Genomic DNA, 63,137 nt, shown 5'->3' on the forward strand with positions numbered 1-63,137 from the left:
AGAAAGAAGCTTCAGACTTCCAATCGTTCATACCTAATCAAAACTCTATTGACCCTTCTTCTATTTCACTACTGGAAAGCCATTGCCTTGTCATTGCTAATTCCCTGTAGGGGGATTCAACCAGCAAATTAAACTAAACTTTTTTAGTTTAATTTTCAGCAATAGAATTCTCGAGAGACTTGAAATAGAAACATCATCCAACCTTTTTATGCCCCTTGATGGTTTAATCATCAGACTTAATTCATGCAACCATTTCACAATTTTCCAAATAATGCAAGAAGTATGCTTGATTATACCTTCATATTCGACTGAGTTTCTTGCCAGCCACAATTCCCAAAATATTAAACATGGAACTAATTGAGCAATTATATGAATCTTATTTGTCCCATGGAAAACTGACCACCAAGTTAGCAATTTATCTCTCCGCCCCAAAGCTGAAAGATCTAAGGCGCCAAAAATCTGTAAGAAGTGATGCCATATAGATATGGCAAGATCACAATCATTAAAAATATGTAAATCAGAATCTACAACCTTACAACAACAGCTACACTTAGAGGCCAAGTTTATGCTACATTTTTTAACATTTATGTCCAAAGCTACCCCATTATTCCACAATTTCCATACAAAAACATAAATTTTAAATGGAAGACTCTTACTCCAAATATATTTGGCAGTAGAAAATTGAGAATGTTGGATTATATGAATGCTCCATGCTGACTAAGTAGTGAATTTATCATCATTTGTATGCTTCCAATATCTATCATCATCACCAATTTTTAGCTTTATTCGAAAACTAAAAACATGATGCCTCAATATAGGATTTTGAAGAAGTTCAAGCTTATCTCTCTACCAACCAGTTGTAGAACATAAATGATTTAATCTCAGATTTGGTAAAGTGACAGAAAAACCCAAGGATGCAATGGACCCATTACCCATCTAGTTATCATGCCAAAACTGATATTGCCACTTCTAATATTCCACTGACTTTTAGATTGTATGAATGTCAGATATACACATATAGATCTCCGAATATGAAAATGTCATGGTTTTGCTGAAATTGATTCTAACAGTACAACATTAGGAAAATAATTTTGCCTTATATAAACTGCCCAAAGAGAGGTTGAACTTACCAAATTTCAAGCAAGTTTTTATTGTAACCTCTTCAGCATGTCTACATATCTTTTTCCAATAAATTCATTTTTTTAATATCTTTCACTTTCCCCAAAAGAATGACGCAAAAGCTTGTTGAATTAAATCCAGTACATTTTTAGGATGCCAAATTACATAAATAATATGAACTAGAACGGAAGGCAACACTTTCTTAATCATGGTTAATTTCCCTCTAGTAGACAACAATTTACTTTTCCAACCAACCGTTTTTTTCTAATTTTAGCAAGAATATGATCAAATAAGTCAATAGTCAATCTTCCATATTAATGAGGTGCTCCCAAATAGGTGATAAGAAAATTACCTTTCTTGAAACCAGTGGCTCTAGCCACAATCTGCCTTTTGGCCCGAGATGTATAGTTGTGCATAAGAAATACATTTTTGTGTATTAATTCTCTGCCCAGATATTTGCTCATATTTAGAGATAAACTCCATTAATGAATCTAAACTCATTTTGGATCCATTAGAAAAAATCAACAAATCATCAGAAAATAAAATATGAGATATGGCAAAGCAACCTCTTGGCACCTTGTAAGGAATGAAAGAAGATTTCTGAAGCAACTGTGACAGCCCCCTACTTAAGACTTCTTCACTTAAGATCAAGAGTAAAGGCGGGAGTACATCCCCTCTGCTGGAATGGAAGAAACCTACATTAAGAACAACATATTCACATTATCCTCATCTTTAACCAAGTGTGGAATGATTTGTATACTATAGTGCAACATAAAACATTCTTTGAAGTTAAATGGGCTTGAAAAAAATTCAACACTAGCAGATATTATATTATCATGATTGCAAGAAACAATACCATTAGGAAGAGTTAAAGAAACAACTCTTGATTTTCTCCTTTTATGCATAAGCACTTGATGAAACAATTTAGAGTTTCTATCCCCTTCTTTGAGCTAGCTTATTCTAGACTTTTGCTTATAAAAAATTTCTTCTTGAAGCAAAATTTGATCATACTCAGATTCTAACTTATGCAAAAGACTAAGGAGTTGTTTGGATACAAGAAGACTCTCAACTCATCTCATCTAATCATTACGACTTTCTTAAATTCCCACAAAAAATATAATAAGCAATTCAACATTTTTTAAAGTTCAAAACAAAAATAATATTTCAGTAATATTTTATTCAATTTTCAACTTTTATCGCATATCATATCATCTCAACTCACTACCCAAACCTCCCCTAAAATTATCTTTTGAGTTTAACATTTGTAGTGCCAACTCTGTCACTTGAATATTATCTATTATTTCAGCTAGCTTCTTACAAATGTCACCAAAAGTTGAGGCATTCCAAACCTTTAGAGTAGTTTTCAGTCTTTTCAGTTTTAAAACCATCCTTTTTAAATCAATCTTATTACAAGTCTGGTTCCAATTATGAGCAACAAATTCCAAAACATTTAGATGAGTAATACACATCTTTTGGAATTTAAGAGAAGGACCTAACTCTTCAGCCCCTTATTTTCAAATAGCAAAGGGCAATGATCTGAATGTATTATTTCCAAGTGTATTAAAACAACATGTGGAAAAGAAACCAACTAAAAGCTCTATCCAATTTTTCCCTAAAAAATTGACCATCCATTCTACAATGCCACGTGAATTTTGATCTAGAGAAAGGAAGATCATACATTGAATTAGTTGTAGTCAACATAGGAACACCCCCAATCTTCTCTAAATCATTTTTAATAATATTAAAATCCTTTATAATCATAAAAGGTTTTTCAACAGTTTCCACCTTTAACAAGGATTCCCACAACTCCCTTTTAAGAGTAGAACTACATTTAGCATATACTGCTAAAAACAAAGCTTCTGAACCCACAAAATCGGCAATAAAAGAAATATATTGTGATAAAGATGACAGAATAGAAATCGCAATACCCTCTTTAGCAACCAGCCAGACTTTTCCCCCTTCTACCACATTCGAAAAAGATTGAGATAAACCCAACCTTCTTGCAATTTCCAAAGATTTATTAAAGGTCACCAACGGTTTCAACACAATCACTATACCTAGATTCTCTAATTATCCTTTTGCCTTTCTTTTTTCGCTAAATGTAAAATTAAAGCTTATTCATGAATTCCCTGTCCGGATTGTAGGCAATTCGGGTAGGGGTGGAGGAGAGGGGGGTTTTGGGCTCGACATCCCTACTTGAGTCATCAATCCAAAGTTGTAGGTCCACAACTCCCTCTCCAAATTGTCTGCTGGATAGAAGATTGCAGGTTTACCTTGATTTCTACATTTAGAAGTGAACGTTTTTGCTTGAGAATTTGTTCAAAAATAGTACTGAACCTTTCTAACGCCATCAGGCATCCCTCCCATCCGACTATGGTAAATGATCTATTTTTCATTTTTCATAAGAATCCACATTAATGGAATTATTTGTGTTATTTTATTTTTGGCCTTTAGGTTATTGATTATTTTAATATGATTATGTTATATATTCCATCACCACCCTACAAAAATACTGAAATGGCTGCCAAAATTCACTATTCATGATAAAATAAAGCAAGAACAAGAGCTCTATATGGTAGTTGCAGTTCAATGATCATGCATTTTCACATTTGTTTCTTAAATATAAGAAATATGTTATCCTTCATCTTAAATTCATTTGCGTTTCAATCGAATGTTGATGTAACGCACTTTAAGTAGTGATTCATTTAAGTATTAAACATGTTGATGCAGTAAAAATCGCTAAATAGGCTGGAAGGGGAGAAAGAGTCATTTCTGGCCCACTAGGTATTAAACATGTTGATGCGGTAAAAATCGCTAAATAGGCCGAAAGGGGAGAAAGACTCATTTATGGCCAACTGGGCGACTTGGGCCTCGTTCGGTGTTGTTTAGAGCCCTCAGCAATGTTCCGGTGCGACGGTGCGTACATCAATGGCAATGAATGGAAAACATAAATGCAAAGAAATAAAAGAGATGAACACATAGATTTACGTGATTCGGCATAATGCCTATGTCCACGGGCGTTTGGGGAGGAGAAATCCACTATAATATTCTTGTTTATAATCTCTCTCATATCTCACTGTACAATAGTGATGTCGTATATAAACTTACTGAAGGAGATACATTCACTGGAGCTCTATGTTCTCTAGTTAGAGGAGAGGTCGAAGAGGAAGAAGAACTGAAGACGAAGAAGAAGCCCCCGCGAAAGAAGTCCCTCCTCCTCTATTTATATGAATCCCTTTTCCCGCATGTGTCTGCCAAGCCCGTTTTGTATGTCTGACTGCGCCCCCTCTACCAGGCTTTGTAGGTAAGGCCAAACCTTCTAACCATGTGCCCCTTGACATGCCCCTGTTGTCCCCTACTGTCACCTAGCCCTTGCTTTTTACTCACAGTACCCCACGATTCTTAAGGGCAGGTAAGGATCTTCAGAATCTTTAGAGGTAAAAATGTTGTCGACTTGATCGGCATGGATATGTAGGGAAATAAATTCCGGAGGCTGGTTCCTGTTCACTTGTTCCTCTGGCACAAACAACAAATATTTTTGAACTCAGTGTTTGACTGTGTAGAGTACGAGCGCGTGGATCGTCTAAGGCGAGAGATGGACTCAACCGTGTAGAGTGCGAGCACGAAGCTCGGCTAAGGCGGGAGATGGAATCGATCGCGTATGGTTCGAGTGAGAAGCTCGGATGAGATGGGAGCTCGACCGCATATGGCTCGAGCCCGGAGCTTAGATGTGGTGGGACATGAACTCGATTGCATATGGCGTAAGTGCGGAGCTCGAATGTGGCGAGAGATGAACTCGACCACGTATAGCGCAAGCACGGAGCTCGAATGTGGCAGGAGGCCGGCTCGACCACATATGGCGTGAGCGCAGAGCTCGAATGTGGCGGGAGATGAACTCGACCGTGTATGGTGCGAGCACGAAGCTCGGATGTTCATTTGTAAAGTGTATGTTCGTTTGATGCCTCCATTTTAGTGTTAGTGTTGGAGTTTGTGCGAAGTAACCCATGCAAACTGGTAAGAGGGCCCGTCAACCTCCTCGATCCACTTTAGGCAGTTACTGAGCCCGTCGGCTCATTCCTGAAGGCAACCTGCAAATGGCAGTTGTGGAGCTAGGAGGCCCGTTAACTCCATAGGCTAGTTCCCAAAGGTAACCCACTGGCAGTGGTTATAGCTAGAGCGTGGCACTCGGTGCAAGTCAAGGGACCTGTCTTCTTGCGAGTGTAAGGGCTCGACTTTATTGAGGGGTCAGTACCCAGTTCGGAGACTTGGGAACTTACCCTACAGCGGGTCAAGGGGCCCATCTTCTTACTAGTGTAAGGACTCGTCTTATCGAGTCAAGTGACCCATATTCTTGCGAGTGTAAGGACTCGGCTTTTATCGAGTTTAAGGACCGGTCTTCTTGCAAGTGTAAGGACTCGGCTATCGAGTCAAGGGACCTATATTTTTGTGAGTGTACTCGACTTTTATCAAGTCAAGGGACCCGTCTTCTTGCGAGTGTAAGGACTAGGCTCTTATCAAGTTAAGGGACTCATCTTCTTGCGAGTGTAAGTACTCGGCTTTTATTGAACAGCGGCGCTAGTCCGAGTCAAATTGCTTTGCTGGAGCGCGAGGCCACATGGCCGATGTTTTCGCACTATAAGAAGTAATTTCGTTAGTAGAAATAAATTTACACGAATTTTGTGAGATAATACCGGGAAGTTTCTAGTTGTTGTAGTCAGTTCTTGCTTGGCCAAAAATTGTACGCAGCTCTCTGTCGCTTTGCCCCTCTCTTTCTTTCTCTCTCTTTTTTTATTTTATTTTGAAGCATGCCTAGTCTTCTCATTGGTCTGAACTGAATTGTGCCAAGCCCTGTGTAAGCAAGGCATTGTCCAAGCCGTGCAAATGACAAATTGCCAAGTCCCACATAACTGAGTAGTGAATGGCACCTGGAGGAGGTGCACGGTTTCAGTCTTCCTGAGCTGTGGGGAGTCCATGCATGTTGGTTTCCCAAGTAGTGTATTCCAAGCCTTGTCTTCTGAGCCGGGCATACTGCAGACAATTTCGAGTTGTGCATGCCAAGTCTTCCCGAGCCGTGCATGTGAGGAGTCCATGCATGTTGGTTTCCCGAGCTATGTCTTCCGAGTTGGTGGTCTCCGAGCCGGGCATGCTGCGGACAATTCCGAGCCGTGCATGCCAAGTCTTCCCGAGCCGTGCATGTGAGGAGTCCATGCATGTTGGTTTCCCGAGCATTGTTTTTCCATGCTCACCTTGTCCTCCGAGCTGGTGACTTTCGGACCTGCGCAGGTGAGCTGTCGAGCTGAGGAGCTCCGATGGTGGACCGTCGAGGAGGGCTCAGTGGCTAAGTTCCTGAGCTATGCATGGTGTTTGAGTCCCATGTAGTGATGTTTACTTCTCATGTAATGGGGGACTACCCGAGCCGAGGAGAGCTTCGCGGTGGCAAGCTGTCGGGTCCCTTGTCGTTGGTGAGCTGTCCAGTGGCCCCAAGTTAGGTGTTCGAGCCGTAGTGTCCGAGTCGTGATGGTGTCCGAGCTGGGTGTCCGTGTTGTGGCCAAGCAGTAGTGCGAGTTGAGTGGCTTTTGAGTTGAGGAGATGTCACGTGATGCTACCGAGCACCGAGTTATGTTCCTGAGCCGATGACCTTAATGTGGGCACAGTGCCTCCGCAGCATTCCCGTGTACCCGGCGAGGTAAACACAGAGTGGGCAGCAAAACGCCCCCATGGACGGGGGCCATAATGGATGGGTAGAGAGAGCCGGCAGTTCACTTAATGACCATCTGGTGGGCAGCCTTGTTCGCAGTTGGAGGCCATGAGCTCTCCGTGGTGTGCATGGCGATATGTGCCTGGTTGCACGGCCGTTGGTCACCCCATGCCAGCAGCGGGTGTTAGGGACACCACCGGTTTGGCGGGAGGACACTGGTAGACCACGGGGCTCTTTGTTGGCATCCTTCAGCCCATGACACAGCTGGGCCGTGCCCTGGCCCAATGCACTAGGGGATACGGCCCGTGCAGGACCATGCTGTGGGGGAGCGGGCGGTCAGAGACTGGCCCAGAAGAATCAGACAGCACCGGCGGTCATCATGGTTGCCGCCGACACTACATCCGGGTTTTGCCACACTTGGGCCATGGCACCATTAGGGGCGCTACGGGCAGCTCAGACGATGCTGACAGTCTGTTTCGTGGCAGTTGGTGCCACCTCCCGCTGTGCCACCACGGGTTGCAGTGCCACTGGGTCCACATCGTTCACCCAATCGGTACGTACTCCGTGTATGGCACTATTTGTGCCATGCATGGGACGTGCCGGTCTATTGTGCATGAGTGCATAGTAGACGTGCTTGGCACTGTGCACTTAAGTGCACAGTGCCACCGTGCACTGTTCCCGTCTCTAGGTGTCCCCACATTGTGTCCAGTGTCTCGGGTGCTGTGCATAAATCAAACTCCCAAAGTTGGAAGATGGGCGACCTGGCCGGTGTGCTATTCATTGTCTGCCCATTTTTCATAAATGTAAACGTTAAAAGAAATTGTGAATACTCATATGGTAGGGTCTCATATGTTCGTTCGGTGATTTATTCAGTGTGCCAAAAAATCATCCTTCTCCCACCTCCGACGAAGAAAGGAAATCCAATCTGACATACGACACCACTGTTGATGAGGTAAAAATTGCTCAACAAGCCGGAATGGGAGAAAGAGTCATTTCCAGCCCATTGGATGACTTGTGCCTCGTTTGGTGTTGTTTGGAGTCCCCGGCTTTGTTCTGGTGCGACGGTGCATATGTCAATTGGGGGTGAATGGAAAACATAAATGTAGAAAAATAAAAGAGATGAACAAATGGATTTACGTGGTTTAGCATAATGCCTACGTCCACGGGTGTTTGCGGAGGAGAAATCTACTATAATATTCTTGTTTATGGTCTCTCATAGTCTCTCATATTTCACTGTACAATAGTGATGCCGTATATAAATTTACTGAAGGAGATACATTCGCTGGAGCTCTATGTTCCTGGTTAGAATAGAGGTTGAAAAGGAAGAAGAACTGAAGACAAAGAAGCCCACGTAGAAGAAGACCCTCCTCCTCTATTTGTATGAATCATTTTTCTCGTGTGTGCCTGCCAAGCCTGTTTTGCATGTCTGACTGCGCCCCCTCTGCCAGCCCCTGCAGGTAAGGCCAAACCTTCTGACTACGTGCCCCTTGACATGCCCCTATTGTCCCCTACTGTCACCTAGCCCTTACTTTTAGCACTCTCCGCGTGCCCCTTGACCTGACCCCTGTCCCCTATTGGGCCCAAGGCAAATATCTTTATTTTTACTCCCTCACAAAACATATCATTCAAAATGTGTCATATCAACCAATGTAAATGGAGAGCAAATAGTAACATTGCTTGGAAAACAAACAAAACAAGGTGAGTTGAGGGGGGGGGAGTTGTACTAGGGCTCCACCAACAGAACGTAGTTCAAAGTGTCCAGCACATGCAAGCAGTGGAAACCATGACCCCATTTAGAGTCCATAACCGCCAGAAATGTTTAATCATAGCAACCAAAACATTTTTGTACAATTAAAGCTAGATTTCAATAAATCTTCCCCACTGGAGGGGGTTCAGCTTTAAGGACTGTGGACTGGAGACTGGCCCCAAAAGAGTGTACCCCCTTCTGCTCCTAATGAACATTTATAGACAGCGACTCCAGAGCTAACACAATTATAGAGTTCCATTTGATGGAGAGGCCTCCTCATGGGTCTATCTAGTACTTATATTATATGTATATTTATCCTCCTTTGAGGTTGAGATCGATGCACTTTCACGGTAGCTTCTGTTCTTTGATCGATATTTTAATTATAATCTTCATTAATCTTGTGGCGATCAATAGCTGTAACTAAATAGGTACTATAGTTAGTTGACCGTTGGAAAGTAGACAATTTCATCTTGTTGTGCTACCCATTTGCACAGTTAAAAGAAAAAGGAAAACGTAAAGCACAATCGATTATTGACTGCTTTTCATAAATAGAAGTTTTAGATCTGCACAGAGATCTTACAAAAACAAACTTAGACAATGCTCAATGCATTAGATTTATTTTACAATAATAAAATACTTTACAATTTGACGTACGATATCAAAACATATTAGTTTGTGAGTTTACTTTTATAAAATTCTGTGTAGGTCTAAGTATTTCTCATCACAAAAATGTAACCCTATGGAGTTTTATTATAAAAGATATAATATTGTGTGTCTTTAAACAATGACATCTAAAAATAGTGTGCATGCAATTATATGTATATTGTGACAAGATGGTGAAGAAATATTGAGAGCTCAAGCCTGGAAAGTTCTAATCCAGGGCATAGCCTCTGTCCACCCCCGAATGGTGTAAAGAAATTGTTATTAATAGCAACTCCCATTTTCTGTAGACAAAGTGTAACACACAAACCCAATCAAGCTCAATTTTATTTATTTATTTATTTATTTTGTTTTAGTTAATTCTAATTTTTTTTTCTTCACACGTTTATTTTTCCCTCATGTTTTATTTTGTTTTCTTCTCTTTCCGTCTTTATTTCTTAATTCCCGTAAGTTTCCTCTCATCCACTCCATGCACACACACGACACATCCATGCACACGTCTCTCTCTCAGCTCTCTAGGGTTTCACCTCTCATATATTTATAGACACATATGTTATTTCATGCTATTAAAACTACTACCCAAACAGCCACCGCACCACCTTAGAACCGCCCAGCCTGGTCCTTCATCCCCTCGGTTTCATGCACTCCCATACTGGGAGTCACTCCACGTAAGCCAGCCCTCTTCAACCACCACTCCACTGCCTCAAACGAGACTGTCGAGACGAAACTTGGCGTCATTTTCCGAGTGTTGCTGTATAAGAAAAACCAGCGCCCATGTGCACGCAGCCGAACGGAAACCACCCCATGTAAGCTTCCTCCTGTACGATGAAAGCCTCTGGCCTTTGCCCAGCCCCTTGTGGAACCATAAGCCACTGTGCCCAGCCACACGAAGCCTCCGCCCAACACCTCTCGCAGCCTCCGTTGCAAACCATGAAATTCCTCTGTTTTTCCTCCCCGAAACAAAGTAGTTGCATGTAACAGCCCGTTAGAAATCCATTGCTGGAATTTCTATTGACTTTAGGAATCTCGTGAGAAACCCATAAGTTTTTATGAATCGACCAATCGCACAGGTTTTAGTCTGTCAACATAGTCAGTATTATCACTCACTATGGTGCTAGAAATATGAGTTTAATTATTTGAGGTAATTAGAAGTATCAAAATGTGTTATAGTCTACGCCATTAGACTCAATGAATTATTTAGAATTTTATGGCGCAATAGCCTATTTTCATAATTCTGGACGAAACGTCTGTTGAAAATTGTGAAATTATTTTTAGGGGCACTTCGGGGCTGAATTTCGTTAAATGATTTTCACTATAGGTTAATATGAATATTTAGAATTTTTCAGTACTAAGTTTATTATGAATTTGTTTGAGTGAATAGTAACCTCGATAAGCATACCCAGTGCAGTATTTTCAAAATCACAGTGTGAAATATCCAAAATAGGTTGGAGGAGTTTTATTTGGACCCTTGGCAAGATCTTAGCCACACATAGTGAATAATATTAGAGACTTGGTACAAAGAGGAACCGTTAGATGGATTTGTGAAGGAAGTCAAGGTGTGAGATCATGTCACCTAAGTAAAACTTTGTTTATTCTGATCAACCAAATTGTGCCAAACCAAAGAGGGTTTCAACCCTAGCAAAACCCTAAATGGTTGGAATCCAATTGTAACCCCCAAAAGCTTGGTTGAAACCGAAATCCTAAATGGTTTCCCCAAACCCTAAAGTTGGCCTCCAAACCCTTTTTAATCCGATTTCTAGCATTGTGTTTAATCACTTCCACATGCTATTAATTAATCAAATCCTTGTTATGAAATTATTATTCAACTTTTTAAACCTTGGAAATTTGATTGGGCCAAGAAAAATTGGTTTTGGGCTTGATAGCATCTCAAACCCTAACCAAACCCCCTTTAAACCCCAAATTGAAGCTCATTTCGTTGGGGCCCACGAACTTGGCCACCTTGGCAAAACTTCTTGAAGAAGTTTCCTCCCCCACATGGCAGACCATCCACTGCCATTGGCTGCAACCCATTAGTGCCTTGATCTGAAGAGAAGTCCACTCCATCAACCTCCATCTCTCACAGCTACTGCAGGCAGTCCATTCCTCTCACCATTCTCCACTTTATGTCACATAGCCACCTCCAATCAAGGGTCATTCAAGCCCATAAATTCCCCCTCCAGAAGGCTAAAGTAGTGCAAGACACACTTCTCTCCATTTTATCACTTATTTGCCCCGTTCTTAGAGAGAAACCCAAAAGAGCTCTCTCGGGCAGATTTCTGGGTCTTCTTGCCTGGCCATTTTTTATCCTTTTTAATTATTATCTCACGATGACTCCTTCATAAAATTTATCCGTATTTGAGTCTAGTTTCCGTGTATATCTTATTAGTCTCATTCCATGCTCATTTGATTGGTCAAAAGTATTTTTAACCATGGAAAGGTCATTCTGGGCGTGAAACTGGAGAGTATGATATGTTTTAGAATTTTTGACCAAGCTAATGGACATATCTTCGTCCAAAAATTTTATGGAGTGTTGTTAGCGTGTGTTTATGAATTTTCATTAAGGTTTTGTGGCATGGATAAAGCTTTTGATGATAGATTTCCTTAGATTTAGAAACTTGAAAACTGGAAGTTGAAAAACAGTTTTTGTTTTGTGAAAGTTGGAATATTTCGTGGTTTGATCTTATTCGAAAGGCTTTGATATTTTTATATGATGATCCTAAGCCTCTTATATACATTTTAGGATGTTATTTTGAAGATATTTAGTATTAGTTTTAAAGGTATGATTTTTCTATGCAAAACGATTTCGGTTAGGCATAAGATTTGATGCTTTCGGGTTAGATCCGTGTTTTATTGAGTTTTAGCCATATGATTTTAAGTTTGATGGTTGGATCTTCTTTAGGACACATTTGTAAACCATGAGATGTTTTAGTTTGAAGATCACATGTGTTTAAGCCATGGCTCAAGAGATTGATCATAGTTAGTGGAGAGAAAAATATCTGTTTTGGACTAAGTTTAAGACCAAAAACTCCAAGTGTTGTTTTGTGACTTTTTGGTGGCTTTTGTTTGATGATTTAAAGCATGGTTGATCTTAGGATGATGTTATGAATATGTTATAAGTAACATTTGATTTTTTTTTGAATTCATGGATATGCTTTTATTAAGGTCAAAACTTGTGATTTAAGGGTTTACTTTTTGTTAAAAAGTTTGGGTCTTTTTACAAAAAGTTTGGTGTTGATGATTAGCTTTTCTTAATGGATATTTTAAGTGTATTTTTAAACTTAGGATAGGAAGATCCTTGTTACAAAATTTTGGTTTAATCATGGGTTTTGAAGGTGGAAGAAATTGCAACCGAAATCAAGAGAAATGGTCTATAAATGTTTCGGCCATTGTTTGTTTTCCATAATTGTGATTGGTTTTAAATTGCTCTAAGTTGTTATGTGAGTCTAGGACAAAAATTTACATGAGGAATGTAAATTTTGGTAATTTTTGGAGTTAGGATGTGAAATCCTTAAGTTAGGGGTAAAATAGTATTTTCCCACACATAAAGGGTAAAATGATAATTTTACTCTAAGTTGTCTCTTTTCACATTTCTAATTGTTAGTAATCAATGTTCTAATTTTTAGAATATCCTCTTACAGTTCCTCGTGTTTCACCCTTATTCTCATAGAACGCGACGATCGAGATAAGTTAGCTCTTAACTTACTATCAGTTTACTGTGTATGTGTGTTGGGTAAGGGAACTACAATTTATGTTCGTATGTTGTTATAGATGTCATGCCATGCCATCACATGTTTATCTATTACACGAATTATTCTATCACAAAAATTTTATCTGTTACATAATATATTCTATCACATGTTACTATCTGTTACAAGTATGTCACATTATGTATGCCATCTGTTACATGTATATCATGTCACATAATATTCACTGTCACATGTTATGCCATGTCACGGAATATTATCTGTTACATATTATGCCATGTCATAAAATATTATCTGTTACATGTACACCATGTTATGAAATATTTTCTATTACATTTATGTCTCAAAGTATGTCATGCTTGTCATCTTACGTTCATGTCACGTTACGCTACGTCAAGACTTCTGTTTTTATGTCACGTTCATGTCACGCCACGTTACGAAATGTCATGTATGCCAGTTAAGTTATTCATGTCAATCACGACCCTAACCGCTAGGATGGGGTAATATCCTAGTGGAACTCCTTTGTTCACGCTGGAGTGTCTAAATTGGTATGAAATTCCCTGAGTTGACGAAGTACAATCAACAGGTTGCGAATGGGGCCTAATTAGCTGGTCACCGGAGTGCACCAGGCACTAATGCCGATGGTGCCAAACATTATATTACGTGTGTCCACAGCAAGTGTGGCACAAACAAATAAGTCATGGGGCCACAACAACTGTGAAGCATACACTACGTGAGACACAGCAATTGTGACAAGTAGAATATGTGGGGCCACAACAACTGTGGAGTACGTATTAACGTACTCACAGCTGGTATAGAAACCTGTGATGTGATGAGGTAATTGGTAGAGACACACGGCTCAAGGGGACCTATGTAGCACCCGTATGGTCACTTTATGATTAAGTCTATTGAAAAAGATTTTAAGTTCATGTATTTCATGTTCAAGTCATGTTTCACGTTATGTTATGTTCAAGTTTACGTTCATGTTAAGTTTCAAGTTCATGTCAATCATGGTAATCCCATGAGACAATAATATGTTTCAAGTTCATGTCTATATCATGTTATGTTCATGTTCATGTTCATGTTATGTCATGTTCACGTTCAAGTTATGTTTCAAGTTCACATTTATATTATGTCATGCTCAGGTTCATGTTATGTTCAAGTTCATGTTCAAATTATGTATGTTCACGTTCATGCTATGTTTCAAGTCCATGTTATGTTTCAAGTTCACGTTCATGCTATGTTGCTTGTCCATATTATGTTTTAAGTTCACATACACACCATGTCACGTCAAGCTAAGTTTCAGTTTCAGTTCAAGTTATGTCATTTATGCTATGCTATAAGTCAAGTTATGTTATGCTTATATATGACTTTGATTATGCATTCATGCTTTTACTGCCATGCATGCATCATTAACCTGTGTGGAAGTTTCCTGTTAACTTGCTGAAATTTGTAATCAAATCTCACTGTGGTAGTCCCAACTACCATTCCCCACGAATGGTAGATCTTGTTACAGGATCTGAAGGAGAACTGGAAATCGGCCAACTGGAAACGGTCGACTAAGCGACGGTGCGACTTAGATGTAGTTGCCTTAGGTTACTACTTGTATTTTGTAGAGTTCAATCTACAGCACCCTTTTGTTCACAAAATTTTGGACTAGTGTTGTGATCTCAGTTGTTTAGTATGTCCTTATGTATGAAGTATGTTGTAAGTATTTGGGATATTATAAGTTTGGTGCATAGATGCATGTTAGGAACATTGCATCTTATATGTCATGAACGGGGGCAGGTAACCTTGTGTTGCATGTCCCGACGCTTCGGATGTCAGTCCGATCCCAAGCGGAATCTGGGGGCGTCACATTGCACCACGAACAACCCCCTATCCTCCACGCCATCACCTCCCTAGAAGCCTAGCCTCCACGTTCTCAACCCCCTAATCAACCCCTGCATGACCTTCACCACCACAATCCCCCACCGGAAACAGCTTGGCCTAGCAATCGCAAGCACGTTCGCGCTACCCTCACTCTCTCTCACTGTGTTGTTCTCTCTCTCCCTCTGTGTGCTCTGCTGAGTTCACCACCTTCCACCGCACCCACCACTGCCATCCTCAGCCAGCACCATACGTTGTCGCACATTCCCTTCCCTCACGGTGTGCCTCTGCCGCGTAAACTACCTCACGTAGTATGAGCATGTTTTCAAATAACAAAGCTTACCGTATAGTTGGTCAAGCATATATTATTTGGGGTAAGTTACATCTTTACCCTTTGAGTACAAGTTGTATTGGCTTGCTTTAAACTTTTAAATATGTATTAGTGTACTCTATTTTATTTTTACTTACAGAAAATCACTTATGTATTTTATCATGTTATTAAGTAAAGTTTTATTTTAAGAGTAAACAATATTGGTGTAATGTTATTTTTTTTTCACATTTGAGATATAACTTAGTCTATTTAAAAATAGTTATGGTTTATTTTAAAATATTTTGGGATAATTATATTATCTAGTATTAAACTTTATAGTTGGTTTTCAATAGTAAATAGATTTGACTTTTAAATATTTTTGTCATAGTTATTAAATCAACAAAGATGATTTTAGAAAGTGATGATTTGAAATTTTAGGTGTTGAGGAATTTAATAGATTATTTTAGAAGCGTAGGATTGAATATCGAAATATGAGATTAATTGGAAATTTACGAGAATTATGTGATTATTTATAGGTGACGATTAATTATTGTTCGACATTTTAAAGAAAATTCTGAAAAAGCTAAGAAGTCTAGGTAAGCGGGATTCTTATGTTAGACTTTGCATTAAAATAAAATGAGCTGAGGTTATTTTTGGAAAATATTCATATTTGATGTTGAAAAGAAATTTGAACTGCCTCAGTTATTTGTTCTGCATTACTCTTGAGATTCTGTTTAAGAAGAAATTATTTTCTGTCATGACTGGTGTAGACATGAGCTAATTTTTGACATTCTATTTCTGAACTTTGAAAAGAGAGTGAATATGAAATTTTGTGCATAAATTATGTTGTGATATGATTTTGTTCTGTTCTAAAGATTTTCTGTACTCTGATATGATCTGATGTGATTTCTGAAAACCACTGGCATAACGTTCTATTTATGTTTTTGTTCCATTCTAACCTTACCACGGGTGTAAAACTGTGGCCTCTGTTTGGGTTGGTACTAACTTTTCTATTTCTGGTGCTCCCATTTGGGAAACAAAGTGGTTTTCTGCGTGGTCTTTCCTATGTGCACACTTGGGGCTCAGAGAATGAATAAAAGGAAGATTCACATTCTGTTTCTGCTCGGTTAGCTACCGGGATTTGCACAACCCTACCATGGGGGTTAAACATGGTATTTGGTCTGATATGATAAGATAAGATGTGATGATTCAGTTTATGCTATGCCAAAGAGATTTTGATTATGAATATTTTCGAACTTTCGCTCTAATATTTTTGATAACATGTTCTGACACTGCATTTTGAAAACACTATACTGATTCTGCATTCTGAAAGAAAATATTATTTTTCTGCATTCCGAACTCTGTAAATGCTCATGTTTACATGCTAGTATATGTTTTCTGCTTACTGCGTTGTTGATAACTCCCCCCTTATCTCCAATTATTTTTTAGATAATTTTGATGGTTCAACCAGAGAACAAGAGTAGAAAATTTAGCAAGATGTGATGATCGTAGTGGAATAAATGTCTGAGGGTATAAATGCTTATTTGAGAGTCGTAGTTAGTAAACTGATATATTTTTTGGGTATTTGATTTGATGAGTTGGTGATGTTTTCGAGTTTTTGGAGAATTTCTAATTTATGTTATTGGGAATTTCTTTATTGTCGCCATGGAGGAATTTAGATTTTTTGATTGATTAAATGAATTAATATTTTATGGGATTTTCTGGATTTTATTGTTGTGTTATTTAAGTTAATTTTAAGTATTAAGAGTTAACTCTCTGGACCTTTGGGATCGGGTCGTTACAGTTAGTATCAGAGCCAGGTTAGAGATTCTGCATACTATAATAAGGAGTTGGTTGGAATTTGTGGTTTTAGACGTCTGTGGGTTTAGGAAGTAATTTCATACTCAAGGTATAGAAATTTGAGGACTACGAGATGATCTTGGGAATATTCCAGGTTAGAGATTCTGCATACTATAAACTTGGAGGTTTAGATATTTGTGGGTTTAGGAAGAAATTTCAGATTTGAGGTGTAGAATTTTAATGAATAAGAGATGATTATGTTGATATTTAAGTTTTAGATTTTGTAAGACTTTATGATTGAGTTTTAAGATTTTGATGTTTTGAGATTTTAGATCCGACAAGCTTAATTTGTGGAATATAGGAGATAATATTTATAAAGATTAATTTAAGGTTTACATTTTTTAGGTTTAGATTCTAAGACGTAAGACAGTTTAGAGCGATGTCGGGTTTACAATTATAGATGGTAGGATGAAGTATATGGGTTGGTTAAAGAAATGGCTAAGAATGGTTAAAACAAGTTCAAGATTTTATTGATTCATTTATTTATTTTTAACTTGTTTTTTTTTTAAATATTTTAGTTGGTATTTATATTTTTGTCTATACATATTTTGTTTTCTTTACCTAAAATGTTTAACTGAGTTTAAGATCTCAGAATGGCTGCTCATCGTCGAGTTCGAAACTTTGGAGATTTGAGGTTTAGAGATTGTACATACTTTAAAAATGATTTTGAGGAGATTTAAGGTCGTAGAATCCTGCAGGTTTCAAGATATGAGTTTTGATGATATGTAAGGTTTTAACACTTGCGGACCTATGGAATAAGTTCCGCGAAATCTGAGGTTTTAGATTTTGTATATTTTAAGGAAACAAATTTTTATGGCATTTGAGATTTTAGTAGGCGTATTTTGTGGATTGTAAGAAATAATTCTGACAGAGTTTAAGGTTTAGATTTTATGTTGACTTCGTGGAATGAATTTTGATTAGGAACTGGAGGTTTAGACTTGTGATATTGATGTATTAGAGGCTACATACATGTTGGGAGATTTTGCGAAATTAAATTTGGTGACTTAAAAAAAAAATGAATGGACTAGTAAAATGTGAAAGTTAGTTCTTTTTAGATGTACTTAATTGAGATACAATGTATTTAGGACTACAAGTTGTTAGAGTGCACAGCGGAAGCGTGGTGTTGGTGATATTATAGCTTGAGAGTTTATTTCATTATTTGTATGAGGTTCATGGATTTATGTGGAGAGTTAAAAATTATTTTAGGTTTTTAATTATATAATTGAGGTTTTTATATTAGGTGGAGAATTTGAAATTTATTAATTGGTCGTTAATTGCATTATTGAGGTTTATATTTTAGACTTGAAATGGTAGTGTGCGAGATTCTGAATGGCTAGAAAAAAAAAATATGGGAGAATATGATCGACAATATTGGAGGGCTAGAAGTTGGAATATTGGATTCAACAATTTTGGAATATTAATTAGGTTCGACATTATGATTAATGAATGGGGTAGGCATGCAATCGTTGTAGCGGATAAATATTTAGGCCTTGCTTGTGGTACTAGCAAATTTTGAGGACGAAATTTTCCTTAAGGGGGGGGGGGGAATGTAACACCCGGACCCAATCAAACTCAATTTTTATTTATTTATTTTGTTTTAGTTTATTCTATTTTATTTTTTTTTCTTCACACGTTTATTTTTCCCACATGTTTTATTTTGTTTTCTTCTCTTTTCGTCTTTATTTCTTAATTCCCGTAAGTTTCCTCTCGTCCACTCCATGCACACACACGACACATCCGCACATACGTCTCTCTCTTGGCTCTCTAGGGTTTCACCTCTCATATATTTATAGACACATATGTTATTTCATGCTATTAAAACAACTACCCAAACACAAGCCGCCGCACCCCCTTAGAACTGCCCAGCCTAGTCCTTCATCCCCTCGGTTTCATTCACTCCCATACCGGGAGTCACCCCACGTAAGCCAGCCCTCTTCAACCACCATTCCACTGTAGCAAACTAGACTGCCGAGACGCAACTTGGTGTCATTTTCCAAGTGTTGCTGCATCAGAAAAACCAACGCCCATGCGCACGCAGCCGAACGGAAACCACCCCATGCAAGCTTCCCCCTGCATGATGGAAGCCTCTGGCCTTTGCCGAGCCCCTTGTGGAACCATAAGCCATCGTGCCCAGCCACACGAAGCCTCCACCCAACACCTCTCGCAGCCTCCGTTGAAAACCACAGAATTCCCCTGTTTTTCCTCCCCGAAACAGAGTAGTTGCACCACGGACAACCCCCTATCCTCCACGCCATAACCTCCCTAGAACCCTAGCCTCCACATTCTCAACCCCTTAATCAACCCCTGCATGACCTTCACCACCGCAAGCCTCCACCGGAAATAGCTTGGCCCAGCTATCGCAAGGATGTTTGCACTGCCCTCTCTCTCTCTCACTGTGTTGTTCTCTCTCTCTCTCTCTCTCTCTCTCTATTTCTCTCTGTGCTCCATCGAGTTCACTACCTTCCACCGCACCGAGCACCGCACCCGCCACCACCAACCTCAGCGAGCTCCATACGTTGTCGCACGTTCCCTTCCCTCACGGTGTGCCTCTACCACGTAAACTACCTCACGTAGTATGAGCATGTTTTCAAATAACAAAGCTTACCGTATAGTTGGTCAAGCAAAAATTATTTGAGGTAAGTTACATCTTTACCCTTTGAGTACAAGATGTATTGGCTTGCTTTAAACTTTTAAATATGTATTATTGTACTCTATTTTATTTTTGCTTACATAAAATCACTTATGTATTTTATCATGTTATTAAGTAAAGTTTTATGTTAAGAGTAAACAATATTGGTGTAATGTTATTTTCTTTTTCACATTTGAGATATGATTTAGTCTATTTAAAAATAGTTATGGTTTATTTTAAAATATTTTGGGATAATTATATTATCCAGTATTAAACTTTATAGTTAGTTTTCAATAATAAATAGATCTGACTTTTAAACATTTTTGTCATAGTTATTAATCAACAGAGATGATTTTAGAAAGTGATGATTTGAAATTTTAGGTTTTGTGGAATTTAATAGGTTATTTTAGAGCGTATGATTGAATATCGAAATATGAGATTAATTGGAGATTTACGGGAATTATGTGATTATTTATAGGTGACGATTAATTATTGTTCGACATTTTGAGGAAAATTCCAAAAAAGCTTAGAAGCCCAAGTAAGCGGGATTCCTATGCTAGACTTTGCATTAAAATAAAATGAGTTGAGGTTATTTTTGGAAAATATACATATTTGATGTTGAAAAGAAATTTGAACTGCCTTAGTTATTTGTTCTACATTACTCATGAGATTCTGTTTAAGAAGAAATTATTTTCTGTCATGACTGGTGTAGACATGAGCTTATTTTTGACATTTTATTTCTGAACTTTAAAAAGAGATCGAATATGAAATTTTGTGCATAAATTATGTTGTGATATGATTTTGTTCTGTTCTGAAGATTTTCTGTACTTTGATATGATCTAATGTGATTTCTAAAAACCACTGGCATAACATTCTGTTTATGTTTTTCTTCCATTCTAACCTTACCACGGGTTTAAAACTGTGGCCTCTGTTCGGGTTGGTACCAACTTTTCTATTTCTAGTGCACCCACTTTGGAAACAAAATGGTTTTCTGCGTAGTCTTTCCTATGTGCATACTCAGGGCTTCTAGAATGAATAAAGGGAAGATTCACATTCTATTTCTGCTGAGTTAGCTACTAGGGTTTGCATAACCCTACCACGGGGGTTAAACATAGTATTTGTTCTGATATGATAAGATAAGATGTGATGATTCAGTTTATGTTGTGCCAAAGAGATTTTGATTATGAATATTGTCGAACTTTCGCTCTGATATTTTTGATAACTTGTTCTAACATTGCATTTTGAAAACATTATACTGATTCTACATTCTGAAAGAAAATATTTTTGTTCTGCATTCCGAACTCAATAAATGCTCATGTTTACACACTAGTATATGTCTTCTGCTTACTGAGTTGTTGATAACTCATCTTTTATCTCCAATTATTTTTCAGATAATTTTGATGGTTCAGCTGGAGAACAAGAGTAGAAAGCTTAGCAAAGTGTGATGATCATAGTGGAATAAGTGCCTTAGGGTACAAATGCTTATTTGAGAGTCGTAGTTAGTAAACTGATTTATTTTTCGAGTTTTTGATTTGATGAGTTGAGGATGTTTTCGAGTTTTTGGAGAATTTCTAATTGATGTTATTGGGAATTTCTTTATTGTCGCCATAGAGGAGCTTAGATTTTTGGATTGATTAAATGAATTAATATTTTATGGGATTTTCTAGATTTTATAGTTGTGTTATTTAAGTTAATTTTAAGTATTAAGAGTTAACTCTCTGGACCTTCGGGATCGGGGCATTATACAAAGAATCTCTATATTGTTTAGGATCTCTCTGCAGAGATGACTTATATATGCTGATTACACTGATAAACATGATTTCTGTTGTTCAAGTGAAAGTACCAAATTAAATAATGCATACCTCCCATCTCCATGGATCGAATCGATGTGGGTTTTCGTAGTTATTTTTATCCATGTGAACAGAGAGGCCAAGACGCACCATTCCTGTGGCCTGTATAGAATAACCTTTGATTTCTACATCCTTGAAGTGCTTTTCTCCAGACCCCATTGATGATATTTGCCAGTCTGAGAGTTTCACTGATGACCTTGTGAAGAATAAGAATAGCAGGTTCTGATATATTAGTATATAGTTTTTTTTTTTAAAGAGTTAAGGCCACATGTTCAAGAGTGACCCCTTCCCAAATTTATTAATAATAAAAAACCCTCACTTGTGGCGGAGGAATACCATGATAACAAAACAAGCATATCGGAAAAAAATACATAACAAGCAATATGCCACAAAAACACCCAAAACTCCCCAAAATAAAACTAAAAATCAACAATGATATAAAAGCCCAACGACTCAAAGACCTCTCAGATAAGGTAATGACAATTTATCCTTGCAAAGCAATCCTTTCAAATACTTTGGACCTCTCAACAAAGAATGCCAAACATAAGTCAAACCTTGAGCTCCCATTTTTGCTAAATAATCCGCCGGTGCATTTCCTTCTCGATAAATATGAGTTATGCCATAATCTCCACCTTCAAACAAACCCATAACCTCCTCTCAAAAATCTTCTAAATACCACACACCACATATAGTTTTGGTTTCTATAAGTAGCAAAAGTCCCATAAAACATCTGAGACTCACATTTTGAGTAAATTGCATGGACATGTAGTCAGTCCAAGCATAACCTTCAAAGGAATCCGTCTTCTATTTCTTCAGTTCCATGTTTTCCTCCTGCATATATACCTACAACGTTAATTAAAGCAGTGAAGCCAAATATATGTAGTACCTACTTTTTGATAAATGCAGTAAGGTGTATTTCAGTACTATGTGGAAATAGGCAATCTAATGCACATGATCAGTTTCATCCAAATAAAAAGAGACAGGTTTGGTACTCCAAATTTCCCTGAAGATCTTGGACATGATGTCCTTAATTTCCAAGTCTTCCAAGAAATGAACACTATCAAGATCTTTGAGAGATGAAAATAGCTTTGCACCCATCTTTTACATTTTTCATCCAATGTTACTAAAATCGATACAACAAATTAATGAACTACAAAATATATAGCTGTAATGTTCACAACGTCTCGTTAAGATCGGCGGTCAAAGTTGTGACACGTTACCTACTTTTCATCCATATTAACTGTCAAAATCAGAAAGGGTGCTATTTCTTCTTCTTCTTCTTTTAAGCGGGTAATTTTGAATGTGAAGTGGAGAATTCTTAGGTTTGAGATTGCAAAGTGTATTTTTTATTACTTACCAGGAGTACCAAATGCATGGCAATCTAACTAGCAAGATTTACTTGTTAGCGTAAACTTGGACAACAATTAAAGCTAAATGGGAAAAGCTTCTTTGCTAGCTAGTTTGACAGCTAGTTGACCGCTAGTCAAAATTTATTTATTTATTTATTTATTTATTTAGTGATTAAGAAAGTGATTTTAAATATATTGGTGTATTTTTTTATTTTTTAAAAATATTTAAATATATTAAAAAATTGTAAAAAAGAAAAATGAGAAAAAAATTAAAAATACTCATTTTGCCACTCAAGCTAAATTGTTTTGAAAAACATATTTGCAAGTATCCGTCTATTATGATTTGATATAATAAGATGAAAAATGATATTTGTAATTATAGAATATATAAGTGCTATATATTATTTTAAAAAATAATAATAAATATATAATTTATATAAAAAATTAATTTTTTAATAAGAAATTAAATTCTTTTTAACAATTAATAAAAAAAATGGAAAAGAAAGAAAATAACACTGGCAAATTGACAGCTAGTGTTCGCAACTAGCACAGACACGAAGTTAATAGGTGGTCCTAATCCGGCAACCGTTCAATCCAAATCATACGGCTGCTAAACGTCCACTCCATTCTTTTCAGCCCATGTGGACACGTACTCTTTCGGTCTAAGTTGTGTGTTTTATGTTCCTGCTTAGCACTCTTATTGGATTAGTCAAAATTAAAAAATAATTTTGATGAATATAAGAAAATTTTAATTTTTAACTATTTCATTCACATAAATCTCTATATTAGAATAGCTATTTGTTTATTATATAATAATAAAATAATATATATAAGATAAATTTAGTTTTGATTATTCACATTAAATTTCTACATTAAATTATATATTTATTTATTATATGGTAATGAGTAACTATTAATTTTAAAAATTATTTAATTTTTTTAATTATTAATTTTTTTAATTTTATCATATTTTAGTATTCTACTTATTATATGTTAATTAATAATCATGTTCTTATTAAATTAATATATCACTAAGTATATTAATTGTGATAAAAATATGTGATAGAAAGAAATGGAAAGAGAAATAATTAATAAAATATGTATTTGATGTATGTATAGTAACCTTCAAATTTGAAAAAACTTTTGAAAGTCACTGTAACTAAATTTCATTTAAAATTTGACTAATCTAATGTGAGCATATTTTACTCTTTAATAGCAAAATATTCATTAAATTTAACTTTTAACTAATTCAATGAGAGTGCTCTTAATGAAAACCATTTCTTTAGCAAAAGGCCAAACACTTTATACACTTTATATGCTATGACGTGCACATCTTGGGACCCATACATGTACGAAATCAGAGATAATCCCCATCGTTTATTTAAAACCCAAGTCAAAAGAAAACAATCAAGTATTTTTGTACTTACCATTAATTTTTCTAGTGCGACGGGGCTAGGGGTGAGCAGAGGGACCCCGCCCCGGCCATCCCGCCCCGCTTTCGCTCGGCCCCAGCATGTAGGGCTCTTTGCGGGGGTGGGTGACGGGGAGGGTCTAACCCCGCCCCCATTTATATATATATATATATATATATTATATACATATATATAAACATAAATATATATTTATATTTATATTTTACAAATTATGTATATATAAATATATATTACAAATTGTTAGAATTGTTTACAAAATATACATTGACAAATTTAAAAACTACATAGTTTAAAAACTAATACACTACAATTTATACAAAATATGTACTAACAAATTTAAAAATTACATAGTTTTTAAATTATAGTCATATTTACAAAATTTAAATTTATAATTTGGATTTAAAAATATATTTTTAATTACTTTTGCACTTATAAATAATTTTTAAATAAAATAAATATAGTATTTTTTTTAAGTAAAAAAAAAGGGGACGGATTGGTAATCCGCCCCATACCCCGCCCCCGCATCCCGGGAGCGGGGGAGTGGGGTGAAAACCCCACCCCCTGCCCTAGACGGGGCAATCACTGATAAATTTGACAACTAGTGTCATAGCCGTCCACATAGTTTCCTCTCCTGGGACCATCAATTCTAGGATATTCCCAGTGACGAAATCGGACGGTAGGCGTTGCATCTCGCTTGATTCTTCGATATCCTACAGTAACACATCCACATAATCAACTATTGGAGGCAGTGGCGGAACTAGAAACTTGTTATAGGGGGGCTGAGCAAAGCTAAAATTATAATAAAATATTTTTTATTTTATTTTTGAGTCAAAATAATTTATAAGATCAAAATAATTTTGTAGAGGAGGTTAAGATAACGTTTTAGAGAGAAAACCAACACAATATGAGATAATATAATCCTATTAAATCATAAAAAGACTAATACAATTCTTTTTTTTTTCAAACTTTGGGGGGGCCATGGCCCCCTGCCCCTGTGTAGGTCCGCCACTGATTGGAGGCTTCTCGTTTGGATTTCTCAGAACTATTTTTCTTTCTCCCACGATCCTCCTCGCCACCTTCAACATCCTCTCCTTAGCCTACACGCACAAGGCCACCACCATTTTTTATCAGGAACCCCCACTACTGAGCCCTGAAACCTGAAAATTAATGCGTAAAAGAAGACAGAGCTTTGGCCGTACGTGTGTCATGTATTTGTGTGTGTACTTGAATTACCTTTAGAAATTTGTACAGTCTGGTTCCAAGAAACTTAATAGGTATACAAATCAACCCTTTGACGAATTCTTCAAATTCTCTTTTCAGAAAGTTCATATCCTCACCTGGACCAATGCTCATCAATGCTTCAACCAGTACTTCAAACGTAATCTGAAACATTCCGAAGCCAAAAACTTCATTAGAGAGAGAGAGATCTCACAGAGAGGACAGACTAATGGAAACTCCAAGGGGTTGGACTGGAGGAAACCTTTTTGGTTTCATCTTGGACGTATATTTCGTGCATGTCCTTCCAAGTAGACAAGGTGTAACACCCCAAATCCATGTCCTCAAACCCGGGTGGCTTGGAGAATTACAACCTGTCACTTAAAACATGTTCCCCAACACAACTAAAATAAATCTCCAAAAACTTTATTAACAAAACTCAATCTCGTATTCTAAATAACCACCTTGAAAACTCCACAAAGTCATTATCGCAGCAAAAATAAACTAAGGAGTCCACAATCTCCCTGTAGTCATAACACACCAAACTAACAATTTCATAAGTCTTACTAAATCCAAGATATAATTAAATCTAAGAGACATTAAAACTAGAGGACATCAGAATTCCTTCTTCTAACATCCTCTCCTCAGCTTAATCATGCTCACCAATCTAATCCAGGTCCTCAGTTGGACTCTCCACATCATTTGAAAAATATTAAGAAGATAGGGAGTGAGTTATCAACAACTCAATAAGCAGAGAATATATGCTAGCGTGCAAACATAAGCATTTACAAAGCATAGCATGCAGAACAAAATATTTTTTAGAATTATCATTCAGAACAGAACATGTTTTCAAAAGTAACAGAGCGATAGTTTGAAGACAAGTAAAAGCCCATTGTACTTTGGCATAACATAAATTGAGCATCATCATCACATCAAAACAGAGCATCTTACAGAGTAGAGACCATGTTTCACTCCCGTGGTAGGGTTGTGTTAACCCCGGTGGCCAAATTGGGTAGAGACAGAGGTGAAATCTTTCCCTTATTCTTTTCGGAGCCTCGAGTGTGCACACAGGAAAGACCACAACAAGACCACTTTGTTTCCAAAGTGGGTTCACTCAGAGTCAGAGAAGTTGGTACCAACCGAAACAGAGCAGAGCATAACAGAGCAGAGCAGAGACAGAGTCAGATACAAAATCAGTACACCATGCCAAAGGTTTTCAGTTGCCATATCAAAAAAAACCAGAGTACCAAAACATAATCAAATCATTCTCACATACTGAACAAAAGTCGGAGTATCTTTCTAAATCAATGCACAAATTTTCGGATTCTCAATATCGCTCTTTTTCAGATTTCAGAGACAACATGACAAAATTTAGCTCATGTCTAAACAATGCATGTCAGAAAATATGTTTCATTTTTCATACAGATTTCATGAGTAGTGCAAATAAGCGACCGAGGTTGGTTTTGTTTTCCCAAGTTCTCATTTCATTACAAAATATGCAAAGTTTTCAGAAAGTCAACATCAGTTTTAATAACTCGTATAAAGCCTAGCATAGGAACCCGCTTACCTGACTCCTGCAGCGCAATAACTATGTCTTGAATTCGACCTCTAAAAATCTTGTCACCTATTCATAGAAACAAAATATATACACCAAGTATTAAACCACAATTGGCATAACTTCCATCTAATAATTAAAACCCATAATCCCAAACCGTATTATAGCAAAAACAACTCACCAAGACAACCATATAGAAATCTAGATAGCCTGCATTTCAACCGAAAATACCATATACTAATCTTAAAATTGACCTATACCCCCACCAAAGTCAACGTCAAACACAAACAATCAAAATATCAACCCCACTTCAGTGGCCCCTAACCCCAAGCAATCATCACATCTCAACCAAAACAACAAAAATATTACTCCAAATAATTTAACCTCCACTCCAACGGTCGTATAAAAACCTGAAAAGTACAAAAGCAACACCTACTCAACTCTGAGTATCCATTTGGTTTACTGCACATCCAAACCAAATAATTCAAAACTCCAAGACCATTCCAACACAAGGTTTTTGCTTGCACACCAACAAAGCCCGAGAACTCACGAACTACGCATTAAAACAGAAATTTCATCGAAGTGACTTGAAGTGAAAGTGTGTGTGCGTGCGTAAGAGACCGAGAACGAGAATGGCTTACCAGCGAAAGTTAAATTCTCCTGTGATTGCTTCATTGGTTACACAAAAAAAAAAAAAACCAAATCCAAAGACCCTCGAAAACGCAATACCCAAGAACCATAAGGCAACAACCAAAACTGCAAGTGATGAGAAAGAAGGTCGGCGGAGAGAGTTGTAGTTCAGGGTCTTAATTGCAGAATAGAAGAGAGGGAGAAGGAGATACTTGTAGGTAGAAAACAAAAATCACCAAGTGGAAGAGGAAGAGCCGCATCTGCAGAGAGAAAATCCAACTGTAGAAAACAGAGGTACATGAGAGGGAGAGAGACGCACAAACTCTACAAAACATGGAGGGACACGTGAGAGAGGCGTCGACTTTGAGAGAAAACCAAATGTGAGGGAAAAGAAAATGGAGAAAAATGCTAGGCATCACCTTAGGACTCAAGCACTGACCCAATGAAAAATAAGAGATGGAAATGGGAAGGGAAGTGGGTTACGGGAGAGAGAGGGACCCGGGGGAAAACCAGAAAAGAGAAACCGAAAAAGAGAAAAGAGGGAGAAAGAATCCCCGAGGTTGGGGGAAAGGTTGAGGAAGAAGAGAAGCTTACCCCCAAAACGGCGTCATTCGCACACCTCCAAGGAAAAGGGGTTGGGCTCTCGTGCACGATCCAGGCCTCACAAAAGAAAAACTGGGCCTTACATCCTCCCCTTTACAAAAATTCCGTCCTCGGAATTTGCTACAAGCTATAAAAAAATTCTCTTCAAACAGGTGAAGATACTTAACTCGCATCGCTTCCTCGAATTCCCAAGATGCTTCACTGATAGCATGATTATTCCACAATACTTTAACCAAAGGGATAGTTCGAGTTCGTAACACTTGCTCTTACCTGTCCAAAATCCGCACTGGTTCCTCGGTGTAAATCATATCCTCTTGAATCTGAAGGGGTTAATGGTATATAATGTGGGTGGGGTCATAGATGTACTTCCTCAACATAGACACATGAAACACGTTATGCACTCCCGAGAGTGCCGGTGGTAGAGCCACCCTGTACGCCACTAGTCCAATCTGATCAAGAATCTCAAACGGTCCAATATATCTTGGGCTCAACTTACCCTTCTTTCCGAATCTCATAACTCCTTTCATCGGTGCAATCCTAAAAAATACCTTACTCCCACCTCAAACTCTAACTGGCGATGACGTTTATTTGCATAACTCTTTTGTTGGCTTTGAGCTGCTTTCATTCTAGCCCGAATGGTATCAATCTTCTCAGTGGTCTGCTGAATAATCTCTGGCCCTATAAGTTTCCTTTCACCTACTTCATCCCAATACAATGCCATACAAAACCTCATAGAGTGCCATCCCAATGCTAGCCTGGAAACTATTATTATAAGCAAACTCAACCAATGGTAAATGTCGCATCCAAGTTCCCTTAAAATCCATCACACACACCCTCAACATGTTTTCTAAAATCTAAATAGTCTTTTCTGACTGTCCATTTGTCTTAGGGTGAAAAGCAGTATTGAAACTTAACTTAGTACCCATTGCCTCTTGTATGCTTCGCTAGAACTTAGAAGTAAAACGGGGATCTCTATCTGATACAATGGATACCAATACTCCATCCAACCTTACTATCTCCCGCACATACAACTCAGCTAGTTTCTCCAGTTTATAAGAAACTTTAATGGGCACAAAACGGGCGGTCTTTGTTAAGCGATCCACGATCACCCATATAGCATCTTGTCTGCTTAAAGTCCTTGGTAGACCTGTCACGAAGTCCAAGGAGATATGCTCCCACTTCCACTCTGGAGTGGCTGTAATAACCCTGTAGGTCTCTGATGCTCCGCCTTCACTTGTTGGCAAATTAGGCATTGTTCCACAAATTTAGCAATTTCTCTTTTCATACCATTCCACCAAAAATACTCTCTCAAGTCCCGATACATCTTGGTACTCCCTGGGTGAATAGTGTATAAAGAACGGTGTGCCTCTTCAAGAATTACCCTTTTTAGTTCATCATCAGCAGGTATGCATACTCTACCTCTAAACCTCAAAACTCCATCCTTGGAAACGCTAAAATCAATTTTGTCCCTATTCCCGACTTCTTCCACTAGCTCACCAACCCTGAGTCCACTTTCTAAGCAGCTTTGATTCTATCTATCAAGGTAGGTTGAACTACTAAACTGGCCATGAAAGCATTTGTATCACTAGCAATGACTTCAATACTGGCTCTTTCTAAGTCCATTAACAACCTATGCTGAGTGGTAATGGCTGCAACTGTCGGTCCCATTGACTTCCTACTTAGGGCGTCGGCTACAACATTAGCTTTGCCTGGGTGATAATTAATGGTGCAATCATAATCCTTGATCAACTCAAGCGATCTCCTTTGCCTCATATTTAATTCTTTTTGAGTAAAGAAATATTTCAAACTCTTGTGATCCGTATAAATTTCACACTTTTCCCCATACAAATAGTCTCTCTAGAGCTTGAGTGCAAAAATGACTATCGTGAGTTCCAGATCATGTGTGGGATAATTCTGCTCATACCCTTTCCGTTGGCGTGAGGCATAAGCTATAATCTTCCCATTTTGCATCAGTACACACCCCAATCCAAGCCTTGATGCATCGCTATAGACAACAAATCCACCTCTAGCCGTGGGCACTATTAACACCGGAGCTGTCACTAATCTTTGTTTCAACTCCTGGAAGCTTTCTTCACACTTTGTTGTCCATTCAAACTTATTATTTTTCCTGGTGAGTGCAATGAGAGGAATTGCTATCCTAGAAAACCCATCAATGAATCAACGGTAATAACCCGCCAATCCCAAAAAGCTTCTAACCTCATGAACATTTTTTGGCGCCAACCAATTAACCATTGCTTCCACTTTTCCAGGGTCCACTGAAATGCCGTCTTTCGAAACTACATGCCCTAGAAACGTGATTCAATCAAGCCAAAATTCACACTTCTTCAACTTAGCAAACAACTGTTTATCTCTGAGTGTCCCAAGTGCCAACTTCAAATGTTCTTCATGCTCGGTCTTGCTTTTGGAGTATATCAGTATGTCATCAATAAAGACAACCACAAACTTATCCAAAAACTCATGGAATACCCTGTTCATCAAATCCATGAATACTGCTGGGGCGTTAGTCAGGCCAAAAGGCATGACCAAAAACTCATAATGGCCATAGAGTCCTGAACGCCGTCTTAGCCACGTTTTCTACCCTAATATTCAATTGATGGTAACCCGATCAAAGATCAATCTTTGAAAATACTTGAGCACCCGGAAGCTGATCAAACAAATCTTCTATTCGGAGTAGCGGGGACTTATTCTTTATGGTTACCCAATTAAGTTCCCTGTAATCGATACACATTCTCATCGATCCATCATTCTTCTTCACAAAGAGAATTGGAGCTCCCCAAGGTGATACACTGGGCCTGATGAAACCCTTATCCAACAAATCTTGCAACTGTTTCTTGAGTTCCACTAATTCAGGCGGCGCCATTCGATAAGGTGCTTTCGAAAGGGGTGTCGTGTTTGGGACTAGTTCAAAAGCAAATTCTACCTCTCGCTTGGGTGGAAGTCCAGATAAATCTTCTGGGAAAACATCTGGATATTCACTCACAACAGGTATCTATTCCAACTTCAACTTTTCCTTTGGTGCTTCTACCACACAGGCTAAGAATCCCTGACAACCATCGCGCAACAATTTTCCAACCTGAATGGCATAAATGATGGGTGGAACCAACCTCACTTTCGACCCTGTGAGCTGAAATTCACTTTCTTTTGGGGGTCTGAAAGCCACTTCTTTTTTAAAACAATCAATACTAGCATGATAAGAAGCCAGCCAATCCATACCCAAAATCACATCAAACCCAACCATGTGGAACACTATTAAATCTGCTGGCATCAGTCTTCCCTCTATAGATAGAAGGCATCCCGGTAGAATCTCACTACAGACTACCGAATTTCCTATTGGGGTCGCAACCACTAACTTGTGCTTCAACCTTTCAGTTTCTAAAGTGCAAAATTTAGAGTAAGCCGTGGAAACAAAAGAATGTGTCGCTCCCTAGTCAAATAACACAATAGCATTATTAGAAAACAAAGAAAGAGTACCTGTGACCACACACACCCGTAATGGAACTTCATTTCTCTGAGGTGGCGGTATGGTCACCTTGTTGCTACCCAATTGCATTGGGCAGTCCCTGATGTAGTGTCCCGATTTGCAGCAACGGAAACACAATCTTGCACCTTTTATGCACTCTCCGGAGTGCACTTGATTGCAAGTCCTACACTGATAGGGCTGTTGGTCACCTTGAACCGGCATTTTTCCTGAGCTACTACCTTCATTCCTCTTTTTCCACCGTCCCTGGTCCATGTTGGATTGGTACCCAGTAGGAGTAGTCATTTTCCTTTATTCATGCAATGCAGCGCTCCTTTGGAGGGTTCTTTCAAAAACTGTGGCCTTATTCACCATTTCTGATAAGTTCCGAATTTGAAAACCCACCACACGCTCATAAAGTTTCTCATTCAGTCATTGCTCAAATTTGCACGCCTTCTTTTCCTCATTGGGAATCAAATAAGTAGCAAAATGGGATAACTTAGTAAACCTAGTTGCATACTTATGTATCGTCATTGTTCCCTGCACCAAGGGGGCAAATCCCATAGCCTTGTCCTCACGGAACGAGCTAGGAAAGAAGCGCTCAAGAAAGATCTGTTTGAAATGCAACCAATTTATTATCTCTGTCCCCTCTACTTCTCTGATAGTTCTTTCAGAGATCCACCACCTATTCGCTTCCCCGGTAAGGTTGAATGTGGTGTACGCCACCTTTTGCTCATCTGTACGGGTTAGGACCCGTAAAATCAACTCAATGTCCTGAATCCAATCCTCCGCCAAAGTTGGATCGCCTCTCCCATCAAATAAAGGAGGTGCATTTGATTGAATTGTTCTACGGTATAGCCCCTTTCATTATAGTTATGCTAGTGACCTGAGGGATTCTGCATGAGGTCATCAATTAATTGATGAGCCGCTGCTCGTAGTACATCAGAAGCACTCGGGTTTGCTTCCCTTTCTTTCTAGTTTGCATTCAGATCTGACATGCTGAAACAACGAGGTGGCATCTTGACAAAAATAACTAGAATCTTTACTAATCGTTTCAAAAATAGAGTTTATATGAACATAAATAATTAGTGGCATTCGTAAAAACAAAATATATATATTATATTTCAAAATTATAAGAATACCCATAAAAGAGAGGAAAGAAGTACACACAACTGTAGTTATAATCAAATTCCCAAAATCTAATACTTTACCCCATCTAACAATTTAAGAAGACTCCGTAATTAAACTAAACCTTAATCAACATGAACATAGTTCATAGACCTGTGAAATACCACACCTCAAAACCATTCCCAAAGCTTGCGAATTCTAAGACTTCCCACATCTACAATATTCAACCCTATAGTGCGCTTCACTATCATAGAAAATCTAAAAATGATTTCTTAAACACTATCTATACTCTGAAATCTTACATACTATAGTCTGCAAAACCTCAAACCTGGCTCTGATACCAAATGTAACACCCCAAACCCAGGTGGATTGGTGAATTACTACTTGTCACTTAAAACATGTTTCCCAACACAACTAAAATAAATCTCCAAAAACTTTATTACCAAAACTAAACCTCATGTGTTCTAAATAACCACCATGAAAACTCCACAAAGTCGTTACAGCAGCAAAAATAAACTAAGGAGTCCACAATCTCCCGGTAGTCATGACAAACCAAACTAATAATTTCATAAGTCTTACTAAACCCAAGATATAATTAAATCTAAGAGACATTAAAACTAAAGGATATCAGAATTCCTTCTTCTAACATCCTCTCCTTAGCTTAATCATGCTCACCAATCTAATCCAGGTCCTCAGTTGGACCCTCCACATCATCTGAAAAATATTATGAAGATAGGGGGTGAGTTATCAACAACTCAGTAAGTAGAGGACATATGCTAGTGTGCAAACATGAGCATTTACAAAATATAGCATGCAGAACAAAATATTTTCCAGAGTTATCATGCAGAACAGAACATGTTTTCAAAAGTAATAAAGCGATGGTTTTAAGACAAGTAAAAACCCATAGTATTTTGGCATAACATAAACTGAGTATCATCATCACATCAAAACAGAGCATCTTATAGAGCAGAGACCATGTTTCACCCCCGTGGTAGGGTTGTGCCAACCCCGGTGGCCAAACCGGGCAGAGACAGTGGTGTTTCCCTTATTCTTCTCGGAGCCTCAAGTGTGCACACAGTAAAGGCCACAACAAGACCACTTTGTTTCCAAAGTAGGTTCACTCAGAGACAGAGAAGTTGGTACTAACCCAAACAGAGGAGAGCATAATAGAGCAGAGCAGAGACAAAGTCAGATACAAAATCAATACACCATGCCAAAGGTTTTCAGATGCCATATCAAAATAAACCAGAGTACCAAAACATAATCAGATCATTCTCACATACTGAACAAAAGTCGGAGCATCTTTCTAAATCAATGCACAATTTTTCAGATTCTCAATATTGCTCTTTTTCAGATTTCAGAAACAACATGACAAAATTTAGCTCATGTTTACACAATGCATGTCAGAAAATATTTTCCTTTTTTCATATAGATTTCATGAGTAGTGCAAATAAGCGATCGATGTTGGTTTTGTTTTCCCAAGTTCTCATTTCATCACAAAATATGCAAAATTTTCAGAAAGTCAACCTCAGTCTTAATAACTCGTATAAAGCCTAGTATAGAAACCCCACTTACCTGACTCCTGCAGCGCAATAACTATGTCTTGAATTCGACCTCTAAAAATCTTGTCACCTATTCATAGAAACAAAATATATATACTAAGTATTAAATGACAATTGGCATAACTTCCATCTAATAATTAAAACCCACAATCCCAAACCATATTATAGCAAAAACAACTCACTAAGACAACCATATAGAAATCTGGACAGCCCGCATTTTAATCCAAAATACCATATACTAATCTAAATATTGACCTATACACCCATCAAAGTCAACGTCAAACACAAACAATCAAAATATCAACCCCACTTCAATGGCCCTTAACTCCAAGCAATCATCACAACTCAACCAAAACAAGAACAATATTACTCTAAATAATTTAACCTCCACTCCAACAGTCGTATAAAAACCCGAACAGCACAAAAACAACACCTACTCAACTCCGAGTATCCATTTGGTTTACTGCACATCCAATTCAAATAATTCAAAACTCCAAGACCATTCCAACACAAGGTGTTTGCTTGCACACCAACAAAGCCCGAGAACTCACGAACTACGTATTAAAACAGAAATTTCATCGAAGTGACTTGAAGTGAAAGTGTGTGTGCGTGCGTAAGAGACCGAGAATGAGAATGGCTTACCAGTGAAAGTTAAATTCTCCCGTGATGGCTTCCCTAGTTACACAAAAAAAAAAAACCAAATCCGAAGACCCACGAAAACGCAATACCCAAGAACCACAAGGCAACAACCAAAACTGCAAGTGATGAGAAAGAGAGGGTCGGCTGAGAGAGTTGTAGTTCAGGGTCTTAATTGCAGAATAAAAGAGTGGGAGAAGGAGATACATAGGTAGAAAAAAAATCACAAAGTGGAAGAGGAAGAGCCGCGTCTGCAGAGGGAAAATCTAACTGCAGAAAATAGAGGTACACGAGAGGGAGAGAGACGCACAAACTCTGCAAAAAATGGAGGGATGCGTGAGAGAGGCATCAACTTTGAACCGAATGTGAGGGAAAGGAAAATGGAGAAAAATGCTAGGCATCACCTTCGGACTCAAGCACTGACCCAATGAAAAATAAGAGATGGAAACGGGAAGGGAAGTGGGTTACGGTAGAGAGAGGGACATGGGGGAAAACCAGAAAAGAGAAACCGAAAGAGAGAAAAGAGGGAGAAAGAATCGGGGGGGGGGGGGAAGCTTACCCCCAAAACGGCATTGTTCGCACACCTTCAATGAAATGGGGCTGGGCCCTTGTGCATGATCCGGGCCTAACAAAAGAAAAATTGGGCCTTACACAGGGTGAATTTGATAGGGCGTTCCATCTTTTTGGTAATTCGGGCTTTGAGTTGTGGGGATCTCAGGAAACCTCCGATCAGTGCATGCACTCTCTTCTGAATAGTTCCATTGATTTGGAGTATGGAATTCTTTCCAAATAACTTTGTGATTGATTTGGGATATGCTGGGATAAAAGTGCTCCCATGGTTTTGTAAGATAACCTTATTGGCTTCCGGATCTGTAGAAACTATGGTGGGCGTTCCCAAGATGTTTGTTCTGAACACCTTCTTGTACCTGTTAAGAGAGAGACAGAAGAAGGGTTCCTGTTTCATTCTTGCTTTCCATGTTACTTTCTCATTGATTGAAGGAAGATAAAAAGGGCTTGATACATGAAAAGGAAATGGTCAATTCATTGCGAGGCTGGAATCTGTGAGTATGGAGAAGGAGAATAGGCTGTGGTTACCGACTGCACAAACAAATAAACTGAGCTCCAGTGCTTAAAGGTCTAGCTACTGCAAAGCAGGCTTTTCACTCTTTTAACTTCTTGGGGGAGCAGTTGCTTCTTTCAAATTACCTTGTTTTGCAATGGTCACCATCAGCCATGAATGAATGAAAAATATCCTCTTCTGCTTTCATCCCAGACAACTCCATGTTTGGTTTATAAAGAACATATATATTTCTGAATGGTTTTTTCTTGATCCTTTTAGTGACAACTTCAATTGATTGTGAGTCTTGAACATAGTCTCATATTCTACATTTTCCATTTTTTCAGAGTGACTGCTATTGAGTTTTAGCTAAATTATGGAAACTAACTTTGCATGTATTATTTGTCTCTTTCTTCCATATTTAGGAGATAATTTATAAAAAAATGTTAACTGCTATTTCAGATCATTCATTTAAACATCCAAATCAGCCACACTTGAGGGTTACTAACTCAGTATGCCCTTTTACAGTAATCAATCATCAATATTAATTGGTTATGATTAATTGATAATTTGAACAAGTTACTAATAAAGCCTTTCATTTGGTGATGAACGAATACTGATTGTTGGATATTTATATAACTATGACATCTGAATCTCTGCTAGACGAATGGTCATGAAGGCTTCCATAGACGGAAATGTTTTTAGGTATATATATATTTAGGTATATATATATATAGAGAGAGAGAGAGATAGAGAGAGAGAGAGCATGTATAAGCATGAAAGATGGGATGTGACATTGCTATACTTAAGACTGCAAGCCTTTTGTAACATGTGAAATGATTTTTCGAAGACAACAAGAACAAGACAAATAATTTTTGGACAAATGCCAATTTAATATTATTGTATTTTCATCAATTTTTATTACTCTGTTTACTATATATAGAGGAAAAATTCTACTCAGCTACCGGTCGGTTATCGCACACCACACACATGAACCCGGTCTTCTACCCCACATCACATTTTTTCCCTCTCACCCATCACTCCCCCAAGCCATCCCTAGCCATCCTGTTCTCCTCAGACTACAGCCTTCTTTGTTTCTCATCCCTAAAGCCGAAGTCTTCTCCCTCAACCCATCTCTTCTCCGAAGCTAGCACCGAAGTCTTCTCCTGCAACCCATCTCCTCCCTCGCCTAGCACCCATTTCTTCTTCGTCAACCCAGCCTTCTTCGTATCTCACCCCTAGCGCCGAAGTCTTCTCCCTCAACCCATCTCTTCTCCGACTCCATCGCCCATCTCTTCTCCCTCAAACCCCTATCATACTCTTCCCTCACCCATCACCCCGAGGTCGCTCACACCTGAAACCCTAGAAATGCTATTTTTCGTCCTCAACGAAGACCCCATCTCTCTCACCCCCTTAGTCCCAATCTTTCTCGTCGTCACTCTCCCGAGCCCTTGAGTCCCAATCTGTGCTTAAACCCTAAAAAACCCTTCTTTTGTTCAAGCTAATACTCACTCAGTCATACCCATTTCGCCATTTCATTTAGGTTACAAGTTTTAGACCAAGCCCCAATAGTCCTATCAAGGTGATAAATCTATTTTAACTGCTTTCAACAATTTTTTCTTATCTTTACGTTTTTTTTAAATTATCATCTATGTTTGCGATGTTGGCCTTTAAGTAGAGCTAAAAGATCTTCGAAGTTTGTAGAAATATTTGGGTTGTTTGCAAATATTTCTTTGCCTTTGTGTGTTTGAGATCTTTGGGTTTTTCCTATTATAGAATAAAAGCTCTTTGCATTTGAAGAAGAATAGTCATCCCTTTCATTAGCTCTTGCTTTTGGGGGAACAAGTTGGCTTGAAAGACCTTGCCTTGAATTGAAGTGAAGCATATAACAAACAAAAATTGAAAAGTAGCGATTTGAACTTCATACACAGAAGATGAAAGAATTGAAGATGAAAGAATGCATTGAATATGCCTAATCCTAAAAGAGAAGTGCTTTTCAAGAACAATGAACTTGCCTAATCCTAAAAGAAAAGTGCTTTTAACCAGAAAAATTGATTGATTGATTTATTTTCATTTATAGGACCCTCATCTTTTTTATTTATTTTTCTTTATTTATGAGACTATAAATAGAGTTTTAGAGGAGTTATTTTGATTGGCTATTGAACTTTTTGAGGTCTATCGCTTTGTCTCTTTTTGGTGCTATGAATAAATAGAATCAACTTTTTCTTAACATCTAACAAATCGGTATTTAAGCAATTATTCATACCCTACTTATAAAACCTAGAAAAATTGTTGTTGGCAGTTCGTCACATTTGTTGTTGTTTCAGGGGGATGATATGCATAGGACAAAAGCGTTTCCACAAAAATCCTAGAAGGAAATTTATTGCTGAGTGAGTACGAAGTTAAAAAAATCAAAGATAAACTAATAAAGAGAGAGAATGAGCTTCACAAGCAAGAAGACGAACTTCAAAGGTGGAGCGCAGAGAATAGGGGTGCACATATACTGTTATGTTTGTTCTGGACCATATCTCTTGTAATAGTTTTTGGTTGGATCGGGCTATAGAATGTATGGGGACAGTTTCAAATGTAATCTAATCTATTTTGAGTAAGTAGCTCTCGTTTTTGAGAGGGGCATGAAACATTGTAAGGTTTGCATGAAACATTTTGAGTAATCTAATCTAATCTATTTTTTTCTAAGCTGCATATGCTCTTGCACACATGAGCATGCTAAGGTTTGCATGTAGGAAGTCCTTTAGCTATGTTTGCCAATAACTCTTAATTGAAAATGGCTTAAAGTGCTAGAAAGCCATAAAGTTAAGGTGCTTATGGATATTTCGGCTTTTGTAACCTTGGATTTTAGATCCTCAATCAGAGTTTCCATATCCCAAATTGCAGAATATATTTTTCTTTAAGCTATTCAATGCAATCTTGAAGCTTAGTCTTCATTTCAATTTCTCATTGAATTGAACCATTCCAATTAAATTGAACAAGCTAGACTTGACCAACCATGTCCCTTGAAATATCCGTAAGCACCTCAGCAACATCCATTAAGTTGCAGGGCTCCTATATATGAAAAAGAATAAATTCCTCAACTAAGAAAAGCATAACATGTAGTCTTAGTGGAAAAAAAAATTAACACCCTTCAGGGCTCCTTCATAATCATAGCCTGTAAGCTTGATCAACTTGCATAAATGATCAACTAAACCATATTTACAATCATATTACATATCTGGTTTACCCCTTTACACTTCAAGAAATTATTACACTTTAAGAAAATAAACCTTGCGGAACAATATTTGGTTTGTCCACTTTACACTTCAAGAAAATATTAACCCCTTTACATATCATATTACACTTCTTGAATGTATTACACTCTAAGAAAATATTACACATCAATATTTGGTTTATACCTATACCGACAATTCAAACTTCAAATAACTAAACATAACACTAACTAATAGCTTGAGAAAATCAAATAAAATGTTGGTATTTATAACTGTACGAACAAATTAAAAATAAAATGCTAACTGAACATAAGTCAAACTAACTAATAGCTATGTAAATGCACGTTGCTTTAATACTTGAACCATTTAATACATAAAACTAACTAACCATTTCTTTGAGAACAACAATTAATATTAGCAGCAAACCAACTCATACGTGCAGTAGTACCCAATTAATGTCGCATTCAACAAAAGGCTCAAATTAGATCTCAATCAGTGTATAAAAAAATGAATAAAAAAAAATCAGCAACTAGTACAATTGAGTACAATTGATGATTTCGAAATTAACTAGTATATCATTAAGCTCTTTTGGAGTTGAAAACTTCACTTCAACTACACTCTTCTCAAACAATCCAAAGATAAATATTCAATCCAAAGCAGGTCCCGTCCTGTTTTGATAACTTTTCATCATGACGATCTAGATTCATTACATCTAAACTTAGTTACTAAAAACACTTTTTTTCCCATGGCATGGATCCCTCACATCTAAACTTGTCCAGAATTTGCCTATTGCCCATCAAACAATCCAAAGAATTTTCATGCAGATTTTACAATTCAAAAGTCACCCACATTCTAAAGTTTTTGATACATCTTGAATTTAGTTACTAGAAACACCGTTGGATCAAAATTCTCGTTACTATTTTGATGTTTGCAAAACCAAAATAAAAGATAAAACTCATAGGACATGGGTTTTACATGTCTGTGGAAGAAGCTACCAGTTGTTCAACAATTCTATTGCAGAGTATACTATAAATGAGACGAAAAAGTGTTTTCCATTCCCATTCGCTTGGGAAAGCATCAAATGATGATCTCCAATAAAAAAATAGCAATAGAAAAGATAAAGAAGAGAAATATATGTAAAACAAACCCACACCCTCAAAATATGACAGATCTTAGACTTTATCGACTTTTAAACAAACCTAACAAGTCAACAGATAAAGCAAAAGAAAAATAAAAGGAGCACTACCACCAACAACAGAACAGATTTAAAAAAATGGTAGAGATTCTCAATTTTCAATCAACTGGAACCCTAGAAATCCAAAAAAGAAAGTGAAAGATAAAATAGAAAGAGAAAATAGTACCTTTCGGCTGGTGGAAGTAGAAGACGGCCGGTGATGATGTCGGAAGCATAACCAATCGAGCGGAGGGGCGAAATCGTGGAGAGTGACAAGCAGCTGGGAGGGGGGAGGGGGAGAGAGAACGAAGAGGGGGGAGAAAGGGAGATAATGTGGAGATTTTGTATCCCAAATTCAAAATGCAAGTTTCGATTAAAAAAATAAATAAATGGCACATCAGTCGGTGTGTGGAGGTTGTGGAATAGGAGGTGATTGTGTAGAAGAACTCTTGGAACTAAGCAACTCCATCTTCTAGAAAACAAATAGGGTGAGTTATTGCACATCTTTTGTACTTCTTTATTAAATAAAATTTAAGTTACTTGCAAAGTCAAAATAAAATTTGGGTAGTGAGGTTTTCTCAAGTATTATGTGAATAGTAATGAAAAAATAATGATAGAATATTGAATAGTAGTGAATAGTAATAAAAAGTATGTGAAAAGTAATAATAAAATAATGAATAATAGTAAGGTATTATGATGTCTACAAAAAGTTTCCCTTATAAATCCCCCCTAATGCTTTTCATCAACTTTCATCATAGTAGGTCCTGAAAATTTCTCTGCGAGTGTTTTATACAGAGAGGGGTCTTGATCTTGAAAGTATTGGGATAAAAAGAGAGAGACAATAATAATAATGTCTCAGTTTATGAACCCTTTCTTAGTTCTTTCTCTTTTATCTTTACTCCCCTTTGATGCTTCTCTAGTAAGACCCATGGGGGTTACCTCTACCCACAGTTTTATGATTACTCATGCCCAAAAGCTCAACAAATTGTGAAGTCCATAGTGGCCAAGGCTATGGCCAAAGATGCTCGCATGGTAGCTTCATTGCTTAGGCTCCATTTCCACGACTGTTTTGTCTAGGTCTTCCAACCTCCCAAAACTCATCTCATTTAACAGGTTATAAAAACTCTTCATATTTTGCAGGGCTGTGACGCATCCCTATTGTTGGATAGCCACGAAAGCATAATCATTGAGAAGAGGTCGAACCCAAGTAGGAACTTCGCTCGAGGGTTTGAACTTCTGGACGAGATAAAACATGCTTTGGAGAAAGAGTGCCCACTTACATTATCTTGTGCTGATATTGTGGCTCTAGCTGCTAGAGACTCCACTGTTCTAGTAAAGTGACACATTTTTATAGTCTTGTCATAATTTTGCTGCATGACATAAATAAGTGAAAATATATTTGTCATCCCTAAACTATATAAAAGAAAATGAGTTTTTTGCTCAAACTATTGAGATTTTTTATACTTAAGATTTTGCCACATGACCCTTTTTTCTTTCACCTTAACAACCATAATTTTTATACTTTGAACATGCAATGTGTGAATTGTGTTAGCTTGAGGTACAAAATGTAAAAACTTTATAATTTCTTGATGGAGGAAAACATACCTTTACCTAAAAACAACTTTTGGCTAGCCACCATGTGTGTGTGTGTGTATAATCAAAACTTGACCATGTTTTGAATATGCAGAGTGGTGGAACCAGTTGGGAGGTTCCATTAGGAAGAAGGGACTCCATAGGTGCAAGCTTGAGTGGCTCAAACAATAACATCCCTGATCCAAACAACACATTCTAGACTATCCTCACCAAGTTAAGGACTTAATGTCATTGATCTTGTTGGGCTATCCGGTAATATTTAAAGAGCTAGCTTGAACCTACCATTGTGCCAAACCATAATCTGGGTCCTTAATTTAAGGATAAATGATTGATGGAATGGGTGTGGAGGAATCTAAATTACCCAGAACAGATGTGATTACCCTAGTTTAACTTGAAAACAAAGTCACCATCTAAATTAACCTGGTTTAATTCAATATGGCAAGAAGATTGTTAAAGTTCGAATAATTGTTATTCAGGGAACCACACGATAGGAAATGCCCGGTGCACTAGCTTCAGGCAAAGACTCTACAACCAGTTAGGCAATGGGCTACTCGACAGCACAATTGATCAATCATATGCTACCCAATTTAAAACCAGATGGCTGAGATTAGGTGGTGATTAGAACCTATTTTTCTTGGACTTTGTCAGCCCAACAAAATTCGACAACAGCTATTTCAAGAACTTGTTGTTTTCTAAAGGCCTTTTAAGCTCTGATCAAGTTCTTCTCAAAAAGAACGAAACAACCATGGAATCGGAATTGGTGAAGAAATATTCAGAAAACAACGAGCTATTCTTCGAGCAGTTTGCCCAATCCATGATTAAGATGGTAAATATTTCTCCATTGATAGGTTCAATGGGAGAGATTAGAAAGAATTGCAGGAAGATTAACTCTTGATTAGCTCCATTATAATACTGCAGTTCCATCGAGTGTCGTGTGCTTTTCCTGCAACATTTTCCTGATTAGTTAATACTATATATGACATATTTTAAGTGCTTGGTATATGAACCAACGTAAATGTGGCGCCCTCGACCCTCATGTACAGGAACACAGGAATCGAGACACTCGGATGATGACAACACGGTCATGCATCCCAACGAAAGTGCCAAGTGTGTGTACATGCAACGGTGTACAATAACAACACAGTGGATTAAGTCAACTAAGTACCAGAATTTAAACACAATCTAAACATCAGTAAAAGGTTTAAAAAGTAGTTATACAGTCATCCAAAATTAAATAAAATACATGTCCCAAATAATATGAGGGATCCCAAATCACTCCTCAGGCGGAGACTCCTCAGGCTCACCCTCATCCTCATCTGCATTGAAATCTGCATTACCATAAAACTTTACCGCAGGTAAGTATAAACCAAACAACCCTCAGGAATAAAAATGCATTAATGCAACCAACGTGCACGCATATAATGAAACATGCATCATTCTCAAAACATCATTTTTTTCCGAAAATGAATATTTTCCAACGCACGCAAACATCCCATTTGGCCCAAAGAATATCTGTAAAACATTTTTCTAGAAAATGATCACACAATTTACAAATCCAACACACACTATTTTCCCAGAAAATAGTCCAATTTACCGTATGCACCATGATCTCCCCTAGGGATCATCCGCACGTCCTGGCTTTGTAGCGATGCCCAGTTTCGCGCCCGGTGCGTACATGGCCAAGCATCCTCTACGCAACGAGTGATGCCCAGTTCCGCGCCCAGCGCATACATGGCCAAGCGTCCTCTAGTCCCCGCTAGTAGAGGGATCACGGAGTCGGCACGAGACCATCTCGTCCTATCCCATTGTCACTCGGTGACAATCCAGGTGACGTCACTCAGTATATTGCGTTCCCAAGTGACCAGAGGAGTTCCACCTAGATAATGCCCTATCTCGGCTTAGGGTCGTGATACACACGCACCCAAAAGTCCTTTCACATGAAAACCCAATTTTTATTAAACACATGAACATGAATGCAATTACACGAAAATCCAGTTTCTTTTACAAATATGATCATGTGTGCAAATATACAATGTACACGAACCACACAAGATCCAACCAACAATTCAACACAATCCAATCACACAAACAAACTTCCTCCACTTATCCATCCGACCCCTGTACTCCTCGGACTCAGTCCGGCAAAACCAACCAGATCACAGTGTAATGAATCAGTGCAAAAATACATTTAAATCACAAGAGTTCTTTGGAAAAATACTTACAGAGCTATATAATAGTTTTCGAGGGATCACGAAACTACAAGAAGTGACAACACAGTTACAAAACAGTGCCAAATGCACTGTGGCCGTGGATCTCAAAGACCCACTTTTGAACAGGTGCAAACGAGGACCCAAGATTGATAGGGTAGGGCTTAGGGTTGCCGGTGAAGTTAGTGGTGGTGGTGGTTGGCCGTGGGTGGCGGCGTAGAGGGTGGTTGAAGTGCAAAACTACCCAAATCGAAAATGGAGTTGGATGTACTTCACTTGTAGCGGATCGGAGCTGGGGTTGGGTGCATTGGGTTGTTTGGAGGTCGAGGATGAAGTGGTGAAGAAATGGTGGCTAGTGGTGGCACAATGGCAGTGCGCAAGCACAAGAGGTGTCGCAGCTTGGTGTTGAACGTGGGGGCTAACGGCGGCGCAGGAGGAGCTGAGATTGGAGGGTGGTGGTCGCAGGCCAGTGGGGGAGCGAATGGTAGTGGCGGTGTCAGACACAAGCGGCGCACGACAGCGCTGGGTGGAGAATAAAAAAACGCATGGGGAGGAGATGGGGACGACGCCACGCGCGGGAAGAGAGGAGAGAGAGAGGAGAAAAGAAAAATGAGGAGAAAAGAAAAAAGAGGAAGAAAAGAAAAAGAGGAAAAGAAAAAGTGAGGGAAAGAAATGAGGTCCAATCCTCACATCTTGGGTCACAAAAATGATTCATTGGAAACGGTTTCAAAACAACAAGTAAATAAAATAATTCAAACGTAGTGATTAAAGTGAAAATAAATAGTTAAATCCAACAATTAGTTAATTTAATATGAAACTAAATTTAAATGCATAACAATAATTAATTTTAGGAAAGCACTTCAAAATAATTTTCACAAAATTAAAAAAAAAATCATAAAAATAAACCAACTAAAAATCCAACAATTTTAAAACAAGAGAATAAATTTTTGTATTAATAATAATAAATCATTCAATAAAAATACACTAAAATACGGGATGTTACATCCTCCCCCCCTTAGATAAAACTTCGTCCTCGAAATTGGCAAGGTCAATAAGATTCGATTGAGAAGACATAAGGAACATACCACCATAGTCAATTAAACAAATATGGATATTACTCCCTCATGTCGGCTTCTCTCTCCAAAGAGAAATCTTGTGCCAACGGATCGCCCCACGACACTTTCACCAAAGGTATTGTCATGGACCTTAACCTTTGCTCTTTCCAATCCACAATCTCCGTTGAAGCAACTTCATAAGTAAGATTAGGTTGGAGTTGAATGTGTCCAGGGTCAACAAAACGTGGCTCTTGTTGTCCAAAACTTTTCTTCAACGAGGACACATGGAACACATCATGAACTTTCCCAAAATAGTCCGACAATGCAACTCTATAAGCAATAAGCCCAATTTTCTCTACAATCTGAAAAGGGCCAACGTACCTCAGACTAAATTTTCCCTTTTTACCAAAGCGCTTAACGCCTTTCATAGGAGAGACCTTGAGATAAACCCAATCACCTACTTCAAATGATAAGTCTCTTTTTCTTATATCTGCATAACTCTTCTGGTGACTTTGTGCTTCCGCCATTTTGGTCCTTATAAACCGAATTTGATCTTTCATTTCTTGGATTATCTCAGACCCAATTACTTTACTCTCACCAACTTCATCCCAACACAAGGGTGATCTACACTTCCTTCCATATAAAGCTTCATACGGGGCCATCTGAATGGAGGAATGAAAGCTATTAGTATAGGCAAACTCAATTAGCGGCAGATGATTCTCCCAACTTCTCTAAAATTCCATGACACAAGACCGCAACATATCCTCAAGAGTCTGAATAGTGCGCTCTGATTGACCGTCTGTTTGAGAGTGATATGCAGTACTAAACTTCAACTTAGTGCCTAAAGCTTCTCGTAAACTTTTCAAAAAATGGGATGTGAACCGCGGGTCCCGATCCGATACAATACTCCTGGGTACTCCGTGCAAACGCATTATCTCTTTGACATACAACCGAGTTAACTTACCCAAGGAGTCGGTATTATTGATAGGCAAGAAATGGGCACTCTTGGTCAACCGATCAACAATCACCCAAACTGAGTTCTTTCCACTTAGGGTCCTTGACAAGCCCACAACAAAGTCAATTGAAATATCATCCCACTTCCACTCAGGAATAGGGAGAGGTTGAAGTCTACCAGCAGGTCTTTGATGCTCAGCTTTAACTTGACGGCACGTGGCACATTTCTCAATAAACATGGCGATATCCAACATACTCTTATTAGTCCCCGAGTGGCACATCACGACTAGTATTCCTACGGTGACTATGATTTCCAAAATTTCATTTTCCACAAGAACCTTAATACAACATCTAGTAAATTCCAATGATCGATAGCCCTTACAATAATATGTGCTAACCTCAATCGACTCCTATGCTACAACTTCTAAACCTCCATTGAATTCTACCTTTGGTAACCTAAAAGCCACATCCAAAGTTATCCATCAATAACAAATTTTGCACAACCAAATGATTAACCTCCAATTACAAGTATCTTCTCAAAATTTCAAGTCACCACTAATTCCTCAAAATCAACACAAAATTTGAACTCCTAACTACAACAAAAAATATCACGCTTCTGCTGCGCACTCTGATTCGCCACATGCATAAAATTTATGTCCTCATAAAACTAACACCATCGAGTACAAGGTGGCTCCATACTTGCTAACCAAAAAAGTCTTATCACATTTTGGTAGAAAACACTCTTTCCCAAAACCATGAATTATCACTCATATTCCTCAATTAACTCTCATTGCCTTTATCAAAATCAATATTCCACAAAATTCATCCATTATCAAAACCTTTTTGGTAACTCGCCCACCTATTTCTACTCCTATAAGCTAGTATTAACACGGCTAGTTCCTTCAATAGCACATCACTACTAAACCTCAAGGCAAGCCACACTACTCAAATCTTCAATCCACCAAAAGCCATTGCAAAGCACCCAAGGATCCTAGTGCTTTATTAACCCAAATACTTGATCATATTATCCACCGCTGATGCCTAAACTTCAACTTCCAAGATCTTATCATACATCATACATGACGTCCCATCAATCTCTCTTCAAGTTAAATAACAATGTCCTTAATTCAACCAACTAAATGCTCAATCTCCAAAAGAAAGTATAACCTCAAAATTTAAATTCCTAAGTAACCTCAAGTCACAATTAATTCCTGAAGATAATCACAATAATTATTGCCAACCATCATTCCATTGAGTAACCTGCTTCAACTGCACACTCCAATCAACTCACAAAAAAAAAAAAAAAAACTCCAACTCAAAATCTCCTGAATTAATACTATTGTGTTTACTCCTCTTCAACGCCTACCCAAGCCCTTCCTCCAAGCCAAAAATGAAACTAGGACTTGTACTCTCCGAAATGCATACACACTCACCACTACTATGCATCGATCTCATGCACCCTTAGCCCAAAACCAAAAAGCCTCCAATCATGCAAGTGGTCCATCACTACCATTTACATCATCTAGACCTATAACCTCGAAATCAACAAGAATTATTTCCTAAATCTGTACCATCTATTGTCCTTAAAATTGATATGGATTAAATCCTCAACCTGTCACTGTAACCTCGAGCTAAAAACAATCATTTTCCAAACAAAGTCAACATCTTCAATCCCCAGAAAATACATGAACTAGATCATCACCTTCCATCGCCAAAGAAATTCTCTCCTGAAAAATACTCATATCAGTAACTCAACTCTGATCAATCCTATTTTACTTCAGCCCTTCAATTTTGCAATTCTAAAACCTTAAACCAGATCAAAATCATTTCCCGAAATCCTCCAGACCGATGACCTTAAATCTAAAACATTCACCTTATAAAACTTGTAAATTCTAAAACCCCAAACGTTATCAAATTACTTATCAAGATCGACAAGATCGAAAATTTCTAATCTAAGTAATCCCTCAATTGCTTGTTGAACCTACCACCTTAAATCCCATAAACATATCTCCTAAAAAAAAACTATGGGGCCTCAAACCTTAGATGAACTTCTCATAAATCTAACCTTGAAATTCGTTAAACTTACAACCTCCTACGGAACCTAAGACCTCAATTATCCTAAGCAATTTAAAACTATTCCCCTCCTTAGCAGCAACTTGAGTTCTTACTCCAAAGAGTTCACCCAAACCATGATGTTCGAGCCTTGATATTAAAACAAACCAATCACCAAGAGTTCAGGCCTACTACACCAAATGTTCAAGCCTAATAATGTCATTTACAGTCGTACCATCTTCCTGCCATAGCACAACCCTTAACCCGCCTTTCAACTTCGAATAAAACAAAACAAAACAAAATAAAATAAAATTCCATAAATAAAATAACATACGATAAAATGAATAAAACCAATGAAGTAGTTCACAATAAGATAATTAAAACAATAAAATAACCTACCATAAAATAATGCAATAAAATAAATAAACAAACAAGTAGTATACAATAAACTAAATAAAACCAATACAAACCACATACTTTAAATTAAATAATTTCAATTTACAACTTTTAAAATTTCTGGTACCCCACCAAAGGGACATGTGGTTTTACCCAAAGCCGAACTGCTCTGATACCACCTGTGGCACTCTCAACCCCCCTGTACGGGAACACAGGAATCGAGACACCCGGATGATGACAACTCGGTCACGCATCCCAACGAAAGTGCCAAGTGTGTGTACATGTAACGGTGTACAATAAGAACTCAGCGGATTAAATCAACCAAGTACCAGAATTTAAACACAATCTAAACATCAGTAAAAGGTTTAAAAAGTAGTTATACAATCATCCCAAATAAAATAAAATACATGTCCCAAATAAAATGAGTGATCCCAAATCACTCCTCGGGTGGAGCCGACAACTCAGGCTCACTCTCATCCTCATTTGCATCGAAATCTGCGTTACCATAAAACGGTACTGTAGGTAAGTATAAACCAAACAATCCTCAGGAATACAAATGCATTAATGTGACCAACATGCATGCATATAATGAAATATGCATTATTCTCAAAACATCATTTTTTTCCAAAAATAAATATTTTCCAATGCACGCCAAAATCCCATTTGGCCCAAAGAATATCCATAAAACATTTTCCCAGAAAATGATCACACAATTTACAAATCCAATACACGCTATTTTTCCAGAAAATTGTCCATTTTACCTTATGCACCATGATCTCCCTTAGGGATCATCCGCACGTCCTGGCTTTGTAGCGATGTCCAGTTCCATGCTCGGCACATACATGGCCAAGCATCCTCTACGCAACGAGCGACGCCCAGTTCCGCGCCTAGCGCGTACATGGCCAAGCTTCCTCTTGTCCTCGCCAGCAGAGGAACCACGAAGTCGGTACGAGACCATCTCATCCGATCCCATTGTCACCCGGCGACAATCTAAGGGATGTCACTCAGTATATTCCGCTCCCGAGTGACCATAGTTGCTCCACCGAGATAATGCCCCATCTCGGCTTGGGGTCATGATACACACGCACCCAAAAGTCCTTTCACATGAAACCCAATTTTTATTAAACACATGAACATGAATGCAATTACACGAAAGCTCAGTTTCCTTTACAAACATGATCATGCGTGCAAATATGCAATGTACACAAACCACACAAGATCCAACCAACAATTCAACACAATCCAATTGCACAAACAAACTTCCTCCACTAATCCACCCGACCCCCGTACTCATTGGACTTAGTCCAACAAAACCAACTAGATCACAGTGTAATGAGTTAGTGCAAAATACATTTAAATCACAAGAGTTCTTTGGAAAAATACTTACAGCACCGTATAATAATTTTTGAGGGATCACGAAACTGCAAGAAGTGGCAACACAGCTACAGAATAGTGCTAAATGCAATGTGGCCATGGGTCTCAAAGACCCACTTTTGAACAGGTGCAAACGAAGACCCGAGATTGATAAGGTAGGGCTTAGGAATGTCGCTGAAGCTAGTGGTGGTGGTGGTTGGCCATGGGTGGAGGCGTAGAGGGTGGTTGAAGTGCAAAAATACTAAAATCAGAAATTGAGTTGGATGTACTTCACCGTTGACAGATCGGAGCTGGGGTTGGGTGCATTGGGTTGTTAGGAGGTCGAGGATGAAGTGGTGAAAAAATGGTGGCCGGAGGTGGCGCGACGGCGGCGCGCGAGCACAAGAGGTGTCGCGGCTTAGTGTTGCTCGTGGGGGCTAACGGCTGAGCGGGAGGAGCTGAGATTGGAGGGTGGTGGTCACGGGCCGGTGGGGGAGCGAACGGTAGGAGTGGTGTCAGACACGGGCGGTGCACGACGGAGTTGGGTGGAGAAGAAACAAACGCACGAGGAGGAGAAGGGGACGACGCAGCATGCGAGAAGAGAGGAGAGAGAGAGGAGAAAAGAAAAAAGATGAAGAAAAGAAAAAGAGGAAAAGAAATGAGGTCCAATCCTCACATCTTGGGTCACAAAAATGATCCATCGGAAACGGTTTCAAAATAACAAGTAAATAAAATAATTCAAACGTAGTGATTAAAATGAAAATAAATAGGTAAATCCAACAATAAGTTAATTTAATATGAAAATAAATTTAAATGCATAACAATAATTAATTTTAAAAAAGCACTTCAAAATAATTTTCACAAAATTAAAAAAAATCATAAAAATAAACCAACTAAAAATTCAAGAAATTTAAAACAAGAGAATAAATTTTTGAATTAATAATAATAAATCCTTCAATAAAAATACTCTAAAATATGGGGTGTTACAGTAAATGTGCTATATTTACGAGTGATTTGTAATGAAAAGATCTAAGATGAAAAGTAACATTAATCTTCGAAAACTATCTCAAGCTTTTAGTAGGTAGGTCACTAAACAACATAAAATAAAGGAAAATGCTCAGACACTCCTACAACAGATACAATTCCACACAAGGAAACTCTACACCCAACGGCTACATGCACTAGAATGGAAACCACATCCACCGAATCCTCTTAATTTACTTTTTCAAACTTTGTAACGTTACACAAAATACTTCTCTGTACATGTATATATAACACAAGGGCTCTCAATAGACTCTCACAGTGTGTAAGATTTTTTCACAAACACCTGATGTTCAATTGTATTTAAGGTAATTAGAGCCTTGTGTGGGCAAGAGAGCCTTACTCCTATGGCGTCAATCTCACTTTCGGTCAACAATTTCGTGACCTTATGGTTGAACTAGGGGAATTACCCCTTATGGAGGGAGCAAGTCTTGGCCTTGGCTAAGAGCCAAGACCTCATGGGAAACTTAATGGGAAACCTCACAGTTGTTGCCTCCCCTCCACCATATGATCTCATCCCCGATGAAGCCAGAACAACCAGTCACAAAGAACTGAGTTCTACATACCTAAGATGGAGGAAATCTGACTGACTACTCCGTGGATGGATTATCGGTACCCTCTCTGAGAGTCGGTTGGCTTGCTGGTTGGACTTGAGACTTCATATGAAATCTGGCATGCCCTTCAAAAAGCCTATGCCCAAGAATCCCAATAAAGGTATTTCCAGCTTACTCAACAGTTGACATACATGAGGAAGGAAGCCATGACATTGCTGCAAGATAACCTCCAAAGCTTCAAGACTATGTGCGGCCACCTAGCTGCAATCGGATGTCCTGTGAGTCACAATATGAAGGTTTTTTCCCTCCTCAACAGCTTGGGTCCGAACTACGAACTGTTCACCACCTCCCTGCTCAAGCTGGTGATGCCCTCCTATGCTGAGCTTGTACTGCTGCTGCAGGGATACGAGGACTCAACTTCATGAATCCTTCAACACACAAGCGTATGCTTTCTATGAGAACATAACTGGACACGAGAACAAGGGCAAACAACGCCTGTTCTCCTCTAGAGGACGTGGCTTCTCCCAAGGTATTAACACTTCAAGTCGTAATGTGTCCTCTAGTGGGACCCGCAATTCTATTGTCCCCAACACCACAGCTCGGAGACCTAACAAATTTTCAGAAAAAATGGACACATGTAGGAAAAATGGACACGCGACATTAAAATATATGAGATATCAAAATGAGGGGCAAATGAAGTGGACAAAGTAGCATTTTTCCTCTTGAAAATGGCACTCATGATGTGGAATGCACTACAGACACTGGTGCTTCTGACAAATAATTCAAGTATGCTTTTTAATCTTGGTCAATATATTGGTAATGACGCTTTTTAAATTGGTGATGAGAGTCTTCACGAAATCACACACATTGGTGATACCTTTGTTTGTAGTGAAGACTTTTTTTCCCCTTCTCAACAAGCATTCCTTATATATATATATATAGATGAATTACAATAAGTTTAAGGTGGGTCCTTTCCACTATCTATATGAATAATACAATTACGAATACTAATGAACTTGACCAAAAATCATTGCTCCTCTGAGTGCACACGCCGATTCTATGATCGGTGTATTTTCTTGATCCTCTAGTTTACGCGGGGATGAAGGTTTTTGTTGATGTCTTCTAGGATCGGTAGTATTTGCCACTGTGGTGAAAGCGCTTCATCTGTTATAGCATCAATTACTGTTTGGACATCTCCTTCCAGAATTGATGGTCTTTTTTCCAGATAATTTGCCATTTATGTCGTAAGAAGAGCTGCTGAGGCTTTTGCAAATGTGGGGTTGATGCTTTGGATCTTAGAGGTCCAACCTCCATTATTCTTCCTTCTAAGTCCCGACAGATGGTTGAAGTGGTTGAGAAAGATTCCCTAATTGTTGCATCAGATGAATAGCTGAAGTGGTTCATTGGAGGCTTTATGCAGTATGGTGTCTAGCTGGAGAGAATCCTTTTCAAGAGTTGAGGATGTATGATTGTGGATAATATAATTTCTTTTCCTCCAAATGAAGTCCATAGTGATTACTGCAAAGATCTGAAAGGGATGTTTTTCTGATTCTGTTGAACCAAGTTTAGGAGCTAGATTTATTATCAGATTTATCTAATCTCGCATGGATGTAATTGGAAGTGATGCCAGATTTAGGGGCCATCTGCTATATTTCCACAATATTTGAACCATAGGACATTCCACAAAGAGGTGGAGCAATGTTTCTATTGCCTGGTTGCACATTGGACAAAATTCTTGAAGCAAATTTGGAATAATTCTGCTTAGCTTTTCCTTGGTTGGAAGAATGTCCCATATAGTTTTCCAAAGAGCTTGGGACGGTCATGTATTTTTAATCTCCATAGATTTTTGAAGATAGGCTCTAGAAATCTTGAAGCAAGGTGGAGCTTGTAAATCTTGCCTCCAAGTGATATGCTGTCTTGACTGAGAATTTACAATTGTGGTTTGGGAGCCATATCAATGTGTCACTTCTTTGGTTGTTTCGGACAAGAGGAATTTTTTAATGCATTCTATGCTTTCCTGTTCAAAAAGTGTACGCATCTTCTCAATATTCCATGCACGTGGGTGGTTGCTGATGATGTCTGAAACTTTCAACTGAGGATATATCTCTTCCATATTCTGGATAGGCAATGGCTTGAAGTCTTCCATGTCTGGTATCCATGGTTCTGTCCATACATTTACTGATAGGCTTTCAAAAATTTGGAAGCATGAGCCTTTTGTTAATAAATCCCTTGTCTTTAGGAGTCCCTTCCATACCCAGGAGTCCAAACTTTTTGAATCTACATTTTTTAACGTGGTTGAGTTGAGGTATTTTTTTTTTAGAAGCTTGTGCCATAGTCCATTATTTCTTTGACTCAATTTCCAGCCTATTTTTGCTAATAATGATAGATTCATTATTCCATTAGTCTGAGACCCAATCCACCTAGATATTTTGGTTAACATATTGATTTTCATGATTTTGTTGTGAGGTTATGATTTCTCCCTTTTTGGAAACCCCACCAGAAATTTTTAAAGCTCCTATTCATAGTCTTGTACACTGACGTTGGCAATAGGAATGACTGCATTTGATAGGTTGGAATTGAACTGGCAACTGACCCGATTAACATTGTACATTCTGCTTGAGATAATACTTTGGATTTCCAACTTTCTAGTTTGCTATTGATATTTTCCATGAGTTTTTTGAATCACTCTTTTTTTCCTCTTGAAAATGATGTTGGAAGCCCTAAGTTTTTCATTCTTGCCAACAATGGTCTATATGGAAGAACTTGATTGATCATTGATTTTTTCGCTGAACTCGCATTTCTTGTGATGAGGATCGAAGATTTGTTAAGGTTTATTCGTTGTCCTGACCATGCCATGTATTTCTCAATATTTGCAGATGACGCTTTGACACTTCGCTCATTTGATTTCCCGAAGACAATGAGGTCATTTGCAAATAATAAGTGAGAGATTTGTGGACAAGTCCTGCTTATTCGGATTCCCTCAAAATTTCCTTGCTCCTTTGATTTGGAAATCAATCTAGATAATACCTCTGTGCATAGCATGAATAAGAAAGGTGAGATTGAATCCCCTTGTCTAAGTCCTCTCTGAGCGTGAAAAAACCCCTGGGGCTTCCATTTATAATGATAGAGAAGGACACTATAGTTATGCATTCCTTAATGAGAATAATCCGGTTTGCACTATATCCAAGTACTTCCATCACTTTAATAAAAAAAAACCCCATTCTACATAATCAATTGTTTTTTCCATATCAAATTTGATTGCCATTAAACCTTCTCCCTGTCTTTTTCTTCAAGTGGTGAAAAAGCTCATGAGCTATTAGCGTATTTTCTTTTATGTTTCGACCCAGCACGAACGCCCTCTGTAAAGGAGAAATGATACTGGGAAGAGTAGATTTAAGGTGGATAGCTAGAATTTTAGTAATGATTTTGTAGCTGACATTGGTCAAACTGATGGGCCTATAGTGTTGGGGTTGACTTGGATTTGGGACTTTTGGGTTGAGTGCAATATTTGTGTGATTCATTTGTTTTAGCAGTTTACCACTCTTACAAAAGTTTTGCACTGTTTTGACTACTTCACTTTGGATAATATCCCAATGGTGTCTGTAGAAGAGTGTTGTCATTCCATCTGGTCTAGGGGCTTTTAGGTAAGAGATTTGTTTTAGTGCTTTGAATATTTCCACTTCATTTGGTATTGCACCAAGGAAATCATTTTCTATGTCTGATGTCTGCCGTTCAAAAAGGTTTTCTAGATGTCCCCAATTTATTGGGTTCGAAGAAACATAAATGTTCCAAAAATAATATAGAAAAGAAGTTTCAATTAAAGATTCATCCATCGACCAAATACCAGGGTCAAGTTTGATGGAGTCGATTGCATTCCTTCGTCTTCGAATGGTTGTTGAGAGATGATAGAATTTGGTGTTGAGATCTGTTGTTGTCAGCCAAGAGATTCGGGATTTTTGCCTCCACAGAGTTTCTTCATTCTTCAGCTACTTTTGAAGATCAAATTGGAGTTGTTGTTCTCTCATTTGATTTTGTGGAGTTGGAGTTAATCATTGCACTTCAAGAAGATCTCTTTCAATTTTGTGAATGTGATGCTGAATTTTGCCGAAGTGAACTTTATTCTAGAGTTTTAATGTTGCTTCGATTGCCTTAATTTTTTTGCACAAAATGTAGGCTAGAGTTCCTCTGAATTGCTTGTTCCATGCTTCTTTAATAATTATCTGAATGAGGGATTCATGTATCCAAAATTATTCAAATTTAAATGAGTGCGGCCTACTCTGATGTGCAGTTGTGCTCAGTAGAAGTGGACTATGATCTGATGCCGTAGAAATAAGATTTTGCAAGAAAGCATTTGGACAAAGTATTCTCCATTCTTGATTGACAATCTCCTGATCTAACCTTTCTCTAATGTTTGCACCCCTATGTCTATTATTACTCCAAGTGAAAGATGGGCCCGTATATCCAATATCAATCAATCCATGGCAATCCATTAGATTTTTTAATCCTCTCTTTAAAGATCTTGCCACTGGCATCCCCTGCTTTTTTCCTATTGATCGAGTAATTCATTAAAACCACCAATACAACACCATGGACCTAGAAAAGATCTAGGTATAGATTCCATGTGTTTCCAAAAATTTTCTTTGAATTGCCATTGTGCTGGTGCATAAACAAAAGTGATAAGCCATGGATTATAATGAGGATCATAGTAGACTAAAATAGATATTGCATTCATATTAATATTGACCAGTTCAATATCTACACCCAATCGCCATACAAGAAGGAGGCCTCCTTTGTTGCTTGAGGCTAGGTAATTCACGAAATTATGGAAATCCAAACAATTTACAATAGATAAGATGCGATCAGACGACATCATGGTTTCCTACAAAAAGATTATGTCCTAATTATAATTCCTAATATTAGCCCTTAATGATCTGATTGCCTTGGGGTGGGCCAAACCCCTACAATTCCAAATTAGTGTCTTCATTTGGATGGGGGAGGCATGTTGGAGCTTGCCTCTTCATTTTTTTTGGATTTCTTGGAGTCTGGTAAAACTGATCTAAAATATGGAATGGACCTTGATGCTTCTCTTTTTTTCTTAATTTTCCCAACTGGTTCAGATTTCAATTTCAGCAATAGGCAAGCCAAATTTGCATCATCTAAAGTGCATATTGGGTTCTCTTGTTTTCCCTCTCTCTTTGGGTTTTTATGTTTTTTCTTTACTCGCTGGTGGTCTTCAGAAATAATAGAGGGTGTGCCATGTTCAATTTCAGCAGCTTGTCTTTTGAGTTTACCCGCTTCCTCAAGTCTGGGTGGGGACTTGTTAAAGTCTACTATTTTGACAACTTCAGTTTGAATCTTAGGGGAAGGGAAATATGTTTCCGTATGGGAGACTTCAATTTCGTAGGGGCCTTTTTTCTGGGCTATATGTGCTTGTACTTTAATTGATGGGCCATGCTAAGTAAAAGTTGAGAGTGGGGAGATGGGCTTACATTGAATATCCAGATCTTGATTTGCTTTTTGGTCTTGACTTGGCTGTTGCTATTCACTTGGAGCTTTGACTTTCTTTGCTGATGTAGATGCCGTCGTCTAAGAAGCATGTAGGTTGACTGTTGGTTTGTGGCTCCCAGTTGTAGAAAAAATATTTCCCATATTTACCACCTCTGTCATGGCTTTTACAGAGAAATTTCCTCTTTTAGGAAAAGGTGGTTTTGTCTCTTTTGTTGATGAAAAGGTATTAACAATGTAGAGATAGAACTCTTGATTGATAAATTTCGCAGATGAATGAACCCACGGCTCACTTGTCCCTAATAGAATTAAAGCCGATTTATCTTCTCCCCTTCCCTGCAGGTCCTCCATTACTTCAGAAATTCCTTTCACTGTATTTGATGGGAGAGGGTTCAATGGGCTTAACTGTATTTCCGTATTGAGAAACCTAGCAGTTGTTGATAAAGACTTATTGCCAACTGTGGATGAATTTATTTCTTTGAACAATACTTCATTTGAGGAAGCCGAAGCAGTTGGGCTTGGCACGAGTGTAGGGAGCGCTCTGCCATGAATGGGTCATTATGTCGTGAAGAGGTCTGCTTGTTGGTTCAATGTTCGTTTGGAGCCATTCGCCGTGCAATATTCTGTGCATCGGCACAAATAATGCCAGAAGTGGGTCGGTTTGGATTTGTTCCACCACTTTTTGCTTTTTGGTTGAAATCATTGCAGGAGAATAATTCCGTTTGAATTCGGAAAGTGTTTCATCTTAACTCATCTCATCATTGCAATTTTTTTAAATTTTCACACAAAATATAATAAACAATTCAACTTTTTCAAATCTCAAAACAATAATAATATTAAAAAATAATATTCTAACAATATTTTTTTCAAATTTCATCTTTCATCTAAAACCATGATCTAAACCAACCTCGTTTTGAGAAGAAACTCTCACCGCCTTTTGTTGATTCAGTGAAGCGGCATTTTGAGCTTGGTCCGAAATGTAAGATTGCATTCCATGGGTTTTGACCGAAAATGTTTCTACTGCTTGTGTTCGATAGAAGGCTTGGAGTGATTCTACTGCATGTGAGCTCAACAATAAATTTGGGGGTGCTTCTAATCGGGTTGTTCCTTGAGATGAAGCTTCAGGGGGTTCATCAATTTTTCCTTTTCCTTTTTTTGCTCCCATCAGTTTTTCAGCTTCTTGTGTTTTGTTGCTGCTTGTGTTCCCCTTTTGTCCATTCAAGCAAATTAATTGTGTATTTCTCGATTTTCCTTCCATGCTTTTCTCAAGTGAAAAGGTGCTTGATTTTGCTGTGGTGGTGGGTTTGATCATGTACTGTACATATCAGATCTGAGCCAAGAACCAAAGGGTAACTCTAAGGGGAAGGTTTTTAGAAATCTACAGAAAATCTGTGAGTGTCCCAGCCTCCCACAAGTATAACAAGATTCTGATAGTCTTTCATATTTGAATGATACCCAAGTGTTTATGCTATAATCTATAGGGAGACAAAAGCCTTGCTTGAGAGGCTTGGTTATGTCTATTTCAACCTTCATTTTTATAAATGTTTTACAGGCTATCCCAAATTGTGGGTCTATATCTACCTCTACTAATTTCCCAATAACATTACCTATTTTTGTTGTGTTTTCCACTGTCATGTGATCTAAAGTAAGATCATGAATTTGCACATGAAACATAGAAGAATTTAGACTTATCTCCTGCCAAGTGGAACCTGGTGACCACAATTTTAGTATGAGTAAATGGCCTTTGAAGTTCCAAGGAGCTTGGTTGAGTATCCTCTGCATGTCTTGGGGAATTTAAAAAGTGAAAAGGAAGAGGTTGACCTCTAGCTATGTTTGGGTGTCTGACTACTCTTAGGTATTCTGAGAAACTCTTGTACGGATAAAAATAGTCTTCCCTCTAAATGAGTTTGAAGTAGTTTTCAAACATCTCTTGCCACTATGTTTCACTATGAGCTGAGAGTCTGTGTTGGGTGCGAATGCCAGTGTGCGACGGAGAGGGAGAGGGAGGCTAGTGGTGGCTAGGTCTGCGAGAGGTGACTGCCGGTGTGAGGTGGTGAGGTGCGGTGGCCTGGGTGGCCGCGTACGGAGGCACAAGTGGACAGAAATGGGTGAAACCCATTTCGGTTTGGTTACTGCAAAGGAGAGAGAGTTGCGCGTGGGGGAGATCGGTAGTGTCTGGCTTGGTCGCCGGCATGAGGGGGAGTCATTGGTGGTGGCGGTGAGGTTGGGTTGCCGTGTACGGAGGCGCAAGTGAGAGAAAAGGGGTGAAACCCATTTCAGTTGGGGAGAATCGGGCCAGAGAAGAGAGAAAGAGAGAGAGAGAGAGAGTGAGTGAGTGAGTCAGTGAGGAAAGAAAAAAATAATAATAAAATCACTATAATATTTATCACTATTATATATAAATAAAAAATAAAATCACTATAATATTTATCACTATTATATATAAAATAAATAAAGAAAATCACTATAATATTTATCACTATTATATATAAAAAATAAATAAAATCACTATAATGTTTATCACTATTATATGTAAAAAATAAATAAAATTACTAAAATATTTGTCACTATCATATATAAAAAAATAAATAAAATCACTAAAATATTTATCACTATTATATATAAATAAAATTATCATTTCATCATCGTTAAAAAAAAAAAAATCTATCATTGATGAGACTCACACTTTTTTCAACTATCTATTCAAAAGTCAACAACTCAACATACTTCATACGTCCAAACAACTAAAAATACTCTCAATGGGACCCACAAACCCACTCCAATCTCTACTCATAATTATTCATAAACATTCTCAAGACTTCTCAGGTATTCTCACTACCCAAACGTAGCCAATTCAATGTGAAATTTTTTGATGAAGTTCCAAGCTGCCTTGAAGCTTGCATATTTTGTTTAATGGACGTGCTGCTACTATTCTTCCCACTAGTGCAAGTTATGTGATTACCTTTGCATAGTCATGAGCTGGCTCCAGATTTAGATCCTGCCAGGAAAGTACTGCTTCCGTTTGTTGGATTAAAAAGTCCATATCCATGTTGAAGTGTGTTGGTGAGTGGCTTGTTTCTGAGTGGAAGGGTGAGAATGATGGCAGTTAATGGTGTTGCTATTACTCTAGAGGAATGAGTAGGGAGACTCCAGAGGGATGCGTAAATGTAATGGAGACTCTATGACTAAGAACATTCGCATTCAGTGCCTAAATGTCCTTTTCCCTTATAATTTGGTGGAAAGTTTAGGGTTTTCACCCCAAACTCTCCCATCCTAATCCCTAAAATAGGGTGGTAGAATTCGGATGCTACAGTGGATCCCCATATTTGGGGATCCACTATACATCCTGAATTGTTCTTTTCATTGGCTGCCATTCTTTTCTCTCGCGTCTCCCTCCCTTCGACCATTGGGTGCCTTCATTGTTTTTGCCCCTCCATTGCACCGCACCTACCATCGATGTCAGCCTCTCATCGGTTCATCATTGTGAGTATCCCTATACCCTATACCCTCTCATTCACACACAATGAAGATTCAGCCTCATGGGGTTTTGGATTTTCATCCATTCGAGATCCTCCATGGTTGTTTGCACCAAGCTTCTCTATCTCATTTCACTGAGAATAAGGTTCCTCCATTGCTAGATTTTCAGATTCAACGTTTTGACAAAAGACTCAAGATTTCCTTCGGGTTTTCAGATCTCCTTCGAATAAATGCTTTGCTTAGATTTTTGTTGCAATGTATTTCCTTCATTGTTGTGGTAATCATTTTTTATGCTTAGATTTGGGGCTATTTTTCATTGATTTGTGAATTGCAATTTGGGGAAAAAAAATCCTAGATTTTTCTGAGCAATTGTTTCCTCCATGTGCTGAGGTTTCCATTTTCTATCCTTAGTTTTGAGGCTATTTTCCACTGATCTATATATTGCAAATTATGAAAAAAATTCTAGATATTTTCGCCTGCTATTGGATTGATTTGTGTTGTTCAATTGCTCTGTGATGTTGAATTGGTCTGTGTTGTTTCATTGCTTTGTGTTGTTCCTTTGCTCTGTATTGTTTCATTGCTCTGTGTTGTCGGAGTGCAACCATACTATTTCATTGCTATGTGCAATTCCAATGCTCTATGCTATTTCATTGCTCTATACAATTTCATTGCACTGTGTTGTGAATTGCTTTGCGCAGTTTTATTGCTCTATGCTGTTTCATTGTGTTGTGATGTTTATTTGCTCTGTGTTGTTTCATTACTTAGTGTTATTTCATTGCTCTGTGTTGTTTCATTGGTCTTTGTTGTTCCATTGTGACAATGTTGTTTCATTATTATGTGCAGTTTTATTGGTTTGTATTGTTTCATTGCTCTGTGTTGTTTCATTGCCAACTTGTTGTTTCATTGCTCTTTGCTCTTTCGTTGCTCTGTTATGTTCCACTCCGACCATGCAGTTGTGCAATTTCATTGCTTAGTGTTGTTCCGTTGTTATGTGTTGTTCCATTGTTTAGTGCTATTTCATTGCTCTATGCTATTTCATTACTCTGTGCTGTGAATTGCAATTGATGGTTTAGGATGAAAATCCTAAACTTTCTGCCAAATTATAAGGGAAAATGACATTTGCGGCACCAAATGCCAATGGATATGACTTACTTTAGTTATGCCTTACTTAAATTCATGCAATTTAACATGAATATTAAATTCATGCCTTACTTTAGTTACCATTGGAGAGAAGATAAAAAATGTTATCGTTGTGAAAAGGACTAACAAAATGTTACCGTTGTGGAAAGGACAAACAAAATGTTACCGTCAGAGAGAGGATAACAAATGTTACTGTTGGCGGAAGGCTAAAAATAATTAAACGTTGGATGAAGGACAAAAATTGTTACCGTTACACAATACAAATAAAATATTACCGTTATATATGCAGACAAAAATATATTAAAAAATATCATTGCGTTGGAAATCACACATATTTAAGAAAAAATTATTATTCGTAATGCTGTATTAAATTTAAAAGTACTATTGTATCCAAATTAAAATCATATAAACTGTTTACAAAATATAGTGGAATGTATTTTGAAAACAAAAGGAAAAATACAAAAGAGTTAGTAGTTAAGAATATAAATGGAAGTGAGAGAAAAAAATAATAAAGAAAGAATAGAAAAAAATTATTTTCATAGAATAGGGAAAATATAGAGAATGAGATGTAGGAGGTTTATTAAAGATAGGTAAAATTTAGGATAAAGTTTAAGGAATGGTGTATTTTAGTTAAAATTTAGGAAATTCTATAGCCAACCGGATGAAGATGCTCTAAATTAAAAGATATTTTACTTGTTCTTGATTTGGCAATTTTTTTTTTTTTATCAATTAGCCAATTAACAACTGATTATTCTTACAATTGTGAATTTTACGGTGTTGGTTTCTCTATTAAGGAAAGGCCAAATAATCGTACATTGTTGAATGGACGACGAAATGGTAGCTTATATGTACTGTCCCTACCACTTGAAGCTCACTTCTGCGCTCGATTTCGAACTGTTTCTAAATAAGTGTGGCATAAACGGTTGAAACATCCCCAAGCATCTACACTTAGTGTTCTTCATTCTCATGGCTTTATTTATGTTCTCAAAAAAAAAAAAAAAACTCTCCTTGTGAGAGTTGTCAGTTAGACAAAATGAGCAAACTTCTATTTTTACCCTTTTATTCTATTGGTTTAAATGTATTTGATGAAGTTTATTGTGATTTATGGAGACTAGCCCAGGTTTTATCTATTGGAAAATTTCAATATTATGCATGTTTTGTTGATGCTTTTTCTAAATATATGTGGTTTATTCTTTTATGAAAAAAAAATCTGATTTTTTAATGTCTTTATTTTATTTGAAAAATTTCTTGATCGTCAATTCAATGAAACTATCAAAATCTTTCAAACTGATGGTGGTGGTGAGTTCAGCAGCACACAAC

General features: G+C 37.9%; 2 pseudogenes; one reads left to right on the forward strand and one right to left on the reverse strand.

The window, feature by feature from the left end:
- Window positions 1–9,001: 9,001 nt before the first annotated feature.
- Window positions 9,002–36,318, reverse strand: LOC108993511 (annotated as a pseudogene).
- Window positions 36,319–41,340: 5,022 nt separating this feature from the next.
- Window positions 41,341–42,978, forward strand: LOC108993529 (annotated as a pseudogene).
- The last annotated feature ends 20,159 nt before the right edge of the window (window positions 42,979–63,137 follow it).

This window comes from Juglans regia, chromosome 11, assembly GCF_001411555.2.
Source record: "Juglans regia cultivar Chandler chromosome 11, Walnut 2.0, whole genome shotgun sequence".
Lineage (NCBI taxonomy): Eukaryota > Viridiplantae > Streptophyta > Magnoliopsida > Fagales > Juglandaceae > Juglans > Juglans regia.